The sequence below is a fragment of the Ixodes scapularis genome, unplaced genomic scaffold (genome assembly GCF_016920785.2).
Source record: "Ixodes scapularis isolate PalLabHiFi unplaced genomic scaffold, ASM1692078v2 PGA_scaffold2__306_contigs__length_199485367, whole genome shotgun sequence".
Lineage (NCBI taxonomy): Eukaryota > Metazoa > Arthropoda > Arachnida > Ixodida > Ixodidae > Ixodes > Ixodes scapularis.
In genome coordinates this window covers 170,260,459-170,321,185 of record NW_024609857.1, presented here as the reverse complement: position 1 = coordinate 170,321,185, position 60,727 = coordinate 170,260,459, and the positions used below count along the sequence as shown (strand labels likewise).

Genomic DNA, 60,727 nt, shown 5'->3' with positions numbered 1-60,727 from the left:
GTTGGCGTACCACACCCTCATTAGATTAATATTTCTTCGGGATTTCTCCATGGATCGGCTGGTTTTGTTTGTGGTTGCACTAAATAGTTTTAATATCTGGAATATGGTTAAACAACTATAAGTTTGCCTAGGTGTGTTACGTGCACTATTTGCAACCCCCACCACTAGCTCCTTTTCCTCGTTTCTGTTTCATGCTTTAGCCACCGGGTTGTGCCAGTTTTGGGTGTGCGTTCCTGTAAATGAAATTTTCCTGTTTCTGTTTTTCATGTGCATGCATTACTAGTTGCACCCATGCATCACTAGATGGTATCCCCTCATTTTAATTTTTATAACTTGCAAAGGCAAATTATTTTGGTGGGGCTGGGAACCGATTTTCGGATTTCTTCATTATCAGTGAGGTATGCTAACCACTGCACTAACCTATCCCTTCGATCAGTATAGTTTACTCATCTGCATATTTGCACTAATTCCTTTTTAGAGACCATGAAAAAAGGATGAAAATGACTCGCGATATATTCCACGTGACTCTTGACTCTTGCGAATGATGATTCAATGTTTCTGAAGCCCATAAATTAGAAAGCATGCGTGTGCACATGGTGGGACAGAGAATGAGAGGATTTCTGGAATACAAGGATCACATACCATGTGCCAGAAAGTAACGTACCACATTTCACATTGCGGAATGCGCTTTCCGAACACTCGAACAGTGTTGCAGAATGGGCACCCCCATTCCATTCCAGTTCCATTCTGGGGACATAGAGTTTCCCACAATTCCATTCCTTTAAACTCCTCAGAATGGGGAAAGTGGGCCAATCCTCACTCTTTAAATAGCTCCAACTCCCCATCCCTCTAACTTCTAAATGCGAAGGAATAGTCATTGACAGCCATATTGTGTTACTGGAGAAAAGCAGCATAAACCTGCTCACGTTATCAAATGCATAGACGACTGCAAGTGTACGCAAAAGCTCCTAAAAGCTCTCATTCTATTGAGCCAAAAGATGGTCGCACAAAGCTCTTCATGGCACTTGGTGTCAGTGTAGACATCAATTGTGCAATCATGCGTAAAAGGCTTGCGAGTTGCAACAGGCACCAAAAATTAAAACCACTAATTTTCTTTGCAAATGGACCTATACCCTCCACAGATACATGGTTAGCGTGTTGTTTGTTTCACAAGGCCTTAAATTGTCTACTTTGTGCATGGCACAAGAAGAAGCCATCTTGCTCTTCTTCAAATACTTGCACAACATCACCACTATACTTTGTTTCAGCTTCGGTCCGAGCGCGGCCGATGTTATGAGCCGAAGGGCCAATCAAACAGCGCAAAAAGCGCAGCGTCATGGCGTGCTCTCTGCGCTTGATAGGAGAAGCCGGCGGAGGAGCACACATAGAGAGACTGCGAATACCGGCTGGTCCTATCAACTGCTAAGAGCACGCCATGACGTTGGGCCTCTTTCGTTGTTTGATTGACCATTCGGCTCATAACATTGGGCGCGCTCGGACCGAAGCTGAAACAAAGTATAGTGCGCTGTTAGAAGTGACGCCCCGTATACAAGCCCCAAATCTCCATGCATTGTGGAAAGAACAGAAAACCGCTGACAAAACGCAATCGGTATACAACACCAGCACAAGGCACCATATTATGGAGCCTGCTTTAAAACGTAAACTTTTATGTTTACTATATGATTCTTGCGATTTCTTAACATATTCAATTCTTTATTTATGTTTCACGCAAACACTAGAAGATCGGCTGGTTAAAAGCAGGGAGTCGAACTGGTCTTTCTTCTGATTCGGGTTCGGGTTCAGTAGCTTTGCATTTTGTACCAGTTCGGTTCTGGTTTATATATGTTTTTAAAATAATGATTCGGTTACCGGTTTCAGCAAACAAGAGCCAGTTCAAACCGGTTCTTAAAAAAAAAAGTTCACAGCTTCCATTCGTTAAAAATAAAAGGTAGTTCAACACGGTAACATCTGCATTTAGAAAAATTAGGTCATCAGAAGCCGTGCTGCAAAACGAGGACAGCAAATCAAATATATCCTTAAAGTCGTTTTGTGATCTTGAATTTTAACGCATACACCGTTCTATCAAAAATATGTGGTATACAGGGGCTTGGAAACGGTACTAGGGTACAGCACTCGCATGTGAAGTCAATTAGCCAGCATGCACAGTGACATTGTGGCAGTAGCATGCACCATACTCGCAGACTACCCACAAATATCAAATTAGTTGTGAGTTGTTTAGACAACAGGAGTTTAGTCTGTCAGAGTATGGTTACATTGTTACCCACTGTAGATGAGAAATTTAGCCAGTGCGGTATGACTGCTAGCCTAGGGTCTTTTACAGGCATCACAGTACTGATACGCGACTGCATGCCGGTACGATGCTCATCCAGATCGAAGCGTCAAACTACCCCTACCGTATGCCCTAACGGCTTTCTTGAACAACTGAGTTGAGGAGAAAGACGGCAAAGGTTGGTCAAAAGATTATTAGAACAGAGAAGGACATAAAAAAGAATGGCCGACTTGCTGTTTCTAGAAAATGCACGCACAAAACTTGTTTCCTCAAGCCACGTCCAGGGCTCTGGGCGGCTGGCGACCGGCACCGCAGTGTCGCGGCTTCGCCTCTTGGTGCCTCCAGATTTCGCCACTGCGAAACAAATGCACCGACAGCCGTCAACTTTTTGTTTTTATTTTAATGTTTGTGTTTGCTTCACATAGACGTGAAATATACTTATTTGTTTCATTATTTTAAGCTGTCTTCATTTCGGCACAGCTGTTTGTGTAGTCGAAACTGAGGCGCCAATGCCATTGTCGCAAATATTTATTTACTTCGAGCCACCTGCTGGAAGGCACGGCTCACATTTTCTTATGCCAAACCATTTCCAATGAGATTATGGTTCCGTTCCGGTTCGGGTTTAATTTCAAATGTTTGATTTTGGTTAGTTTTGTTCTGGTTCAATTAAAATTAGCGATTTTGCTCCGGTTTTCTGTTCAGGTTTGGTACAACACCCTGGTTAAAAGCTACATGCTATTCGCATATAGTTACAACAGCCGCTTTTTCGCGTCTCGCGGCACCACGAACGACACGTTCTTCGTCTACAACTATTCAGTTTTGGTTGCTTCACTGAAGTCGCGCCATTTTCATCCTCGAAGGAGCATAAGCCAGTGAGACGAAGCTGGTGGTCACCTCCAGTGTGATGATGCTTTTTCAATAGCCACTTGCCACACTCTAGCGAATTGCGCCATCAGACTGTAGGCCATAGATGAAAATCGACACAGCTTGCAAAAGAACTGTGCATATTCTATTCCTACTTCATTCTGGACAAAAGGCATCTAATTCCATTCCCATTCTATTCCAGGGTCGCGAAAATGCAGAATGATTCCGGAATCATTCCAACTCCGGAGTGGCAACTCCGCAACACTGCACCCGACTGAATACATTCCATTTTGGTGTATTCGTAACACAGGAAACGCCGAATGACATGGCAGGGTAGTGTTGTGGTTAGCACACTTCACCATAATTGAGGGGGCCAGGCACAGAGCTGGACTTAATTGGAACATTTATCTCGTTCAATTACTATGGTTAACTTCTCTGCATATTTTGACTAGCACATATTTTGTGGAGACCACAAAGACAATGAGAATGGTCCACGATGGCTTATATTCGCTAACATTTACAGTGACCGTTTCGTTTCACTTTTATACAGCTCATGGAGGCGGTTCAGGGGCCTGCCATTTATATTGTATGTTTGCATAACACATGTTTTATGTGAAAGGATAGACTGACTCTCACTGCTATTTGAAAGCGAATGGCATTACATTACCAGAGCACAGAGAATATTGTTTTTTTGCGTCTCAGGGTCAGACATTTGCTCGTAATGGAATCGTTAATTTGGTGTATAAGGTATTTACGAGCACATAGAACCGTGTTTTTCTTGCCGTAGGAATTAATTACTCATCGCTTAATCTCCACCCAAACTTAGCGCTAACAGTTGGGACTGGCTGCTAAGGTTTCAGAGCTGGACATTATCTAATTAAAAAATTACAAGCAACCTTCTCAAATTTATAAGGAGAAAATAGGGCTCATTTGTTCTAAATTGACCTTTTCGTAAATACCAGTGCCACCAGTGAATGTTCTGGAATTATGACATTCATGGAAGTGCAGTAGAAGGTGTTTGAGCACTTTGACCACATTTTCTCTGTTCCACTTGCAGGCATAAATCTTCTAGGCATACCGAGAGACTTAATATTTGCAGCTTATGTGCCGAAATTGTTACGGTTACTATTAACTTCGATTAGCCGGTTACAATGAACCTGGATTTTGCATTTTCATGTTCCTTTACTATGAAAAATTGTAATCTGCAAAACTTGATAAATGTAAAAAAAAAAATATATATATATTTTTATTTGAAAAATTTATATTTTCTGATTATTTTTATTTTATGTTCATGTATAATGGAAATTTATATTTATTCATTTTTCCATTTATAAATGGAAATTTATAAATTTTTATTTATAATGGAATAATATATTATTTACTAATGAAAATTTATTTTCATAGTAACCGGCAACAGGTATTCCAGTATGCGTCCCACCAGAAAAATATGTGCTTATCAAGAGCGTTTCTCAACGATAGATTCATCGAGCAGATTCCATGCAAAGCTATGCTTTACTTCATTCTGGGGCTATTGTACCTTATAAAATTGGTTCGCAGGGCTGAACTTTGCATGCCCGCTTTCTATATGGCTACAAACAACACATGCGAATATCATGCCGATTGAGTGAGCGGTTCAAAAGTTAGCATTCCCAGGTAGTGTCCCCCCTTCGAAAGAAGTACAAATATGTATTTCACAGGGGATCTTGAATCAGGGCGCAGTCGAAGGCTCGGACAATCACGAGCACCCCTGCTACAGACGGAACATCTTGTCATTCGCTCGGTTGGGTTAGCCGATGAAAGAACACGACGAATGACACGATGTCGAGCTTTTCACGCTCGTTGGCTCTTCGCGTCGCCTGTGCTTTGAGCTAAGATGAAACCAAGTGTAGAGATTGCTCGTCAATCGCGCTGGCCCCGTCGTCACCTGAATTTTCAGACAGTGTTGGAGGTGTCGGGAGCTAAAAGTCGCGCGAAAAATTAGCAAAATAGGGGAATGGCAGCTGGTGTAATAGGAAAGACCGAGGACAGTTTACTCCCGATAATATATCTGCTGCTCGGCTCTCTGCCGCGGCTGGAGTGTACCGTGCTGGCGCAATGGCTGGCGCCGCTCCCGTGAACCTTGGCAGCTAGAGTTCCTGTATAGCTATTGGCAGCCTCACAGCAGCGCCGCGCATCGAGCTTCCCCGCTTTGCGCGGGAGTGCTAGGAGCAGCGGTTGACACGGGAGACGGGTTGCACGATTGGCTCGGAAATTTATGCTCGGCACTTGTACCGGTCAACCTTCTTTGGTCTGGACTGTAGGTTGACGTCTAATTAAGGAAATAAGAATAAAACGAGCTGTGCCAAGAAAGCTGAAAAAACGCGGGTCTATATTTGAATAAATCGCTAATCGGGGTAGCTCCGGTCCTGCAGTCAATCGGAAGGGCTGTGAACTTTAACTCGACTCCGCTTCGAACGCCGCGAAAACCTAGTGTCACCTTTAAAGCGCAAATGTACGAGTAATGTTTCCCATATTCGTGGGTGTTTCTTTTCGCAGTTTTTGGTATTAGAATCTTGAGTTTGGTGTATAAGACTCGGTGAGACGTATATTTATTTATATACTTTTTAGGGGATATGGTGATTGTTGCTGACATTAGATAAATTATATTTACGGGCTAAATCAACTATCGAGTGTAAAACGGGCCCGAGAGCGGCTTACTGAAGTGTTGCGCTATGCTTCATTTTTCGACCATGTTTAAATAAACAGTTTAAATGGAAGCTTCTCTGAGCCTATATCTAAAAGAAAAACTTTTGCGTCCCATTCATTATTGCTGCGAAATACTTCAATATCAAAGACGAACCGTCCGTCATTACCAAATACCAACTCCTTTAGCGATGCAATTAAATGTTCGACGCGCTATCAGTCGCGTCACCACCAACCCCTCTTTCGCCGCCTGTGCGAGTCTTGCCCCTGCCCAAGGAGGCTAACATTACGTGCAGGCATCCCCTCTTCCCGTGTGTAACAAGTAACCAACAACAGCATCCGCTCCCGTCAGTGGCTGCTCCGAGCTAATAGTTTGCCTGCTACAGAAGGTCAAATGCCGTTTCCATCACTGCTAGTGGTTATGCGGCGAATTTGTACTACCAATTTTATAGAGTACATGCCCTTCAGCCTAATTACTCGTCCGTAATGTTAGCCAAATAATTGATTGCAAGGTTTCCCCGCCCTGTTTTAGAGACACGGAATATAATATGATGCTTTATTCCCGGGTTACCCGCTACACACACGTACATACAAAAAAAAAAAAGGCGCAATAAATATCTCGACCCTGCCTCTTGCAAACGAGCCCTTTTGCGGGGTCTTGCGGGGCATATTTTCGGTGGTATTTCATCGATAAAAGGCGTCGCACGAATGTTTACCTCGCGCACGAACAGGCTCGATGTCCGGCCCTATGACGCCAGATTGCGCTGGTGATCGAGCGGCTCCTCCGAAACCGAAACTGGCGAAAGTAAACCGCGCTTTGACCCGGAAGTTTGGAAAGCAGCGCCCAGACGCCACTTCCGCCAGCAGGCGCCACCATAAACAACGTCGCGGGTGGCGAGGAGGGCCGAGGAGGAGGGGGGCGGGCGGCCGAGAACGTAAACATGGCGACAGAGCATACCGGAGGCCGGAGGTCTCCTCCCCCTCGACGGGCTTTCCTATGACGTCAGCGCTCAAGGTTGTTTGTAAATCCGAGGTATTTTTTCGCGACGAGGGTTACCCTGCCACCGTTGGCTGCGTCGCGCGGCCGTGTTATGGGTTTGCCCGCTGCCGTCCGTGTGGCCCGCCGTGAATCATCATGTGAAGTGGTCGCTGTCGGCCCCGCAGCGCACGGGCCCGCCGCCGATGCCACGTCGAGGAGGCCAGCCCAGCATTCGTCGTAGGCAAGTAGGCAGCCCAAGGTCCCTTCGGCGTGGCTGCGTGGCCGCGGCCCCTCGGGCCCCGCACAGCTGGCTCGGCCGGGGCCCGGACCCCCGCCTGATGGGGCCGTGCGGCCGCTCTCCGAACGCGGATCGGGCGCACCTCATGATCCCCGCAACAATCTGCCCGCGAGCCAGCCGCAATCGCCTCGCGATGGGGTTACATAAGGCCCCCTCCGCCTGGCACGCGGCGATTTTGCGGCCGATGGCCCAGAGGCGAGGAGGTGTGTGTGTGTGTGTGCCCAGAGGCAGGAAACCGCTGCCCGGTCCCGTGGTCTGGCCGTGCTCGCGAGTGTCCGAGTCGCCAACGGGGCCCCGATAGGGTTGTGGTGGGCGCCGGAATTCTGGTTGCCCGCTGTCCGCGCTCTCCCCCGCCTTCGAACGGGAGCAGGTGACCCAGCTGGCTCCGCACATGCTCGCGGGCCCTTTCCCCGCCAGCAGCACGCTACGTGCGCCTCGGAACCTGTGGCCAACCCACCAAATGAGAGTGGGAAATGTGCTCTCACGCTGCGCTGTCCGTGGTGCTGCTGGCCGTCTGGCGGTTTCCAGGAGCTTATGATCTCGCCCCCATTCCTCAGAAATAAGGCTGAACAATTATTTTTTTTTTTTTTTTTTACCACCTGATTACAAAATTGCTTTCAGCTGGGGCAGAAGCCTCCGGGAAGGTGCGCATACCACTCCTATGTAGTAGTGATCGTGATGTTTATTTTTCATTAGAAGAAGTGTTAAAGCTGCAGGAAAAAAAATAAAAGCTTCAGTACCAAACTTGACGAGCCTTAGCTGAGCCCCATCGGCAATGGCATTAAACATTATGTGCTGTTCGAGCAACATATATAATACAAAAAACAAAAAAAACATTACATTATTACACAAATAAAGATAACAACTTGACTTATTACAGAAAGATGTCTTTATTAGAAGTTGGCATCTCGATGCCAACTTCTAATAAAGAACGCTACATGTTGTTGAAAGTCGAAAGATGTCCGTCCTTGTCCGTCCTTTCTGTTTATTCTTTCTGTAATAAGTCATCAAAACCAACGCGCTCACGTTTAACTATAAAGATAACAACAATAATTAAATATGCAATCAATATCATATGTCAGGTATTCAAGAAGAGTGTAACTGTTTAATGGAATGCAAGTCAAGGTTTGCACCTCTGTCTCTTTTGAGGAACATTGAAATTGTACAGGTTGTCTCAGAAAAAACAATTTACAGTGTTTTTTTTTTTCCGCAGAAATAAACCATGCATGGCCGAATGCTCACTCTTTGCTGAAAGGTAGTGCTAGAGGTCCAAACCAGATCCCAAAGCTTCGGCACGTGCCAATATTTTCTCAAAAGTTTAAAGTTATTTTCTGAAAATTTTGAAGAGAAAGTGGGGCCAAATTTCTGCCCGTTTTCGGTTTCTTGCGCCATGGAGCACCATGTATTCGAGAGCTCCATGGGCCACCAATTTCCCATTCACAATTTCAGAAAATCATAACTTTTGAATAAGATATTGGTTCATGCTGAAACTTTGGCACGTGGTTCGGACCTCTACTGCTACCTTTGGGCGAAGTATGAGCATTCGGCGATGCATTGTTTATTTTTGGGGTGAAAAATACCCTGTAAATTTTTTTGCGGGGGACACCCTGTATATTTAACCGTTGGTTAATAATTTGATCGGCACTGAGGAACCTTCCAGTGATGGGTCAGGTACATATGGTATAATTTTGTTCCATGCAGTTCCGTTGAAATTGAAGTTGCATTTTTTATACCATACACCAATTAAACTTGGTTATGTCATGCCGCGGTGGTGGCAGAAGCTGCCATGCAGGCCAAACATTGCTGTGTTGTTTTGGAAGAAACCAGACTAACAACTGGAGCTGCACCAAAAGAGCCGGGAAATGTGTCGAGATAGCTTTGTCGTATTTTCTGTCTGACCGATTCGTCCGAGAATGTGGATAGGTGTCGTGAAAAGGCAAAGCCAGATGCCATCGGAGCACAATTGCTTATGCGGGAAGCACCGAGTTAAATTTGCAAAGATTTCCAATCATCAGATTTATTTGTTTTGTTCCAACGTGAACATGGGAAAACCGTCAAGTTGTCCAGGCCAGCCGCAGACCACGTTCAGTGTGTCTTTGCATTCAAAATGTCTGCTCATTCAATCGACAAATGCCCGTAGCCCACACATTGACGCAGTAACTGCAATAGAAGTAAGTGCGGGTCTCAAAAAAACACATACAGAAGGATGTTGATCATTTTTACCGGTGGCCTTTGCCGACTTGTTATGCCTGATTCACATGGTGTGATTCTGTTTGCGATTTTTAGTATCGACGTTGAGCATCGGTGCTACCTGTTACACTTCTTCTGTAGCCTGAGCGACATCGTGACTGAAAATAGTAAGCAGAATATCAACAAATGAATCAGGCATTAGTGTCTATTCTGCATTGTCCACACGGAATTACTCGCAGCATGTTGCACTATTCATGCGAAGTTTTGGGTTGTAACGACCCTCAACGATTTCCCTGAGGAAACTAAAGTAGTCGGGCATTGCTGGGAAAACATAGAATCAACATGCCCAGCGCGAGAAAGCACGGGGACCGACAACATCGCATTCCAATGATTTGTCGATGGAAGTCTGTGCGCTTACCCCTACCACTTCGCGGCACCAGTGGCGTCCACTAGGGGCATTGCGGTCAGTTTGTAAACGTGTTGGTGTATAGATGCTAAGTCTATTATTTGCAAATTATTGAACATTGTCTCGGTGTGAGAATTGTGAGGGGGCATTGTAGATAGCTAATACATTAGAAGTAAGTTAGTCCCAGTTGAATTTCTGATGTCAAGTGTCTGTGCAATATATCTTCTTTATTTTTATATTTTAATTTAAGAAACACTGCAGATGGTGTTTCTTTATCCAAGCTGGAGAGGATTACACAAAGTTTGAAACAGTTGATTTAAAACAGTAAATGCTCCGAACATGTGAGCAGTTGGAGGGCAGCAAATTTCATTCGTCGATCGTCCGCACAAAGAGTTATTATTTAAAGGACTTATTTATAGTCTAACATTTTCCGAGTGGTTCAGTCTTGCTCAGTGCTGGGGAGATAGTGAAACATACAGATCTTTGTCTAAGCCAAATTCAATATTGATGATTTTATAAAAAAAAATTTTATCTTGCAGCCTGAATCTACTTGAGGGCACATTTATGTATCATGTTGGATACCGAAGAGAGCCACCTAAAATCTTTAAAAAAATTATTTGTACACTTGGTCGCTAAATCCTCTCAACTTTTTCTATAACTGGCCGAATTCAATTTTTATTTGCTAAAAGTTTCACCGACCTGTCGCGAAGTCCCAATTTCCGTTTTAAAAGACGCAACTTTTTGTAAGCCTTAGAATTAAGTTATACTGTCTAAGTGAGAGTTCCAGGTCAACTTGGAATCACAGGCTTGAGTTGAGCTAGGTGGTGCATTATACTAGGATTGGGCCAGCTTCATGTTCAAGGAGCTGGCCCTATCCTAGCAACTTGGAATGTATGGTTAGGCCCGGATATTTTACCTTATTCACAAAGTGAATGAATTTGTCTCGTACATGACATGTAAACCTAAGGGGGTATTTCCTATGTGTTATCGTGAGGGCCGATGTTTTGGAGCAATGCAGAGCGCAAGTTCGTCCGCTTCTTTTGAAGGGTTGTGGTGACGTCGGAATGCCAATCTCTGATTTGCTCTCATTGAAGGATAGTGGGTAGACCTCAAAGCTAGTCTACCCGCAATCCTTTATTCAAAGACAATTGGAGCTCAACGTTCTGACATCACCACAACCCCTACAGAAGAAGAAACAAACTTGCGCTCCGTATTGATAACCATTTGCCACCTCTCGCACCATTCAACAACTTTACAAAAGTGTTCATTCAGCGGCACTTGGTCCATTGAGTTAGTAACAATTTCGGATATAGCACAATCATCAGCAAATATTTTCACAGTCACATTCAAATCAAGGTTCTCGGCAATATCATTAACATGCATCAAGGACAAAAGCGTTCCTTACACCAAACTCTGGGGCACTCCAGCCTACACATCAAGATTTGACGACTGTCAACCATTATTCCATATTGGAAGACAAAGAACAATGCTAACACACTGCAACTTGCTTAGTAGTAAATGATGTTGTACATACTCTATCAACAAGCTTTAGATAGATATAGAAATATTGCATCTGTGTATTTTCTCGTTAATCGCAAGGGCGAAGTCGTGCACGACTGAAAGTAGGTGAGTTGTTGTAGACAGTTCCTTTCTAAACCCAGGTTGCACCTGGCAGATATATTATGCGATTCCAAAAACAAAGTTTTGTGATTGGTGAAGAGATGTGCAATCGAGCATGGCACGTAAATTAATCCATACAATACCGCTCGAGTGTACAGTACAGGGCATATCTACAGAGTGTATGCACGACCTCTAGTCGGTCATAAAAAGGGCCGTATAAATACGAATGGAGCGTGAGGAACTTTTCATAAAGGTGCCTTTATCTGGTGCATTTACCAAACTCTACTTATGATCCGTGTAGATTTGAAGAACAGAGTTCAAGGAAGGAAGAATGTGTCCTTCATATACACAGGCAAATCAAGGCACCTGGTTAACGCTCTCACTCACGGGTGACACCACCAGGTATCCTCGTGACACTGCGTTGAGATATGGGAGACATTATTAAAGTGCTAGTGGAACAAAACCACACACTTCTTGGTCATGTTAAGATTGTGTCGCAGCGTTGACGTAAAAGAAAGTAATTGAAACATACCTGGCGTTGAGTGCAATGCACTTGTGCAGTCACTGTTAATCATTCTTGACCATCATGCATGTGGTCTGTACTAGAGGCAAAGGCTGCTCGGTGCACTTTTACATAACCCCAATCAGCAGTCACGCATTGAGGTGACTGAGACGCTTGTCTATCACCTTTCTCCTGTTTTCTTCTAATATATTTTCAAGTTTCCTTCCAGTCTTGGCATTTAAACATCATAATTAATGTGCACTAGCTTGCCTGCACAATTACCATTTTTTAAATCAATTTTATCTGTTTTGCTGGTTGTAAAACTTACTTTTGATGGTTTCTATCATTTTTACTGAATGAAAATGTTTCCTAGACTATTTATTGCTCCCCAAACATTGGGACTTCTGCGTCGTCGTCGGAATTCTTAGCAGTTCATGAATCTGGTCATCTGATGTCACAGAACTGGTAGTGGCACATGAGATCTAGCATGGCACGTTAGAGAACTGGTGGTGTTGCGTGAGAAGGAAGCGCAAGTCTGAGCGACGGCGTCCCCGCAGGGCTGGAGCTGAAGGGGCACCATGAGCAGCCCCGAGGGCCCGGTGGAGGGGCCCCCATGGCCCCGCAATCCGCTGGCCAAGCGCAAGATGTCGGTGGTGCACGGCCCCCTGGTACCCCGCCCCCCGCCCAGCCCGCCCCTGGGGAGTCCGCCCCCCTGCCCTGGGCAGCTGAGCATGCCCAGCACTGTCTACGGCAGTCCGGGCCGCAGGCTGGAGGATACCCTGGCCGGACTGCGGCTGGCCCCACCCAGGGAAACCGTCGTGGTCAGGGCCCCCAGGGCCACGCCCAAGCCCAAGGTGCCTCTCCTGCCGCCTCTTTGCGGTTCTGTGCGAGTTGGGTGCCAGTCAGCTGTGTCTTCGTCTTGGCACGGAAGGGTCCGGGGGTCCAACCTTGTCTGAGAGCGTTCTCGGCTGCTGATTGCACGTTGCGTAGTAGCTTCTAGCTGGATGTGCGTAATCAAATAATGAGAAAATTTTGAGCCATTTGCGAGTTCACGATTGGGCAATATCTCGATGAGCACGCCTCACTAATGCACAATTAGCGAGAGAGGACTACCTCCCTTCATCGGTCCGTGTCAGCTCGGACACAACAGCAGAACAACTTGAGATTCGCAAAAGAAGTGTGGTATGTTGATGGCTTCTGGCGTGAAGTAGCAGACAATCTCAATTTCGGCTCGCGTCCTATCTCGCTATGTCGCAGCGTTCAGTTCGTAGCCGACAAATTAACCTTTTTTTTTTCCGGTTTGTTAGCAGATGATGAACGGTGTTTCCTCATTTTATTTCCATCTGTGAATGATGGTTTGTACCAGATGAACTGCATTCTTCGCTCGCGTTAGCAGATGAGTCATCTACAAACGCTATCTTAGCCTGTGGCAGAAAAAATACATCTCGCTCTCTCATTGACCAAAATCAGAGCCCGGGGCCCTATGCTACACGGCAGGACTCAGCAGAACCGAAAGACAGAGACAACGTCGTCTGCTGCGATTGGTCACCGTTGCGTCGCTGGCCAGTCGCAGCAGACGGCGCTGTCCCGGTTCTGCTCGGTCCCATCGTGTAGCATAGGGCCCCAGAATTGCTTCTCAGCGGCCCGAGGCAGATTATGCCTAGGGCCGCTGAGGCAGCCACCCGTACACCTCCTAAAGGTAAAGCTGACGTATTCCTGGAATCGAGCCCTTATGTGAAGGGTGGGGACAGTCCTCTCACTTTTTAATATAAAATGGAGTGAACGGGTCTCATTAACCCTCCAAACAAAGATGCAGGGGGCAGATGTTTTTCTCATAAAAATAAAATATGTATTCTCATAACTTGATGGGAGTCGAAAAGCAGGCTTCTATCAAATTGTGACTAAGTATTTAATTTGTTACAATTGCGAGTTAGAAGATGTCGTCACCAGGCCGAGTGATTGCTTTAGAGTTGCCGTGAATGAAGCGAAGCTCTCGCAAAGACTGCCTTCCTTCTCGCTTTGCACAGTTATCAAGATTTTTTCATTCTTTTCCGAGCGGCGGTTGCTGAGGGAGAGTTGCGATCTGCCCCAGGTGACCAGCCCGCAGATCCTGGAGCAACACATCAGCAAGATCATCTCGGAGAACGCCGCCATCGTGGAGACACTGGACCCCCTGTGGACCAAGCGCTACATGCGCAGCACTGCGGGCGAGACCCCCAATGGGGGCCGCAAGTGGAGTCTGGACCCCGGCGGAACGCCCCGCAAGGGCGGACCCCGTAGGGTTTCGGAAGGCGCCGATCCGCGTGGCGGGAGCATCATCCGGGACCTCCTGCTCCGCGGCGAAGGAGGCGCCGCGACCGCTTCGGAGGGTGCCTGCCCCAAGTGCGGCATCTGGTTCCGCAGCGGCGCCACCCTCGAAGTCCACTTGGACCACTACTGCAAGGCGCCGAACCCGCCGCCCAAGAAGCGGAAGATCTCGGAGCCCCCGCTGAGCCGCGCCCCGCGGACGGAGGAGCCCCCGGCGGCAGCGCCCCGCCCCCAGCGGCCCACGTCCCTGGCCCTGGGCGCCTCCGCGCTGGTGGGCTCGACCCTGGTGAGCCCCGAGACGCCACGCCCCAAGAAGCACTGCCTGCAGCTGTATATCAACGGCCACGCCTACACCTACCTGGGGCTCAAGTGCTCGACGCGCTCGACATACTGCTGCATCTACCGGCCACAGCCCATGTACGTGGCACAGGAGGCCCACCCGGGGCTCTCCATGTACTCGGACTGGCGGCTGGTGCCCGCCGCGGCGCCCCTGCCCGGCGTGAGCCACCAGCAGCTGCTGTCCCACTACGACTCCCGCCAGTGGCTCCACGGGGGGCCCACGCTCAGCGCCTGCGGAGGCACCCCCCTCGTCACGCACTCGAGCTACTGGCTCTTCCGCAGCAGGGGCCCCCCCAAGGTGAGGCCCCCCCACGGAGTACCTTGGGTTGCTCTAGAACTGTAGTGGAAGGGACCGTGAAACCGGGTAGAAATTACCCTGGATTGTATATAAAGGTGAAACGAGGCACAAAATACTCGAGAAACGTAGTTGAAAGGTCAATGAAAGAAGGGACAATGTACTCTGAAACTGTAGGTGGAGGGGCCATGAAACTGGGCACATATTACTCCAGAAAGGTTTTTAAAGAGACCATGAATGTCTACCTGAAGTTGTTGTTGAAAGAACCACAAAACAGAGTATGAAGTACTCTGGAACTCAAGGAACAATGAAACAGGACGAGAAGCACTCTAGAAATGTTGTTAAGGGGATATTGAACAAGGCACAGAGTACTTCAGAAAAGTTGCTAAAGGGACCCTGAAATAGGCACAACATACTCCAGAAATCTGGTTCAAGGTACCATGAAACATGGCACGGACTACTTTTCAAATGTAATTGAAGGAATCGTGAGGCACAAACTACTCCGGCCTTAACCGCCCTGGACGAGCCTAACTCGTCATTGTGGAGCCGTCCCCAAACCGTTCAGGACAAGTATAGCTCGTCTGATTTTACCAGTTCACGCTCAACCGTCTTGGACGAACCAGGCTCGCACAGAGCTTAGTTTGTGGCTCTGCCGACAAATAGCAGCGCTGAATTTTTTTAAATTTATGACAAATTGCCAGGCAATTTTGTTGCATACGTGAAACGTTCTAGCATCACAAATATTTAGTGATACTTTCCAGACGCCAGATGCCTCCACTCACAACGCTCTTCATCAGATAGTTTAACGCATACCTTGCAAACACTTGATATTTGTTCCTAGAATGAAGCGACCTACCACTGACCGGGCTGTTAAACCTGGCGATCTTCCAGAGCCTTCCATACACTCAAGGTCCTCTCCCTCTGCACACAGCCGGTCGACCTCCTCTTCGCTCACCCCTTGGTCACATGACCAAGGGGTGTGAATGTTAGCGTCGAGCACCTCACTCCTTCTCTCCCACCCATCAACCAATCGGTGTCGAGCCTCGCGGCCACGTTTTTATCTGGGCTTCGGAAAGTGCTGAACACCTAGCCAAAGAATGTTTCACGTTACTTGCTCCTATTCCATTTGTGGCTAGAAGTATGATTTTGATGGCAACAAGTTTGATTTTGAAGAAAACAATTCATAAGCAGCTTAGGGTCAGAAATTTCCAAAAACTAAAAACGGTTAATGGGTGCCTCATGAAATGGGGCACAAAATACTCCAGAAGTATAGTTGAAGGAACCACTAACCAAATGCACAAGGTACTGTACTTCTAAAGGGCTCTTACGGGGCCACAAAATAAGTCGTAAGGTACTGAAATATAATTAAAGAAATCATGAAACTGGGCACTTTATACTTTATAAGTCTAGTCAAGGGGACCATGAAGGTAGACACAAAGTTCCTCAGAAATGTAGCTAAAACGACTATGAAGCAATTTACAAAGAGCTGCGGGGAAGTGGTTTGTAGACACGAAACAGTTAACAATGAAAACTGCCAACCCTTTCATGGTCTTTGTAACTTAGACAGAGAACTGGTTAAAAAACGAAGTCCACCACAAGCTTTGTGGATTGGAAAAGCCTTTCATTGTAGTGTCGTGAGGATGCAGGACTGGTGGATGACACCCAATTTCTGTTGAGGCACTCTCAGCAACCCTTAAATTAGCCGGTTGTCATGGGAACAGCCAGCTCAAACCATCAACACGGTGACGGACCGACCGATTGAGGCGAGAGGAGGCACACGAGGGAAAAGGCTGGCTTTAGTATCTGAAAGAGGCATTATGCGTTGACTCTAGGTAGCCCAACCAAACAGAGGGTCCATCAGGAAGCTGCGATCCCAGTTTTGTATGTTTCGGAAAGACGCCTGCGAGCACGTTGCCTAGTCTTGGAACTCGGGCAGCCTTGCCAGTTCCATCAGGTCATATCAGCTCTATGTAGGTATTGGGCAGGAGATCGAACTATAGGGGGCGCTCTGACCCGTTTGTTTTCCCTACGCTTGGTGTTTACTCATCACAAGGTCTGTGCACATGCAGACAGGCCTTATGGGAATGTTCATGTCATCTCCTACAATAGAGCGCGGGGCACAGTTTAATGTAAAAAATACTAACAATGGACGAAGCGACGTTAAGTGCCAAATCTATCCTCGGAGAATGCGAGCTTGACCCACTTTGGCTTTTGTGCTGAGCTGGGACCGTGCATGCTGCATTGTTCATGCAGGCCGTAGTGGAAACAAAAGAGCCCCTCCTCCCCCTCACCTGAGAACAGAAACTCCAGCCGAACGCTGACGCTGCGTTCGGTTATGTCGGCCGAGCGCTGAGTCATTGTATTTGTTGTCCCCATCCGTGTAGTTGTTAGGTTAACCGCTTGGGGCGTCACGGTCTGACCTCCTCCCCAATAGGGCATCTTGACAAACTGCCTTCTGGAAAGCCAGGTTGCTGGCATGCGCTCGCTATTTTCTCTAGTAGTTTGCAGGTGGAGTACCGCTTGTTCACGTGTTTCTAAGGGTCAGTAAGTCTCGGAAGCTGACAGACGACTTCGCTGGCTACCAGGCCAAATGCATTTAACTCAATATCCCGTCAGATGCCCCACCCCCGAAAGATAACCCGCCCCCTATTTTCAGCCTCATTTGCCGTTTTTCTTCAAAAACACCGAAAAAAAGCCCATTCGTAATAATCGCTGGGCCATCGATGACCTCGGCAGCCATGGCAGGAGATAAGCAAACACTGCTGACTGGGAAGGACAGTCGTCTTTGGTTCATCACCCCTCCCTGTGATTGCAAGTTTCGCACTGCAAAAAATCTCAAACGCATTTTTCTCAACTTTTTTGATTGCACACCGAAAGTTAGTCTAGTCTCTTTATTTTCACCCGATTGGCTTCCTATTTTAGGTGGACTATCTCGGGATATTACTGTAGGCCGCTTGCACCGCTGGTTTTTGTTTGTTCGGCCGACATAGGCAACTGCCGAAGCGTCGGCTCGTCTTATTATCGAGTGACGCACAGTACTCGCAATATGTGTATAGCAAATTGCTAGGCAATTGTGTTGCATATGTTATGTGAAGCGTTCTAGGCTCTAGCATCGCAGATGTTTACATCATTGTTTAGCTGCACGTCCAGCCTGTTCAGCCAGACGCCTATATTCACGGCGCTCTTCATCGGATAATTTAATGCGTGGCCCGTGTACATTTGAAATGATAAACCTGGTGATCTTCCAGAAGCTTCTAACCCAGGCCTCCTCTCCCTCCTCTTCTCGTTGCTCCAGGCCTGGTCACATGACCTCCCAGTCAACCAATCCGTTTCGAGCCTTGTGGCCACGCTTTTATCCAGGTTTTACTATTGGCTTCATGAAATGCCGAACACCTAGCCATAGAATGTTTCACATTAAAAAGGGAGATGCTTTTTGCACTGGTCAGTGACACCAGCTGGCACAGTCTGCTCGGGTGAGCTGGAATCTCTGCCTGCACAGAAAGAAAGACACGTAACTATCACTCGCATAGATGGATTCTTGTGGGAGCCGGAAGTACAAAGCAGCCCTAGACGTGCCCCACTGTTGTTATCTTTGAGGTGGGGCCAGAGGCTTCCTTGGAAATTCGCTCCTCTGTAGCGTTGCTGTTCCCCAATCCAAAGCTAACCTGAAAAGAAACATGGAACTCGCATAATGGGCCGCTTTTTGAAAAAAAGGGACTCCATTGGGAAAAAGTTGTATGCATGTTGCCATCAATGTTTTGTCAAAGACTAGCCCATGTACATAAACTGGTTCCTGCTACATGCATTTTGAATGCCAAGATTTTTTTTTCTTGCGTAGGCAAGGTTGTAAAATTGTTTTATGGTACCTAAAAGTGTCCAAGTACCAGGCTAACTAGAAACTCGTTAGGCTATCAGTTGCTCAGCTATGAAAAGTACAGGGGCAGAGCCCTTCTAGCAGATAACATAACATAGAATACTGCACATCCGCCTTGTCCACATTAAGTGCCCATTCCCAAATTTGGAAGATCTGAGGACATATGCCCAGCACATTTATACGTAAAATTGATCAGACAAGCGCCCATCCCCCATTCTCTCACGATTATTTCTAAATTTTGAGTGGGGGCTTGCCCGGTGTTTTATGGTATAATCAAACTAGTGTTGCTGCAAACATTTCTAACAGACTCAAAATGTTGAGTCAGGGTCACTGTGCAATATTGCAGGCTATTTAAAAAAATGCTACAGATACCACCAATTGATTTCGCACCACCGAGGTGTTCAGTATTGGTGGTTTCTTGCAAAAAGTAAATTTGGTGCTTCGAAGTTCCTCGATGTTTGGTCATACCAAACAACCAACACCTCAAATCAACAAAAGCTACAGCCACATTCGTCTTCAGTTTCACTGCAGCTCAAAGATGGTGTCACACGATGCACCTTTTTCCCGTGGAGGCATGCCTGTGAAAGTGGGTGTTTAGTGAGTGGTGTCGCCACGGACTTCGAGCCTTGCAGGTTCGCCCGCCCACACCTGGCTGTGTGTGTCTTTCCCGTATTTGGAGAAAAGGGAATCCTGGTGGTTTAGCCAAGCCTGTGGTAGGTTTAGACCCTTTGGGGATTCCCGGGTGAGGCAATACACCACTTTGGCCCCCCGCCTCTCGTAGACGGATGTCCTGGCTTGGTTCGACCGGGATGATTTAGTCAGTCACCTCTCTTCTCCTGTCCTACCTTTTCTCTCTTTCTGCCCTTTTTTCCTATTTCACCTTCTTAGGCGGCAAAGGCTAACCTCGGGTGGCGACAGAACTCTCTCTTAATCCACACTTGGTTATAGCATCCTGGTAGCACTGGTAGAGCAACATACTCCGTCAAGCCAGACCTGTTATGAGATGTTACCTATCCCCTTGTGGGACTCCATGGTGGGTGGTGTGCTACAGATGCCGAAGTGTCTGCCCTTCATATGGGTTCTAAACTAGAAACCTTTTCCGATCGAACTTTGAGAAGTGTTCGGTCCAGAGTAACCCGCAAAGACACAGCAGCTGCAGCCCAGAGAAGCTTCACCCGCTTTCTGGTGATGCATTCAGAGCAAAGTGGTAAACCACTAGCTAAGCTTTCTCTTACTCTAATTTAAAAAAAACTCTGGTAAACTTAATTGGTCATAACTTCGAGGCCAAGAAAATAGCATCTGGTGTCTTGTTCGTTGAGGTGGAAAATGGAGCGCTGAGTGTTGTTCTTTTTATATTTAAACAAGATCTCGGGCCACAAAGTATCTGTTACCTCACATCGCACCTTGAAAAGCTGTCAGGGCGTCATCTCAGAGGACGACCTGTTAGAGTCTAGCAGGGATGGGCAAAATACATGCAAATATGTATTGAAATACAAATACAAAATACTCCATCAAAAATGTATTTAATTACAAATCTAATTACATTTCCAAAAAAGCATTTAAGTACAAGATACAAATACAACCAAATGTATTTGGTCTCCTCCAAATACTTTTCCAAATACATTCCTCAAAATTTGTGTCAGCGACCTCAGGGCACCTGCAACGGGTGTCTGGGTATCTCATTTCAATTTTGCATTGCACACTCGGGAGTTAGTGTGGGAGGCTCTAGTAACGTAATAGAAATATAATAAAAAAAAAAAAAAGTAATCAGCTTGGACGTAATAGGCAAAAAAAGTACAGAGCTTCAAGCAGCTTTTTTTGTCGATTACATTTTGGTATAGACCAACAAAGAACCGAGACGACCAAGACGCGTAGCACTAGCTAGAGAATTTTTTATTGTTGCAACTCGCACCAGTTACGAAAATCTGGACGACCCGTGCATTTAGAATGTTCCAGGCAAAAATATGGATGGAAATCAGGCTGGAAAGCATCACAAGTTGTCACAGGTACTTATTTAGCCAGTCTGCCTGTGAACGTCGATTTCGTCACTATTCTTGCCTTGGACTACAACCGTAATCACAAAGTCACTAAACGATTGTGCTTGATTGAGAGACACTGCATTGGGTGCAGAACGTAGTTTTCTTCCGGCTCTGGACAGTGACAATAAATTTGAGGGATGTATTTTCGCCCACAAAATTGTATTTAATTACAATTGTATTTGAAATACCTACATTTTAGTATTTGAATACACACCTCAAATACATTACCCAATTTGTAATTAAATACAAGTGCAAAATACACAAAGTATTTGAAATATATATTTCAGATACTTGTAATTTGAAATACTGCCCATCCCTGGAGTGTAGTGAAGAGGAGATCTTGGGAGAGCCTTTCCGGGCAAGGGGTGGGTGGTCGGTGCAACGAATCTCCATATGCAGAGACGGACTGGAGAAACCATCGAAGCACCTAGTCCTCACTTTTGCTTCCACCGTGCTGCCCGAGAGCATCAGGGCATACTAAACACATAATTAAAACAGCGCAAAAAACACAAAGACAAAGTAGAAGAAGGAACACAGACACAGTGCTGACTCTCTACTTACTCTCTTTTTTGCCTTCTTAAAATACATCAATACAAGAAGACAAAGAAAGAAAAAAAGATGAATCCCACATGTAGGACATCTTCATTGTCATGTGCCATTTGAAAATTTTCTAATAGAAAGTACCATTAAAAAAACAAATAACAAAGGAAATTAAGAAGTAGAAAAATATATAACTCTACACCGCCTCACCTCAGATCTGAACGGAGCCAAAACTACAGCGTGAGCCCCAATGCTTCCCTGACTCGCACGCGGCCTCATGGAGTGTGGACACCGTTGCAGGCTGCATGTACATGAGGTGAAACGATGTAGAGTTATATATTTTTCTACTTTTTAATTTCCTTTGTTATTTGTTTTTTAATGGTACTTTCTGTTAGAAATGTTTCGGATGGCATATGTTTACTTTCGGATGGCATATGTTACTCAACAGATAATCAGTGCTGCTGAGCACTCTATCCCACATGCCTCTGGTGATTTACCAAAGAAGTGCAAGCCATGGTGGAACAAAGATTGTTCAACCACCCCTATAAGACAAAATAGAGCCTGGGATGTTTTCCCTAAGTACCTCATTGTGGAGAACAGGATTGAATTTAAGAGACTAAGTCATCTTGGATAAAATATTTCCTGTATAAGTAGTTTTGTAGTTTGGTTACGTCTAAAGAGGATTGAGATTGTGTAGGCAAAATCAAAAGTGTCTACCGGGTTTTTACAATCCCCGTTTTTAATCTGCCTCTGGGGTCTGTCAAAGATGTTGCTAATGTTCTTGCTCAGCATTTTTGATAATGTATCTAGCTCTGATAATTATAGTGCTGAAGTTAAACAGTTTAAATGTCATGCAGAGAGTTGCTCTCTTTCTATCGGGGGGTCCAACTCGGAGCCATATGGTGGGCCCAATGTGCGAGCTGGAACAAGCTCTCGGTATAAAGATGATATCTGCACCGGGGCCAGACACACTGCACTATACTATGCTTCGAAAGTTGTCATTTAACTCGCTCAGAACCCTCCACCTTTTTTTCTCAACTCTGTTGAAGAAGGCATGCTTCCCTCAGGCATGGGAGCGAGCTCACATTATACCGCTTCTGAAAAGTGGCAAAGATGCTATGCTCCCTTCCAATTACCAACTTATTGCACTCGCTACAGCCGAGCCCGGTTATATCACACTCGGGTATTTTGGATTATTGTTTATATCAAACTGTCCAAACATCCCCCTGAAAATCACGTGTAGTAGTATAAAAGCGTTGTATTTTTGTATCCAACTTCCATTACGGGGATGCTCAAGCATGGCCGCCCGTTGCTTTGTCTGCAATCCGATCCGACGATTCGATTGGCCGGTGGCGAGCACATCGCTTGCATTGCGTGGCTGGTAGACCGCCAAGCCAGCATACACATGAAAAGATATGCAGATGCAGCGAAAAAGCAGTTGTAAGAAAAGAACAGTGAACCCCCCCCAAAAAAAATGGAGGACGGCAAAAGCAAGGGGAAGGGCAGGCATGTGCGTAGGGTGAGCAGGGAGCGCTCGCTGTTGGAATGGATGCCTTTGCCCTTTCCCAGAACATTGCCTGATGCTGCGTGACTCCCTAGCCCCAAAATAAAATAAGCAAAAAAAAGTCTTCGGCAAGTCTCAGTGTGTTGACAACAATGGTTGTGTAATCGCACTTTGACCGCCTTATCCTTATCTTTGTTTACGTTTTCCCTTAGTAGTTATTTCTTTGCCCGTTTTTATTTTTTCGCCTTTCTTTTTTTGCTGCCTGAATTTAGTAAGCTTTCTTTTTTGTAGCTTGCTTAACTTTTTTCTGCTGATCAAAAGATTTTTTTAATGTCTCGCTTTTTCGTTTTTCTTTCATTTTTTTTTTTTTTATTTTCGCATTTGGTTGTTTATGCTGTCTTGTCTTTGCCAACTACGCTCTACTGTATTTTGCGGCTTTTGAATGCTCTATTTGGTAAGGTCCGGTTTGTCTCGACCTTCAGTATTAGCAGAGAAACACACCAGGAAATTTCAACTCAAGCTTAATTTAGCATAATTTTGTATATCAAATTATTGATATATCGAACTATATTATGATCCCCTTTGAATTCAATATATCCGGGTTCGACTATAGCTGCCTGGGGAGAACATATGAGAAACTGACTAACAGACAGGTAATGTACCTTTTAGAAAAAGAGAATCTCTTTGCAAATAACCAGTGTGGCTTTTGTTGCGGACGAGCTGCAGTGGATCATTTGGTTCGCCTGGAAACAATCATTCGCGAAACATTCACGCATAAAAAGCACTGCATCTCTATTCTTTCTGACTTGGAAAAGGCATATGGCACCAGATGGAGGTTTGGAATACTTAAAGACCTTTACAGCTATGGTATTTGGGGCCGAATGCTGAAGTGTATAGGAGACTTTTTGATGGACAGGGCATTCCAGGTTCCACTGGGCTCTACATTGTCAGATTCATTTGTTCAAGAAAACGGAGTTCCTCAGGGGGGCATCCTAAGCGTCGCCTTGTTTGCGGTCAAGATAAATTTCGTTGCCAGAATCCTCCCGTCTTCCATCTCATACTGACTTTATGTAGAAGATCTTCAGATCTACTGTTCCTTTTGTACTAGTTTCACCTGTGATTAACAGATTCAATTAGCTCTAAGCAAACTTGATAGTTGGTGGTTTTAGGTTTCCTCTAGAAAAAACGGTTTAGGTGCCGCTTTCCTTGTGCTGTGGGCTGCCTTTGAATTCAGACCTTGAACTAAAAGCCACGCCGTTGCCTGTTAAAAGCGAGCACAGATTTCTGGGTGTGATCTTTGACAGGAAGCTTACTTTTATTTCTGGGAAAATGCTTTAAAAGTATGGACCTCTTAAAAGTTTTGGCACACAAGACTTGGGGATCAGATAGAAGATGTCTGCTGCACCTATACTCAAACTCGGCTCTGTTACGTCACGGTGCGGTGGTGGCGCGTCGGGTGCACTTCCGATCTGGGGCTGTGGACGGAATTCACCTTATAAGGTGTGCATTCCTGCATTGTTTTTGAAGAAACCAGACAAAAACCTGCCTTTTCGTCAAAACACCGCAACCAGGACTGTGCCGAAAGAATCGGGAAAGGTTTGAAGGTCAGTTTTTATCTGTTTTCTGCCAGAATCCTCCCGTCTTCCATCTCATACTGACTTTATGTAGAAGATCTTCAGATCTACTGTTCCTTTTGTACTAGTTTCACCTGTGATTAACAGATTCAATTAGCTCTAAGCAAACTTGATAGTTGGTGGTTTTAGGTTTCCTCTAGAAAAAACGGTTTAGGTGCCGCTTTCCTTGTGCTGTGGGCTGCCTTTGAATTCAGACCTTGAACTAAAAGCCACGCCGTTGCCTGTTAAAAGCGAGCACAGATTTCTGGGTGTGATCTTTGACAGGAAGCTTACTTTTATTTCTGGGAAAATGCTTTAAAAGTATGGACCTCTTAAAAGTTTTGGCACACAAGACTTGGGGATCAGATAGAAGATGTCTGCTGCACCTATACTCAAACTCGGCTCTGTTACGTCACGGTGCGGTGGTGGCGCGTCGGGTGCACTTCCGATCTGGGGCTGTGGACGGAATTCACCTTATAAGGTGTGCATTCCTGCATTGTTTTTGAAGAAACCAGACAAAAACCTGCCTTTTCGTCAAAACACCGCAACCAGGACTGTGCCGAAAGAATCGGGAAAGGTTTGAAGGTCAGTTTTTATCTGTTTTCTGCGTGCTCGGTTCGTCCGAGAACGTGGATAGGGCCATGAAAAAGGAAAGCCAGACGCCGTCAGACCACGATTGCTTGTGCGGGAAGCACTTTGGGTTAAAATCACGGATACTTGTGGTCGTCAGATTTATTTGTTTTATTCCAACATGAACGCGGGAAAACCGCAATGTTGTACGGAAGAGCGCGGGAACTCACACCGACGCCGATAACATTGCATTCCAATGGTTTGTTTATGGGCGACGCCAAGGTTTTGGCCCACACTTTATCGCGCATGCGTGGCGCTGGTGGCGTCCACTAGGGGCGCTCCGGTTTGTTTGTAAACATGAGTTGGTCTAAACAATTCCCTCGGGGGATCCCGTCTTGACTATGGTGCTATAGTGTATGGATCTACATGATAATCGGTTTTTGAAAATGTTAGGTTCAGTTCACCATCTTGGTTTACATCTCGCCACGGGCGCCTTCCGTACATTCCCCATACTGAGTTTATATGCCGAGCCCAACGAGTTGTCGTTGGATAAAAGACGGCAATATCTAAGTATGACATATGCCTACAAAACCTTAGCTAACCCTCGCCATCCAAGATAGGATTTCATTAAACGTTTCTCTCGCCTTTTCGAAAACAAGCCCAGCATCATGCAGCCGTTAAGCCTCCGCCTTGCAGACTATCATACGTCCCTTCAGATTTCTCCTAATGGAAGGCCCCTATTTTCACCAGTTGACTGTATTGCTCCCCGGAAAAGAATGCGGGTTTGTTGCGATTGGTCGCTTACAAAATATACTAAGCACTGCCTTACTTCGGTGGTTATGCTGCAAGGTTTTCTAGAGTTGCAGACAAGGTATGCTGATTATTGTCAGTTTTATACATACTGACGGTGCTAAGGCTCAGTCCTTCACTGGATGTGCCGTGCATTCTGAGAACTTTTCTAAAACTAAGCGCCTTAATTTGATCACCAGTATCTTTACAGCAGAACTGTATAGTGTTGTTAGCAGTTCACCATATTAGACTGAAGAGAACAGTAAGGTCAATTATATTTGTGGACTCGCAAAGTGTGATCACTGCAATTAGTTCCCTCAAAGACAGCAAAAATATGCTTCTACAGCTTGTGCATGCCAAAATGAATCGTGCATTGCAGCAGAATGGACATCATATTATACTTTGCTGAACTCCAAGTCATGTAGGTATATTGGGTAATGAGAAAGCTGATAGGTTTGCTTCTTCCTCCAGGAACCTTCTGCGGTTCGAAGCCTCCTTACCTTACCGGGATATCAAACCGGTCATGAAGGCATCAATGTTCCAGAGATGGCGAACAGAATGCGACGATGAATCTGATAATAAGCTTCACTTCACCAAGCCCATTCTTAAATTGTGGGAGAGTTCTTCTTTAAAGAACCAATTACACGAGGTCTTATTATGTCGCCTTCGCATGGGCCATTTCCACATAACCCACAAATATCTCCTCTGTGAAGAAGATCCTCCACGATGTATACACCACGGGGATATTGTTTCCATTCTACACATACTGTGGATTGGTTCCCGTCTTGATCAAAAAACGGCGGCATCATTTTTCTAAATTGTTTAGATATCATATACTTTTTCACCCTGTTCTTTTACTAGGAAATCACCCTGTTATCCCATTTGAATGTGTCCTCAATTTTATTTCTGGCAGTGACATTTTACGCCAGCTTTCATACCCATGATAATGACGAGCGACATCTTTTTCTAACCAGAATGTGAATGAACAACCCAGTTTGGCGCACTTTGGCCTAAGTAGCATTTTGCGCCATAAAGCCTCCGATCATCATCATGACGCGCCTTTTCTCACGTTTTGTCAAAATATTTGTGCACTGCGGGGAATTCGATTTTGTGTAGTCCCTGCCGGCTCCGGCACTAGAGTCCCGACAATGTCGTGCACAGCTCGTCTCGCCGACTCTGTACCCCTCGTTAAAGGGATGCTGAACCGAAATCTGGATTCTACAAAACACGTTGCAAAAGCGTGCAACGGGATGCTACAAATACCAAAACATCACTTATACAGCGATATCTCGAACGGATGACTGTATTTTTCAAGAAAAGGAGGCGCATTTGACAGAAATGTTCACGTCATGCTTCTCCGAAAAGGAGAGGGAATGGCCTCGCGTCTTCTCCGCCTCACCGCCTTGAGGGAGCAAAGCGAAGAGAGGAGGAAACGAGATATCTTGGACGTCACGTGCCTCATCGGTCTGGTTCAATCTCGACCTCTTTTTCCCAAAATACGGCCGTCCATTCGAGATATCGCCTTACGAGTAGTGTTGTAGGGATTGTAGCATCCCGCCTACATCTCCTGCATTGTTTTTTCTGAAATCCAAATTTCAGTTCACCATCCCTTTAAGAACTGCACGCACCTGCTGGCCCTCAGGGTCACAGTGGTAGTGGGATCCTCCGAAGTTCGCCGACACGGTCACGCAATTAGTTTTCCCGCGATCATCTCGGACACGAGCGTCGCCAGGAAGGAGCCTCCAGAAGTCCGCCGACACTGTCACGCTCGCTGTTACCACATGGACAAATGCGTAAGGAAATTGGAAGGCAAAAGGCACCGTGTTTCATCTTAGGCGGAGACTGGTTGGCAAGGTGTGTGGCAAAAAGGTTTGAGGTGCCGAGGAAGGAGGGGTTCCACGAGTCATTATCACCGCTTGTCATCTTGGCCCTCTGTTCTCGAGGCCAGAATAAGCTGTCGGCAGACTTTTGGCTCCTCTTTCCCGCAGACCATGATCGTACCCCCACCATTATGGGCTCCCTACATGTGGAGGAATGGGTCACGAGTCATATTCCCAGACTGGACACAGCATGGAATTCCCAAGACGATGATAACACGACAAATGACAGGGACAAAACAGTCTTGCGACTTGAACTGCATTGATTTCTGTCCAAGTGCAGTCACCGTCTATTGGGAACATGTAGGAGGTTACAGTCTAACCTCGTTATAACAGACCTTGGTTTTGACCAAAGTTTTGGTCTGTTGTAAAAGGAGTATGTTGTATGCAGATACGAAGTTGAGTCAATGGTATGTAGAGGAAAACAAACCGCACTTCACAAATCGGTACGTTGTATCCAAATGTCTGTTAAAACCTGGTCTGTTGTAATGAGCTTAGACTGTAGTAGGAAAGAGGGCGAGAGAAAGGCGAAGATTTGCGATTGTGCTTCCTCCACGTCGTGTGTGCCCGGCAGAGTGTGCAGCGAGTGGAACTTGCCTTTTGTTTGCGTTTTGAGACTGGATCCAAGATCAGATAAAATTCTGCATACTTACAATAGCAAATGGCACACATCCTAACTCTGGATAACGGCAATGCAGGAAGATATTCACCTAGCCAATGGTAAGGTGTGCCAAAAGTGTTTTTCATTTCTTAAGGGGCTAGCGGTGCCCGATGCCAATTTTTCAGAATGTACAGCTGCAGGAGTACAACGTTGGAAGCGAAAAACGGAGTTATAATGCGAGAGTATTTTGTCCGACAGCATAAACAGAGTGAGTGCCGGCCCGTTGCTCGGCCGGCCCGTTGCTCGCTCGCCGGCTAGGGGTGCCGACGAAAATCTTGATTCGGTGCACGCAAGGTGGCAGACATCCCACAAGCGTGCGCGTAGCACGTCGTCGTCTAGAATCAGAGTTCTGTAGTCGGCGCGGACGAGCCGGAATGTGTGGCATCTCTTTGAGACCATCTGTCTGTGGCAGGATGCGGCCAGCACGGAGGAGACCCCGGAGCCGGCCGGCACCACGGAGCCAGCGGCCAGTCACGCCACGCCGTGGGTGAGTCGGCCCAGCCCAGGGCCATTCCAAAGTGAACCATCTGGCTGAATGTAGCGAAGCACAAATAGGCCAGTTTGCATGTGTGATGCATGCGCTGGCGGCAGGTGCCACCAGGGTGCCACGGACGATACCAAGAAGGTGACTGGACTAGAAGCGCTCGTCCTGTCCGTTTTGACTGCAATTTGTGCTTCGCTAAGGCTGCTCGGTTCGCCGACGCTGCTTTGGAAAGTGAGGCAGACGTTAAGGTACTCGGTGTCGTGGCGGCGATGCCACCCTCGCATCCACGGTGTCGTTGCGTCCGGTCGTTCGACTTGAAGCGGTGCTATGTGGTGGCTTAAATGAGACGTGTCCCAGTCATCGGTGATACCGAATGTGCACATATCCATTCTAGCCGGGGTTTGTATTTTACTTAGCAAGGAAAAAAGAAAAGTTATTACCATTGTCTTAGAAGTGTGGCACAGCTCATACATTGGTGGGGCGGGGCTCAGGCGGGCATCGACACCACTCTGGATATAGGTGTGTGCCCTTTGGTGAAAAATTAAGGTATATGACTAGGAATGGGAAATAATCTAAACTGTGAGCTGCACACAGACAGCTTCAAAACAGACAGCAGACAGTTCGAGAAGAGAATTGGACTGCGTGGATTTACAAGAATATGCGTGCTTTTCGCTGTCAAGCTTGTTTTTAATATGAGATGAGCACATACCGTGGGTTTCGTTTTGTTGTTTAAAACAATTGGATATCCACGAGAACATGTTCTTTTCCAGTATCACTACATTGGAGCATACTCTGATAGCCACATAAAGGTTATTGTGCGTTAAACAAAAATAAATGAAGAATTGTAATCTGCAATTCTTTAGTTAGCGCAGGAGAGCCATGGCACCACAGAAAGGCTAATGGACCTTTTACGAGTAACGAACACCATCTGGGGGGAGTAGTCTGCTCTGTGCAAGTGAAGGGCAACCAAACATGCCTTTGCCTGTCGGAACACGTTGGCATTGCGTTATTGTATGTCGGTTTTCATTACCTTTTATGCCCCATACTAGAGACACTCAAAAAAAGAAATTAAAAACAGTGTGAAAAGACAAGGACCAGACGAAGAAGTAACACGGACGCAGCGCTGGATCCGTGTTACTTCTTCGTCTGGTCCTTGTCTTTTTGCACTGTTTTTAATTTCAAAGTATGTACCAATTCGCCCAAGCCTCCACTCAAAAAAGAATTGTCAGACCAAATATGTGCAAAGATTGATGCTGACGGTGTTTGTCGTGCGGGAGTGTGCCCTTTGAAAATGGCAACAGAGTAGGGTGACCCCTCAGAGTAGAAAACGAGACATTGAGGGAAAGCGGAGGAAAGGGAGAGGGTGAAGCGGGCAGAAAGATAAAGCTCTACCACTAGTATTTAGTTCACCGGGAAAATGCTTTTTTCTGGGGTTTTCGTTGAGTAGTTGAGTATGCACGCTCCTTTCTTACACATTGTTCAAAACCTAAGCATGCCAAACTTCATGATATAGAAAAATGCCTCACGCACACCTGTTTGTGAGCAAAACATATCGGCAAGTGGATCCACAGAAAAAGCAGAAAAGTTTACTCTGCCTGAGATAACATTTTTCTACTACCGTAAAATACCAAGCAAGTACCCACTCAAAATTTAGAGATAATCGTGAAAAGATGGGGGATGGGCACTTGTCTGGTCATCAATTTTACATATCAATGTACAGTGTAGATCGCATATAACGTATGTCGCGGGAGTCGCGAAAATCCGCACCATAAGCGGTACCGCGCTACAACCAAAACATCATTTTTTCAGGCCAAAATACATGCCATCAGACAACTTACCTTCGTAAAAGAAGTTATTTTATGTTAGATGAAAAATAAAGCTTAGTTTGAGGAAAGTCTTTATTTCACCAGGCTAGTACACTTCTCTCTCAAGTGTGTCACACATTTTGAAAGAAATGAGTGACTTTTGCCTGGCGCAGCCTTTTAACGGCGTCGCGGGTTGCGGACGGACATTGTGAGCGTTCAGGATGGCTAATCCTAATCACTTTTCTCCGGCGATGAAAACGCGTGAAAATTTGCATCCTTTATACGGTATGCGCCAGTAATACCTTCAACTTGAGCACAGGCATGAAATGCTCCAAATAAGAAATCCGGGCGATGTTCGAAAACACAAATGCTTAGAAAACACCACTGTAGTCGAATTAAACAAACACGACGACACGGGCGTTTTTGCCGTCTGAGAGTGCCGCCACAACATCGCCGCACGAGTAGGTGGATCTTCCCTTCTATTACGTGCTGGGTTATCATAGCGACACGCAACGAAAATTCACAGTCAAGGATAGCGCTTTTACGCGGAACGATGAGCTCCCACCACGCCGTCTAAGTCGACGATCACAACCGACGCCATGTTCGCGAATAGAAGCAGCCGGCCCGCGACCGGCATGCGACACACGCGAACACTTTCCCTTGACCTGCGATTGGTCTGTCGTTGCGGTTGTTTGTTTCCAACGCAGTGGAGGGACGCACGCACGTGAACGACGCGTGCGTGCTTCTCTCCGTCGTTATCTCAACTGAAGCCTCTCTCTTGGCTTCTCCCCGCTTCTTCGAGCAACCTCCTGGCCCTGCGAGTGCCGCTTGCGGCTCGTGCCATTATCTAGTGTCGCACAGGAAAGCGTGCTCGCTGCGCGTCGGCGCGGTCGGCGGGCTGTTCCAAAAACCGCACTATAACCGGTATTTCCCTTCGCGCGCCTGCATTTTAAGCGGTATGTAAATACATAGAGTTCTATGGGAGGCGAACCGGTGGTTTAAAAAAGCTGCGTTATACTTGGTTCTGCACTATAAGCGGTTACGTTGTAAGTGGTCTATACTGTACTGTGTATATTTTCTCAGCTCTTACAAATTTGGGAATGGGCACTTAGTGTGAATGGGCGGATGCATGGTATTCTACGGTATGTTTATTCTAATCCACTGTCACGAGTATGCATTTTTTGTTTTTTTCCACTCGCATGGTTTCACAAGTTCCCATGAAAACGGGACATTTGGCTTTATTCAGATAAAATAAGGGGAGGAACGGTATGAACCTCTAATATGGGACTGTCTCAGCAGGCCTACAACGGCGGGAAGGAAGTATAGGGGAAGGGTGCATGCGTGCGCGCAAGTTTACTGAAAAAAGTTCCATAGCATTCCTGCCTTGATTTCTTTAAACTAATGACTATAGTAGAGTGTCTGAATAGTAATGTATACTTCCGCATTGCTTGTAACGCAATTCTTTATAAAATGGCACCACTGCAACTGCTGCACATGCCAAGTTGTGTATGTGTGGCAGATGGCACGCACACAAGCGGAAGACATGAAACAAAGAAAACCATTCGTGCGAGCATGTAGGTCATTAACAAGCGGGCAAATCCCACCAAATTGAGGTGCGTAATGTCGAGGTGTTTATGGGTTTCTCTTTTTCGAAAGAGAATCAAAGGTTGAATATGAGTGAGTGTAAAAAATAGCATCAAAGACAAACAACTTGATCTACCTTCAGCATTTTGAAAACCCAAGACTGGGCAACAAAGGGTTGGAACGAAGCGAACGAGGATGCCGTGCACAGTGCTTTACACTGAGGATGCTGTTCATAGTGGGCTGCTCTCAGATTGATTTCCGGTGCAGGCGCCGGAGGTTCCGCAGTGGTCCGTCCAGGACACAAGTTCTCAAGGGGGGGACCAAGCCGGGATTCTGGCTGGCGCCGAAGGTGGGACTCGGGAGCGGAGGAGCCAAGATATGATCGTAGACATCCAAGAGAGGATCCAAGAGACCTCCCAAGAGCCGATTCATGAGCCGATTCAGGAGCCAAACCGGGAGGCGATGCCGGAGCCTTACCAGGAACCGATGCAGGAGGTGGTCCAGGACAGCTTCCAGGAGAGGCCTCCGGAGGTAGAGGCGTCCCAGGACAACCCCAAGGAGGCGGTTCCCCCGGGGATTCCCCATGGGACGTCCCCCAAGCGGGTGCGGATCTTCGAAGGGGGCTTCAAGTCCAACGAGGCATACACGTACGTGCGGGGCCGTGGCCGGGGCAAGTACGTGTGTGAGGAGTGTGGCATCCGCTGCAAGAAGCCCAGCATGCTGAAGAAGCACATCCGGACTCACACGGACCTGCGTCCCTTCTCGTGCCACCACTGCTGCTTCGCCTTCAAGACCAAGGGCAACCTGACCAAGCACATGAAGTCCAAGGCCCACCACAAGAAGTGCACGGAGCTGGGCATCCTGCCTGTGCCCACCACGGTGGACGACTCCACCCAGGTGGATGCAGACACCCTGGCGCGGCAGGAGCAGCAGCAGCGGGAGATCTCGGAGGAGGACGACGAGGACGATGATGAGGACGAGGACGACGAGGACGAGGACGATGAGGAGGATGACGAGGACGACGAGGACGAGGAGGACGATGAGGAAGAGGAGGAGGAGGAGGAGGACGACGAGGGTCGCCCCATGCTGCTGGGCCCCGTGCACGGGTGAGCCCCTGGGGATCACAATAGGCGGGTCCTTAGGGAACAAATTTTTTGACTATGGACAGGAACACGGTATATGCCGTGCAACCATGTGCTATCCAAGGCAAAAGGCTTGCATTTGAGGCGTCTACTGGGTTCTCAGCCTGTCACCAACTACAGAAAGGAGCGTGGGGACAGAAAGGAGAAGCAAAGTTTTTAAGATACCCTGGGCAAGCTAGTTTTTGCACAAACTTAAACGAAAAAAGTCGTCCCTTTTTTGTTCGAATCTGGTTTTAAATATGCGAGGCAAAGTTGGTCCTGTTACGTGATATGCAGACTTTCTTACGCAAAGAACAAAGCACCACAGTGTGGCTGCTGGCAGAGATGACGACGTTGGTTTCAGAGCCTACCGTTAGGTTTCCATTTTGGGTTCTTTCGGCTAAAAAAGAGTTTTTCTTATTAACAGGCCAAAGTTATCTCTGCCTTCGGGCGTTTGGTAGGCCATTTCCGAGGGTAAAATTAAGTGTCCTTGTCTCTCTTCGACGGAGCAAATGGCCTGATAGTTAACTGGTTTCCTGGATCACATCCACCAAGTTCGAAAGTAACTAAAGGTGGCCAGCATAGACTTATTGCAGTCGGCCTCCGGAAAGGGTTTGGCAGCAATGGCCCATTTGCCAAGCGAGTCGAAGGGGCCGCGTTCCAAATGTAATAGATCGGAATCATTCGCATGGGACATACCACACGATAACGCAGAGGAAACGACGCCGGACGCGAGTCGTATGCCTTGGAATGCCAAGGTACGAAACCTTTACCCCGGAGCGACGTGAAGCCGATTTAGGAAGGCGGCGGATGTGCGTCCCACGCAGGAGCGGCGCGGAGGCGGCGGAAGAGCAGGAGGCAGCGCACAGCCTGCTGCACCTGTCTGCGGCCCCGGAGCACGCCTGGCCCCTGCCCCGGCCTCCGTGCGAGCCCCACCGGCCCCGGTCGCTCTCGATGGACCTGCACGAGCGGGGGCCCCCCGAGGAGCCCGCCCGGCGCTATTCCATGTCCTCCCTGGGCCGGGACGAGGGCCCCATGGACCTGAGCACGGCCCGACAGCGCCGCCTGGAGATCCTGCCGGGTGGCATCGTGTCGGGGCAGAATGTGCGCTCCTTCTCGCGCCTGGCCCTGGAGGGCGAGCCCGCCTCCGAGGAGGGCCGCTGCTCCATCTGCCACAAAAGCTTCGCCCGCGCCAGCCAGCTGCGCATGCACGTCAACATCCACTACTTCGAGCGGCCCTTCCGGTGCGAGGCTTGCGCGGTGTCCTTCCGCACCCGGGGCCACCTGCAGAAGCACCGGCGCTCGGTGAGCCACTACAACCGTCTCAACATGAACCTGACGTTCGGCACGCCCACGGCGGAGAACCCCCGGCCCTTCAAGTGCGAGGACTGCAAGATCGCCTTCCGCATCCACGGCCACCTGGCCAAGCACCTGCGCTCCAAGATGCACATCCTCAAGCTGGAGTGCCTGGGCAAGCTGCCCTTCGGCACCTACGCCGAGATGGAGCGATCGGGGATCAACCTCAACGAGATCGACACCTCCGACTGCGACCACTCCCTCGAGAGCCTGCAGGTGAGTGACTCCCCCTTGGCGCTTCTTTCTCCATGGCAAAGTATAGGCCATTGCTCTACCCTCAAGGTGCTATTCTTCTAGGGTAGTGGTAAAAATCTTTCTTGACCCCTTTCAGTGTCTCCATTGTCAAGTACCTAGTGCAGTGGTTCTCAACCATTGATGTTTCGCGGACCATTTGTGGATTGGCAGAGATGATAAAGGACCCCGTTTGTGTTGCGGGAGAAGTATAGGTTAAATATGATAATGATTTAATAAATGGATATAGCTAAGGGCTAGTGTGAGGTAGACTTCTCTCATTGACATTCACACGAAAAAACTCGCCCGAAAATTGGAATGTTTGTCTTGATCTGAAAAAAGCCAATTTTTATTGTCAGGCTTAACTGATGAGGCAGGGCTTCGCGGACCCCCATTTGAGAAGCACTGACCTACCGTAAAATACCGTGCGTCCGCCCATTCCACATTAAGCGCCCATATCCAAATTTCTAAGATCTGAGAAAATATGCACAGTACATTTATATGTAAAATTGATGACCAGACAAGTGCCCATTCCCTATTTTTTCGCGATTATCTCTAAATTTTAAGTGGGCGCTTGCCCGATATTTTACGGTAGGCTGTGTTCCAAATCTTGCTCAAATGGATCCGAGTTACTCCCGCGGATCATCTCACGTGGCACGACAGATAGAGAAATGGTAGACGCGGGTAGGTTTTCGAATGCCGAGGTACCAAACCTTTACCCTAGAGTGAGATTGAGTCAATTTTTTGGAACACAGCCCTAATGCATTGCCTTGAATCAACGACAATAGACATAAGAATGCTGGGAAATCAACGTGGAGTCAGAACCTCCGTGCAAAACTTTGGTTACGCTATGTACATGGCTTTTTCTTTCAGTTGGGAATGTTTCTGCTTTGATGTCAGCTTTTCAACTTAAAGAATAAAAGTATGCAAACACTTTTTCTCTGAAGTGGAGAAGAAAATGTGTGTCGCAGTTGCTGCAAGAAAGTTTCTAGAACGGGGGTTTAGGGGGCAATGCGAGGGATTGGATCACGGAAAATGTAGCTTTCTTTTCGAATGTGTCTGCTGCGCTCATAGAGGTAGAGCTGCGAGTGACGCCAATAGCCTTGGTTTCACTCAGACTCACACTTCAGGCACTCCTGCTTTTGGCAGTCCTACTCGGGGCACTCTAGCCACGGCCACCTTAGGCACTGTGCAGGGTGGTGAGCCCGGCCACTCCCCCGCAGGTGCTCGCCCAAAAGATGAGCGGGGTGTCCTCCCCGGAGGAGCCCGCCCCTCCCCACGAGGAGCGCTGGGAGGGTGGGGCCCTGCGGCCATGCCCGCTTTGCGGCCGCCTGCTCAAGAGCGCCAAGTCGCTCCAGGTGCACCTGCACTGCGACCACCAGGAGGCCGAGCCCTGCTGCTCCATCTGCCAGCGGCACTTCCCCTCACAGGCACAGCTGCAACAGGTGGGCCGCTGGGGCGCCGCTGGTCACACCCTTTGCGTCGGGCTTGCACCAGCCGGGCTCACATTTTGCTCGGAGCAAGAGCTGATTTTCGGGATGCGAGATATTGTTTGCAGACGGTTTGTCCATTAACGCGAGCGAGGGAACCGGGTTCTTTTGCTAAGGAGAGTCATTCGCAGACTGAGATAGATCAAGAAAGTATGTCGCTTGCTAATAAACTAAAAAAAAAAAGTAGATTGTCCGCTAAATACCGAGTGCCGCGATGAAGTGAGATCAGACTCGGGCTGAAATTGGTATTGTCTGCTATTTCACGTTGGAAGCAGTTGACAATGTGCGCTTCCCTCGCAAATATCAAGTTGTTCCGCTGTCGTACTCAAGCAGACGTCGACCAGTGCACGAATTACCACTTGGGACAAGTACATCAAAAACATCTCGCCATCGCCGCATCGGCAAGAGGTTCTCACCAAAATACTGCCCAATGGTGGACTTTGAAACAAGTAAAAAATTTCTCATTTGTCAGTTACGCGCACCCAGCAGCAAGCTGCGATGCCACCTTCAATGAGTAGCCAAAAATGCTCTCGCTCGCACCTTCGCCAAAATCAGACCCCCGGTCCCAATACGACGATGTCGGGGCCAGGTTGCCTAGTGACCCTAGATGGCTGCATTCCGCCGCAAACTGTATAGAGCGCAAGTTTGTCTGCTTCTTGCACAAATGTTGCGATGATGTCAGAACGCCGAGCTCTTATTGGCTAATTGAACAAAATAGTGGGGAGACCTCGAGGCATCTAGCATTAAATTAAGGTCTATCCACTATCCTGTCGATCAAAGCCAGTCAGAGTTTGGCGTTGTTCTGACGTCACCACAACATCTGAAGCAGAAGCAGACTGCTTTCTCCCCGCATAGTCTGTTGAGGTTTCACTCAGACAAGGAAAGCAGCACAAGCTCCTCCCACAAGGACATCATATTAGCAGAGCGAATGCTGAGGAGGAAATTACCAATCGTGGCAAGCAGAGAGGTGCTTTTCCTGGTTTTCTTCACCTGCAACTGACTATAGTCGAGTTGCTTTAGGTTTCACAGGCGTATCGACTCCAAACTGGGCAGACTCTCGCCTGTACGGTCCCTCATTCTGCGCATTGTGCGTCGATACCGCCCCCTGCAATAAGGCTAGCCAAGTCACCAACGAGTCTTACCGTGTACTTTGCTCCCGTAGTTTCTTAACCTTCGCCGTAGGAAAACTGTTTACTGCGAGGATTTCCGAGAGTAGAAGGATACTGTCGGTGAATTTGCTTAAAGTGCAGCTTCATCAGCACAGCGAACCGTACATAGTAGTTTCATTGTTGACCGAATATTCTTAAGTGTGAAACGAGGAGACCGTTAAATTGTTGGGTTTTGACGGCCATAGTTACTGCTTTTGCTGCGTCGTTAAAGGAAGTGGGGACGAAGGAGATAGTAATCGCTTGCCGGATCATGCAGCCATAGCCCTCCTGAATCCGTGCAGGTCTCAACCTTCTCCCTTGCTTTAGCTTATCTCTGGAGCTACAGTGGACTCCTGTTTCTCTGAGCGTCCTCTCCCGATGTGAATCAGTAAATGAGATGGCTGCAATCATTAAGAAATTGCTTATGGAGAACTAAACAGGGCCAACACACTTTGTAGGAAAGGTTGTGACCCTCACATTCACTACATTGTGGCAAGCAAGCGGAAAACATAATATGTACAGCCCCATACAGTCATGCAGGTTAATGAGTTCCGCATGACTATGCATCCATTCCTGGAGTTACTTATTAACGTGTTGTGGCAGTAAGACAGCAACAAAATCTGCAATCCATGTCTGTGATAAGAGATGGCTGCGGTTGTTTTAAACGTAAAAACAACCCAAAATCACATTCTGACCGCGGTGTTCATTAGGCGCGTAAAGTGAACGAGCTCCAGACTCCAGACACCTGTGCTTGAGTGCGTGGGTGTGGAGCCTAGTTTAACAGCCGCACCGAGGCCCTTACGATTTTTTTTTTTTTTTGTATGTGGGGATATTCCAAAATTGATTATACAAGCAAGCCTCGTTCAGACAGTTGCATTTTTTGCGTTCAGAATTACCAAAACGACACCAGCGACATAACCACGGGAAAACCGTTTGGCGCACATGATGTGACAATACGCAACTGTTGCAAGACAATCTCAGGCTGCAAATGTTCCAGCGTCTGTCCTTTCAGTTGTTTGGGGCGCAACCGACACAAATTTGTGAACCAACCCTCAACATTGTAATGGAGGGTGCCATAAATCGAGAAAATTTTACAGCACCCGTTATAGAAGCAGGTGGTGCAGGTTGTGTCATTTTATACTGCTCAGATAGTCCCAGTAAAATGCTGCAATTATTCCAAGATTTGCCGTAAGCACTCAAGATTAAAACGAAAGCAACGCAGTCCATGCGTTTCCTTTGGTTGGTCTTCCTCTTGATCGCACAGCAAGACTTGGCAGTAGTGCGGCATCACTTTCAGCCCATTGCAGCACTCTGCCCTTAGCTTCAAGCATGAGCTGCCACGTTTGAGGCTACAGGAGGAGGTTGGCACAATGCCCGACAGATGGCGCGCAAATTTAAATAAGGTCAGGGCCGTATATTGGGGAGAGTCTGGCCACTAGGCATGGCTACGAAGATGCTGGAGAGGAGGAAAGTGAAGGAAAGGGGGAGAGCGCCGAAGGAGGGAGTAAAGAGGAAACGACCACCATTTTGATGCAACACACTTTCGGCACTGGGCACCATTGAGGCTATGCGTCATCTGCTACGGGTAGAATTCTTTTTCACCCAAATAAACGTTTGCGGTCAAACGTCGAGAAAACTTCATTCGTTAGCTTTTTAACCCAGTGAGGAATAACACTATATATCATTTCCTCACAAGAGCCAGCAAAATCGACGGAAAGAAGCAAAATTTTCATGTTGATCCCTAGCATTCCACCGGGTGAATGAATGAAAATGGCGGCCCTCCCCGCGCAGCTGAAAGCAGCCGGGAGTTCACGCGCATGCACTCGCACCTTGCACTCTGCGCCGCGGGCTGATTGGCTCACTCGGGAGGGGGGGGTGTTACGGCTGCGAGATCAAAAACTGGCCAAACTCTCCCAATATACGGCTCCGAATAAGTAAGAAAAGCCAGCAAAAGTGTGCCTCAAGAAAAAAAAAGTGTGGCTGCACTGGGTTGTTTACACATTCCGCGACATTAGCTTCGGGGGTATCGGCTGTTAAGATATCAAATCACAATTTAAGTTATTGTAAGTGTTACTTCGTTTTGGAAATATTTTTCATCACTAATGTGGGTGGCACTTTGTAATCTTAGTATGCTGTTATTGGCCTTAACTTTAGGGTGCAATAACCGAAGTATTCCTCACTCTTTTGATCAGCCAGAAACAAGGACTTAGTTTAAAAAGACATTGAGCCCATTTCTTGTTATTAAAACCAGAAACTACACAAGTTCCCCATCATTGTAAGTTGGACCCGTGGACAGTGGTTGGCTCTGCTTCAGTCCGGTCACTGCAGACGGTGAAAGCAGTGATCAGGAAGCTATAAAGAAAGAGTCTCGTGAGCTTCCCAAAAAACACCCCAAATATATAGAGTTATTTTAAAAAGGTCTGCATTCCAGATGTTTTTCTTCATACATTGGCCTGTCCTGCTCACCCAGTCTGTTGATAGCAGGGGAAGACAAGAACGCCGTCGTCAGTTTGGCGCTCATGTTACCACAAACTACATTGCCATAATTTTGATAGTCCTAAAAATGATTGCCACTCCTTTTCACTGGAAATCTATGGTCTCCGAGACTCCCATTCTGGTTATACAAGTTATTCCTGGAGATTGCAACTCTGCAGGCATGCATTGCATGTTGACAGTTCATCAAAATGCCTCGCTCAAGCAAAGATGCCTCGCTCGCCAAAGCACTGGTCATCCCTGTTCATACTTATAGGAGAGAGGCTAAGTATATCTAAGGGCAAATTGACATAATTATATTGGTAATAATTATAATCTGAAAGCTGGCAGAGATTGTCTCACTGGTGTCTCCTAATTAGTGAGCCAAGGCATTCAGTGAGGACGCTGAGCAACTGGGAGGGAAGAGCGGTCCCTTAATCGAGTTCCCCTTTAAATAATCCGCAAGACGAGAGACCAAAAAGGTCACCAGACACTGTTGGGTGCACCAGTGTTCCGACGACAATCTGACGTTCAGTTGGGTGGCATTTAGATGAATATGCATAAGAATGTCAGTCGTTTCTGAAGATTCCAGAGGGCCATGTGTCTTGGATAACTCCCTGTGAATAGCACAGAGTTTACAAGAATTCAGCCAGTTCCTTGTCCGCAGTTTTCCACCTGGTGCAGCTTTGATCTCGGAGGAATAAATGTCGACACAACTCATTTCTGGATCTGTGTCGGCATTGGCCCCACCGTCTCCGTGCTGAAGATTTTACAATTTCCTTTGTACTCCTCTTCCAACAAGTATACAAGTCACACTCAACGCTTACACCTACATGTGGTCACTCCACAGTTAAAGGGGTTGCCATAATGCTTCAGCTACTGCCCATATGCAAATCGCCGGTCAAAGCCATATTGACAAAAGATGTCATTGCAAACACACACACATGGTCATTAGGGGTGCAGGAGCCATGTTGACTGTCAAAATCTGCTTTATTGCATGGACTACATCAGAAATACAATGTAGTAGAACCTAAACCCCTCAAACAATGAAGGGGCTCATTCTACATACACACTAGTTACAACAAGTGCCCACCAGTCGGCAATGAAAAAAGCACAGGAGTCCCGTGTATGCGTCGACATTTGCAGCCAATATATCACTGAACCTTAAGTTCTTGTGCTAGGGGTGCGGGAAAAAAAAAACAGTATGCACAAAATGAGAACTGCAAAGTGTGGTACCAAAGCCGCCTGTATACTCTGTGCCTGGCAGACGGAGGGGAGAACAATAGCGGGCGCCGTCGAAAAAGTCGCGCGCCACCGCCGCCCCCGATCGTGGGGGCGCCACCAACGTTGCCGCCGTAGCAGACGACGCGAAAGGCGCAACGCGTTTAGAAGCACTGGCAAGCCATGCCAAAATGTTTAAAACACGAGTTTTAGCTCCCTCGGGCGTACGGCGAGTGTAGCTACACGATCTGCATGCGCTCGCTTTGCGTGTAAGAAAGATTCGAAGTAAATTAAAAAAAAAAAAGGTACCAACGAACGCGCGTGCAACATTCTATTTCATCTAGAACTTTTTTTTTTTTAAATTACTGGTGCTGACGCCAGCACGTGCTGCGCGCGTACTTACAGTCCCCGCATGCACCTATACTTCGTTTCACCTTATGTGCGAGCGAAGGCAAAGCTGGAAGCGCGAACACGGAAGGTCCGTGCGTTCAGGCTTTGCTCGAGCGCGCAAGCTTGAGAGAAACACACAAACGCGCTGGTCTCACGCTTCTAGCTTTGGCTTCGCTCGCAGCTAAATTGAAACGAAGTGTAGAAGCTTGGGTAATTTAGCACAGCATCCTTTTGAGCCGGGTTCTTTCCGTTTAGTTCTGAGCAAGGCTCTTGTGTAAGCTCTGCGTTTTTACAACCGCAAAAATATGCCAGAACGAAACGAAGTCGAAGCGTGCCGCTATCTTCGGGTGCCGTCAAGTAATCAAATTTGAAGTTAAAAAGTGAAAGCATGCAACCCTTGCGATAGTTAATACTTGTTGAGAGAAACTACATGACAGGTCATTTTCGGAATTTTCGCGCACCAATATCACGAAGTTTAAGCAGTGCGCATGACGCAATGGTTCTTTGAACTACGCGCACATGCGTCTATAAGTGAATTTATTCATTTATTTATTTATTTAAAATACCCTCAAGGTAATAATACATTGAAGAGGGGAGTGGACATCAAAATAATAATTACAATGTGCACGTGTTAGTAAGAACTCTCTTAAACAGAACAATATCAGTAATATTAGGTATGGAGACGGGAAGGTGGTTTCAATCTAATGATGTTTGGGGAATAGAAGAATGTTGAAACAACGGAGTTTTCAAATTTGGCATACCGACTTTATGACTATGATCAATGCGAGCAGAGATATAGAATGGTGTGATAATTAGTTTACGACGAAGGTCAGCATTTTGATGAAATATTTTATGGAAAAGACACAAGCGAAAGATTTTACGGCGATGGGTTAGTAATGGCAGACCTAAATAGGTTTTTATGCTTAAAGTAAGTATAAAACAAATGTAGTTCTGAATTCCTCTAGCATTCCCTTTTTTGTTTTCTTTGAACACTTGTTACAGAAAACAGAAGTGTATGAATCGGCAGTTGGAATATTTTAAATTGCTCTATTTATCCCTCAATTATGCATGGGTTTGAATTCAATAGTTCATAATTCAAAAGGCAATGTTTTATTTATTGGCTCGAGCAGTATGTTTTCAATGGACGTAGAAAAGCAGAACGGGCATCAGATTCTAACTCTTGGCCAACAAGAAAAGCAGCAGAGCGGAGAACGATCGGGAGGAGAAAACAACACGCTTTTCTAGGCGTGAACGCAAGGCTTTCCGACGGGAAGAACCCGACGCAACACGCAGCTCCACTCACGCCGCTGCCGAACGACGCCGATCCCCAACGTGCGTGACGCCGTCTCGCGGCTGACACGGGCGATAGGAGAGGAGGGGGTGAGTGAGGGAAAGGAGGAAACACGACGGCCTCGAGGCGCGCTTCTGACAGGCACAGAGTATACAGGCGGCTTTGGTGGTACCCAACGTTGGTTTTCTCCAAAGACTATAGTACTCTCGGCGTCCTCTCCCACCCTGTCAGGGTAGTGTAGAAGGGAAGGCTTTATGCACTCGAGCAGAAGTAAAAAAAGTACATTTGCTTTTACCCTAGTGTGGGCGAAACACCCTCAAGGGTGCTTGGCCCACGCCCCATGGAGCTAGCACGGGGCGGACTTCCAACAACTCTCCCCCCTGTGCAGCACCTGGTGACACACACCCAACCCCGGCCGTACGTCTGCGACCGGTGCGACGCAGGCTTCACCTCGGCGCCCCTGCTGGCCAATCACAGACGCTGTTCCCACCCGGAGGCGGTCCTCTGAAGGAAGAAAAACAATGGGGGACCCCCCCCCATCACCCGGTGCTGTCCATACATGTACATAGGGCCCCACGCCCCCACCCTTCGCCACCCCCGGCTTGTACATACGTTGGTTTGTTAGTTTGTTAGAGACTGCTTGGTTGACCAATAAAGACGCCCTCTTGCGACTGCTGGCTCATCTCCCGCTTGGCCTCCGAGAGCAGCACGTTCACCAGCGAGTGGCGGTTGGACGGCGTGCGCCCGGGGATTGGGGGGTACGGGTGGCCTGGTAAGAAAGGGCGGGCTGCGGTCAGTGGTCTGCCCGAGGCTCTCGACTTTGCATTCCGACATGCAGACATGTCAATGGCTCTGCTCCAAATTACTCCCGCAAGTTGTGTCGCGCGATAACAAAGATGGAGCACGGCTGGACACGTGTAGGTTTTCTTTTACTCGGGAGGGAGATCGAGTTAATTTTGGAATGCGGCCACTGGCCACATTTTGCAATCACTTAGGGCACCACCATGGCAAAATGTGCCGTCTGTGCCAAAGAGTTGTTCCGTCGTGTTCTTGCTTTAAAAAGCGACCGAACATGCATGGCTGGCCCTTTTGTTATTTCTATTACACATGACAGCTGAACCTTTACGTCATTCCAAGTCTGTTTTAAGTTTGAGCTATCGCATCCGCATTTGCTATCTCGACCCTTCCACGAGCTGTATGTGTCCTCTGTTTCTTTTGCCTCATTGCCCGACCTATTTGCGATGAACTTCTCCAATGAAGCTCTCTGCTTTAATGCAAAAGGACAGAAGTGCACGTTGCATGCTATTTGATGATTTCAAAGGAAAAAAAAGAAGGTTTACTTAAATCTTTTTAACAGAAAAAGAAATTAATAATAATCACCATGATCTAATGTGTGAAGTGCGAGTTGTGCAGCATGCAGACTTTAAAGGGTTATAGTGTGACACATCATGTTTTTCCACTAAATTTAGCTCACAGCAGTCGCATGCCACCGACCCTGCACTCATGTCGCAACCAGACGTCGGTGTCACTGCGACATTAAGTTACCGTGTCACTCGACACTGGCGAAGTACCTGGAGTGCGACACTTGACGTCAAACTATGTGGTCACATGACACTACGATGTCAAGTCAAGTTGGTAAGTGTTGAACATGATGAAAAATCGTGCACAAAGCGACAAGGACAAAAGAGGAAGGAACACAGACAGGCACGTAGTGACAACTCTGATAGAAAAGGTGAAGCAAGATGAAGGTGAAAAACGAAAAAAGGATGATGATGCAAGACTCGCGTCATGAGTCTCGCTTCATCCTTTTCTTCATCTATTATACCAGAGCTGTGAGTATGCACCTGTCTGTGTTTTCTGTTCCTTTCTCTTTTGCCCTTATCTCTTTGTGCGTGATTTTTCATCATGTTCTTCGCTGCTCTCTATTACTTGAAAATCGGCCCATAACGGCACTTTGTTTTAAAAGTTTCTTTTAAATGCCACTTCTTTCCAAGTCGTCACAATGCCTCCCGGGAGAAAGGAGCTGACCAAAGAGGACATTGCCAAACAGAGGCGGCACCCCACCAGGGCTCGGCATGTTCGTCGTGCCAATAGGAGAACTGCGAGGGAACGATTGCATTGGATGAATTTAGCCCTCTTGTGAAGAACGTCAAAATGGCATTGCATTTCGACATAGTCTGCAGCACAGCACAGCAGAAACGCAGCCCCGTCGTTTTCTTTTGAAAAATTCATATTTGCATACTCTCGGTTTGCAAATATGACCTATGGGCAGCTGGCATAATGCGACATGTTAAGAAACCCTTGGAAGGGTCCAGCACGTCCCGTCGGGTGCACGCCGCACAGTTTCTGGCACGAGCATGCTCGGAAGGCATCAAAAGCATGCGGAGGACGTCTCCCAGACCTGCGAGCTCGAGGGCCACCCAGTTGTGGCGGTAGTGGGGGAAGGAGCCCATCTGGTTGTAGCGCTCGTTGAACGGCGTGGGCAGCACGTGCAGCGCCGTGTAGGGGCCTTCCCACGACTCCAGCCGTGGCGCCAGCACCTTGAACAGCTTGTGCACCAGCTGCTTCTCCTACAACCCGGTTGTGCAACCTTTCACTATCAACCAGTCCAACGAGAAGCCCCGCATTTGTACACTTAACCCTTTCAAACGCTATGTACACAAGTGTGTGCATCTAAAACGCTCTCTCTTTTTTTTTCTTTTTTTTTCGGGACTATATTACATAGTGAGTCGTTTCAACAATATTAGCGGAATTCTATACACCATGTCTGACAACCAGTTTGTAAAAATAAATTTGCGAAAATATTTTTTGCAAAGAAAGATTGTGAAGAAAATTTCTTCAAATAAATGGGGAGCGGCGTTTGAAAGGGTTAAGACCCGCGCTTATAGGAAAAAGAATGCATATCGGTCGCACCATTGTATAGAGTGCGCCGACAGAAATTTACGAAAAAAAACAGCGACTTATACGCCAGAAAATGCGGTGTCTGATCTCTGAAACCATAATGTTGGAAATCTGTAGCAAACCAGAACCAAGTGTTCAGTCAGCACCATTACAGAGGGGTCACATTGCAGCCCTCCTTGGCTGCTGTTGCTTCAAACATCTCCAAGTCCTTGGAGTTGCTCACCCATTCAGAGTCGCACTCAACCCTGGCGATTCGTGCTGCTCGCCGGCAACCCCAATATTTCCGGAAAAATTGCACCGTCTTAAGTCGGCCTGAGAGTTGTGCACGAGGGTGTAATTATCCGAGCTAGCACCGTACGGGTTGCAACCTGTCGGCGAGGGGTCAACAGAGAGTCTGAAAGGCCAAGAGGATGGCATCAGTGTTGAGACAAGCTCAGCAAAGCAACAACAACGGGGAAACTTTGTTTCGGGTATCTAACATGAGGAAATGCTCTTCTGGGGTGAACCTGCCGCCTGCTACAGGATGGTTACTGTTTTTGTTAGTGTGCTTGCGTTGTTCCTTGATCCCACTATCTAGAATGCCGTTCAATTTTCTGGCAAAACGATGCCATGCCACGATTGTGGCGTTCCCAAATCTGCCTGTGTCTGTCAAATTTCTTTGTAACATTGCTGCTGTGCACGTTGGGCACATCCTAAAGCTTGCCGAATGAACTTGGATTGGCTAGGCAGAAAGACTCGGTCCAAAGCAAAGACCCTTTTTTTCTTTTACTCAACCTTCTTGCTAAGCTTGAGCGTGAAAAAAAGAACATTATTGTCGAAGCTCGATGACGGTGTGCAATGAGCTCAGAGTTCCCTCATTTCATCATAGTGCGACCACTCAAAGTTTCCGCTCGGTAAGGAGCACCAAAAGGAAGTGAAAGTCCATTTTCGAAAATCTTGGGTTGAAGTGGAGAACACAAAGGATCGATCTATAGTGTCACGAATGATGACAATTGATGAGGCGATAAATGACTGCGGAAACTAAACGTTTAATGGGGGCGAGCTTGTGCCCAAAACTAAATAGAAATAAGGCTAGCGTCGCAGGCGTCGATGGCGGCGTAACAGCATGATCAAGCGCTGGGGCAAGACTGACTGGGGCTCGCCACGCGGAGCTCCTTTTGTGCACGTACGGACTTCTGAAACAATCGACGTAGAAGGTTCCGTGCATAGAACATTCGGACCGCAAATAAACAACAATGTCCTCGAATTCACCAGAATGCGACATCTACAAAATGGGGTGTCATTTTTTAATTAGGGTGTCATTTTCCCAGGACCATTAATCCTGCGCTGCCCAAATTGTTAAAAATAAAAACTTTTTTTCATTATTTGGGGGAGGAGGGGGGGGGGGGGGGGGGGCTTCGGAATTCCGAATTCCGAATTGACAGAAATTTTACCGGCGGGTGTTTTTCTGAGTTTTTTTGGATTTATCGGAAAACACAGAGCCCTTAATATAAGTAATACAGAAAGTGTCCAGAGAAAGGCAATCAGATTTGTTTACCACAAATACAGTCGTTTCGATTCCCCAACAGAACTACTAAAGAAAGCTGGTTTATTGACTATTGGTGATTGTGTAAGACTTAGTCGACTAAAATTTATGTTGCTCCTTTTAAACGATGCATTGAAAATAGATAAAAACAAGTATGTTAAGCTATCGGAAGCGAAAGCCACTAGACATAAACATAGCGACACACTCGTTGAGTATTTCTTCCAATAATAACAGTTTCAAACACTGATTTTTTTCTTCAGCCATAAGAGACTGGAATAGTTTAGGTAGGCACTTTTTTAGCTGTACAAGTGTTGTGTTGTTTAGTGATGCAATTGAAAAACAACTACTTTGTCAATTTATGTATTGACACAGCAAAGCGGAGAAAATATCTGCCCCGTCACGTGATATTGGTCACTACGTCACCTGGATGGATGGATGAATACGGCTGAGCCCTTTGGATCGGGCGGTAGCTTACGCCACCTAGCCATCGAGCGATGGCAGCGCTCCAATCGGTCGGGGCTAATGCGAAGCGCAAGTTCGTCTGACTCGTTTGCAAGGTTGTGGTGACTTCAGAACGCCGAGCTCTGATTGAAGGATAGTGGGTAGAACTCAAGGCGGCTTGCTTTGAGGTCTACCTATTCTTCAATCAGAGCTCGGCGCCTCTCTGACGTCACCACAACCCCGGCAAAAGTAGCAGACGATACTTGCGCTCCGCATAGCACCACTCAAGGACGAAGAGAGTAGCCTGACAGGCTACTCCTTCGAGAGTGCAAATAGGCAAAACAGAGAGAGGGTTGGTGTTTCTAAACGCAGCATATCCGGCGGTTCTCCCTCAAAAGGCTAGAACAAACAAAGCAGAGAAGCAGCGGTTCGTTTTCAAACAGGACAGAGACCGAAGACCGAAGTTTCGATCAGCACGACACGCTTACGTGTATCCAAAAGTCGGCCAGTTCCATGGTCCGTCGATGCTGGTCTCCGTAGCGAATGGCGTCCGCGATCAGCTGGAACGGAGCACGCCGTGAACACCGGGAAGACGTTTTTCGAGCTCCGGCGCCTTTCCATCTCCCTTACCCTTTCGGCGTAGCCCCGTGCCTCGCCCGCTCGCACATGGTTTAGCTCGATCCTCTCGTGCTTCAGTAGAGCGGTGACCGTCTTCCGAATCTTGTCGATGCGGCCCAGCGGACCTTTCGGGTTCGAAAGGTTCCTATGCCGATGTGTAATATTAATTCGCAATTTTGGGATTAGACGCGAAATATCAGCCATGCTGAATACTGGTGCCGTGGTGCTTTGGATTGCATTGGATAGTTTTGGAGTCACTGGAGCCACTACCCCACTGCTTCGCACCAAATAAATAATTATTTGAAATTAATTTTAAAATACATGTAATTGAAAATAATAAAACATTATTTTTACGCTTATACATATTTTTCAATAGCTTTACTTTCGTTACAAGGTTCACGAGCTTCGAACCCGCCGTTAGTGCGGTCCTTTCCTTCTTTTATTCCGGCAAGAAGTCGCCAGCATGGGTAAGCGCTCTCATTGTCTCGAGAAATTTACACAAAACAGGCATTACGGCAGCTCTGAATTTAGTAGAAGAGTCAGATTTAAGGGTATCCTGTTCTTATATCCATGGAGAGGTCTCAGACGACTGAGAAATGTTCATCGGTACACAGCAGTAGAGTTGAGCCGACTGTTTGACCAAGATGGCGACTAGCCTCCACGTGCCAAGACGTGTCTGACGAACCAGGGCGTCTTGGTTGCAGGCAAGCCTCGCGGATTGCGCACGGCCAGGAAGCACCGCAGCCACCGCCGCGAGCAGCGGTGGCACGACAAGGACTACAAGAAGGCCCACCTGGGCACCCGGTGGAAGGCCAACCCTTTCGGAGGCGCCTCGCACGCCAAGGGCATCGTGCTCGAGAAAGTGTGAGTACTCCCTCTACTTTGCTCCGTAAATGAAGATTCCCCGATCGCGAGTGCTGCTTGCGTCGGCCGTCCTGCGAACGAGGTTGCCGGCCCGTCCAAGGCGCTTTCAGCGATCTGCAGAATGTCCCTTGCATACGGTCTTTCATCGCCACCCTCAACTCGGACAGCCTTTGCTGGTGGCTATGTTCAGCAGTCTTTTTAGCCGTAAAAACAATTTTCGGTGCTCTCGCTCACTGTTGTTGAAAGAGCTGACGCTGAATAGGGATACAGGAATAAGCTATTCGCCCCGGCATCATGCTGGCCGCCACACGCGAAACTGTTGGCCCCGCCGGTTCCAACAGCACCGCGTCCCTGGCAAATCAAGCTGGTCCTGCTTGTTCGAATCGCCGAGGAGCGGTTTCTGGGCTGCTATGCAGCTTGCCAGCCTTTCCTCGGCGAATCTGAGGCGCACTGTTTGGCCTCGGGGAACCTAGAAATGGTTTGCAGCTACAGCTCCAACGAGCTGGTGATCCTGTTCGACCATTGTTGCTCCAGGGTGCCTGTTGTGTGGCGCGTCCTCAAGGAGTCTTATTCTTGTATTTCTGAATTACCTCATTTACTGTTGCTAATGGCCACCCTGTCATACCTGCTATAGCCCCCTCCAAATAAGCATCCTCCCGGGCGCAGATCAACTATGCGTTGCCATTCCTTCATCGGCACTCTCGACATTTTGATGTGTCACCCGAATACTGAAAGACAGGTGCGTTGGAGCTGTTAAGTGGGCGATAGGTTTTCACGAGAAAATAGCTCGAAGCCAAGTTGAGCTCTGCTTGAAAGTTTGCGATTGATTTATGTTGCTTGGCATTTACCATAGAGTTGTTATAATGTACACTAGAGGTTCAACTGGCGCTAGTGGCTACACGACTTCTGGGTGCAAGTTGAAGCAGACAGCAACCAGTCTATTCTGTGTGCTCCTGTGTATTCCTATGGGAAAACGTGCGTGCATTTTCTCTCTTCGCCATGAAAATAACACAAGTAACTTGTTATTTGGGCCATACCGAATAATGTGCGTCTTTATTAACATTGTAAGGCATAATTTCTTTAGTTACATCATTTTTCTTTACCAGTGAATAAGGTTAAACTTGGCTATATTTCGGACCCAAACCTCTGTTCCATAGCAGGTATGTAAAAGCGAGCAACGATTCTAAGCAAAGTAACAATCAAAAGAAATGTAGAGTGTTTTCAAGGTTTGCCAGCATTCCGGTGGTGCTTACGTATTGCTAATGTGCAAGTCCTGTCACTAATGAAATTTACCTAGTCGGGCATCTTTACGAGTGGTTAAAAACGTTCGAAAGGTGTCTGTATTATTTGCTATGCCGGGCAGCTTTTATCTGTCACCTGTTCTCTGGCTTCTCTCCATTTTCAAAGATTTCGAGTGTGCAGGTGATGTTTTGAATGCAAATCGAGCATCTTCGCACATATTCAGTAGCAGAAAGAAAAATAAAGCAAGACTTATTTATTGCAAATCGGACTACATTACATGGCCTTCGATTTGTTTTGATTGTCTGCATGCACAAGGAGTTACGTAACCAGTGTTACTGCATAGTTCTTGCCGTCTCCCTTGCTTTTCCACGTGTCCATCATTCATTTGACATGTATATTCCCCGTGCTGGAAAGCGTCTATGCCCTGTTTGCACTTACGGTATCAGACAGTGCACATAAATACATGTACAAAGTTGTTTTAGCACCGTTTTTAATGCCGTGAATTTTATATAATTGCCGTAACTGCACCAAATTTTTCGTCTGCGTGACAGAAATGTTTCAGTCTACGTAGTATATAAGGATTATTCGTGATATTTGCTCTTATAATTCTGTGCAGGGAGAATATGCGCTCGCTTTTTCCCATGGATATACTGGCTGTTTCAAGGAGCGGCCAGGCTCTTTAAATCGACCGCAAAATTCGGTTTCTCAACCTATTGCATTCCGACTTTGTACAGCGTTGCCCACAGATTGTGCATTCTTTTTTGTAAAATTTGCAAAGAGCGAACTTACCCGAGGAACAAGTGAAGAAAGGAAAAGGCTTAGCTCCTATGGAAACGCAGTGAAGCCACCGGTCTTCAAACAGTAGGGCGCCGTTTCGCACGGGAGGCAGGAGATGGCGCAAGCGGTCACAACGCCAACGAACGGGCATACGGCGCCGGGAGCCGGCGTCTTTAGCAGACGAGGAACAGCAGCTCCCTTTTGTTAACGCACCTGTTTTGCTGCGACTGTCGCTGCCTGCGGGACGCGTGCCACTTTTTAATCGAACAAATTGTCTGCTAAAGACGCCGGCTTTTGGCGCTGTATGCTCGTTCGTAGGCGGCAGTTGGCGTCGCGACCGCTTGTGCCATCTCTTGTCTCCCGTGCGAAACGCCGCCGTATGGGTTGAAGACCGGCGGCTTCGCTGCGTTTCCATAGGAGCTAAGCCTTTTTCTCTCTTTACTTTTTCCTCAGGTAAGTTCGTTCTTTGCAAATATTACAACAAAAAAAAAATGCACCATCTGTGGGCAGAAGCTGCATAAATTCGTAGCGCGATAGGTCAAGAAACTGAATTCTGCGGTCGATTTAAAGAGCCTGGCCGCTCCTTGAAACGCCCAGTACATTACTGGAAGTCAATTTCCGACTGGTTGCTTCAATTTGCAACAGCACACTTGCGCCAATTGAACCTCTAGCGGACATTATAATAACTATGGGTTTTATGGTTCCAGGGAGATTGCCTATGCTTGTGCTAACTTCTTGCATCTGTTGATTTGCGGCCCTTTGCTCTGGTGGCAAGACTCTCGCAAAGTAAATAATATGCACTTCTAGACTATTATTCTGATACCTCCGGTAACAATATGATGCATGTGCAATGTCGATAAATCAACAGGGGGCACTGATAGTACTGCGGGTCACTTCATGCTCATTGATTGTGATAGTACTTTATGGAGCTTCTTCATCGGGTGGTAAGCTCTCATCCTGTTCATTCAACCTGGAGAAGTGTTAAAAGCCTGAATCGGAAAAACCAGTGCTCTAATGGCCACTACTGGCAGAGCAGCCGACATGCGAAGCGACCATCCTGCGCGTATCGCGGGCGCAGAGTTTCCGATTTCAAAACTTTAAATAAAGTTTGTCAAGAACCTGTCAAACAGCAAACGTGCGTTTAGGCGCGCGGAGCAAGCATTTGCTCAAATGTCTAATCACCGCTGTACATGTACAGCGACGACCGTCAAAAGGTTCGGTGCTAAACAGATCAACTGGGCGAAGGTGTTGCCTGAGGCAGTGTGACAAAGCGTCGACAAAGGAATTGGAGGTAGACTGTTACGTGTGATTGTGTGCTGTTGAAATGGGGCCGAGGTTGACGGGACTCCACTGTATCCTCAGAGGCGTGGAAGCCAAGCAGCCCAACTCGGCCATCCGCAAGTGCGTCCGAGTCCAGCTCATCAAGAACGGCAAGAAGATCACAGCCTTCGTGCCCCGCGACGGCTGTCTCAACTACATTGAGGCAAGTATGCCCTAATCTAGACACTTGACTTGGCAAAAGAAGTTGACGAGAAATCTGGCAGCTGTGATTAGCTAAGGCCACACTTGGCCTTGGTGTTGGCCAATCATAGCTGCTGAGGTTTTCGCCAAGGGTCCAAATTAGGGCCCCTGTTGTCAAATCTCCTTGCACTATTGGGGAGGAGGACAGACCGTGACGCCCCAAGCGGTTAACTTTACAACTACACGGATGGGGACGACGAATACAATGACTCAGCGCTCTGCCGACATAACCGAACGCGGCGTCAGCGTTCGGCTGGAGTTCGTGTTCTCCGGTGAGGGGGAGGAGGGGCTCTTTTGTTTCCACTACGGCCTGCATGAACAATGCAGCATGCCCGGTCCCAGCTCAGCACAAAAGCCGAAGTGGGTCAAGCTTGCATTTTCTGAGAATAGATCCGGCACTTAACGTCGCTTCGTCGATTGTTAGTATTTTTTACATTAAACTGTGCCCCGCGCTGTATTGTAGAAGATGACATGCACATGCCCATAAGGCCTGTCGGCATGTGCACAGGCCTTGTGTTGAGTAAACACCGAGCATGGGGAAAACAAACGGGTCAGAGCGCCCCCTATAGTTCGATCTCCTGCCCAATCGGTGACTGAGAAACATATAAGGCGACAGTTTGAGGTGCATCCTTACGGCAAAACAGGGCTCATTTTGTGTGAGCGCCTTTTTGTCAAGCATGACACGCAGTCTTTACTGTTCAGCAACTATGTCACTCACCAAACGTGGCTTTTTTTTTTTTTTTTTTTTATATTATTAGTGCGGTAAGGGGAAGGGCATAAAATGACAAAGAGTGGAGCACAAGAATAAATTGTCACTTGCATTCGCCACGAACTACGCCCTCCCCACGTAGTTCCGTTTGGGAACAAATGTATTTTAATAAGTATCTGTATTTCAAAATACTTTTCCTTTTTTTTTTTTTTTTTTAAGTATCTTGAGAATGTCTTGTATAAAAGACAAATGTATCTTAGTGTCTGTATTTTGTGCCTTAAAATACATGTGTCAGTATTTGTATTCCCGAATACTTTTTGAAGTATGTGTCCATCCCTGGCGGTTGGATACTATAGCTACTGAGCTACTAGCGCAGCTGGTCTGGAAGTGTAATTGATTTTATTTGAAAGCTAGCCTTCTGGCAAGAGCTTTTGCGTGAGTGCTAAATAAATAAAATCAATAAATGACGAAATATATCGTAAAAGATTATCTAGCCTAAACACCACGGAGCATGGTTTGTGCAGTACACATTTTGTGCTCCCTTTTCTTTGTCAGCGTGCGGTGAGCCTTCATAATTTTTTAACTTGCTTTCACCGTAGCCAAACCACCGTAGAGGGTGGTTTGGCTTGCATGAAAAACGGGTGCTGTGTCACCATTTGGTGACGACTCTTATCGCTTCGTGCCCAAGGAATGGTGCATCAATGTTGCTCGAGTAGCTTTTGAAGGGGGTCTATTGAAGTTATCTCAATAGCTCTTTTGAATTTAGACGTAATAAATAGCATCCCAGAAAGAGTACAGCCAAGGTATTTCAAATATATTTCTCTAGACCACCCAAAGGGTCTTGACCCTGGTACACCGCACAATGCGTTTGTGTGAATGGGACGCTAAGGCCGCATTAAAGTTTTAGTCCTATAATCAAGTACCAAATTTTGGAGGCTCGGGAGGAGCTCTGGTTGAGGAGATGCCGTCACACTACGGTCGTCACGTCGAGATCAATGTGAGCTTTACGCATTACTCGCGCTCAAAGTGGTTCTCGCAAGATTTGCTTGTTGGAGGAAGAAATGATGGCAACGATGTCTTGGCAAGCTAAAACAAGGCTAGTCTAAGATGCAGCAACATATATCTTAATGCGGCGCACAAAGGGGACTAACAGTGTGCTAGGAGCCCAACTTGCTACAGTTCTCGAGGTGAACGTAATAGTTGCGATTACAGTTTTCAACTGCAAGATAAAAACCGGCGGTTGATTGGTCAGCCTTGGCATCGTGTTGTGCAGGGCACTGAGAGACTGGTATGTGTGTTTCAGGAGAATGACGAGGTGCTGGTGGCAGGATTCGGCCGTAAGGGCCACGCCGTAGGAGACATTCCCGGCGTGCGCTTCAAGGTGGTCAAAGTGGCCAACGTCTCCCTGCTGGCCCTCTACAAGGAGAAGAAGGAGCGCCCTCGCTCATAGGCCCCAATAAACATCCCCTCTCATCCGAGCCTCTTCTACTCTCATCTCAGGGTCAAAAGTGTTTGCACCTGGCTCGAGTTGCAAATTGTGTATCACTTTGCGTCTTACTTGTGTGTGGGACGCTCAGTTGCGGGATGTATGAATGAAATAAGGGTTGTACTGAGCTAGTTGGTTCATGGTATTGGTGGTATTAAAAGGCGAAAAAAAAAGGGGACGAAGAAGATGCAAACGGAACAAGCAAGTGCTAACTTTTTAGCACTAATTCTTTGTATATTTTTTTTTTTCTTTTTCATACTTCTTAATATTTTTGAAGAAATGATGAATCAAATGTTCCCCGGGACCCCTGGCGAAAGGTCAGTTCCGGTACTGTTTTATGAGGCACATAAACAAGGTAAGTACTGTTCATGTGCAAGTTCCATGAGGGTATTCGCTTACGACTCGGGCATGTGCAATTGTGTTTTATTGTCGGTCACCATTAATGAGACCGAATGTTTGTGCTATGAACGGAAGTGATTGCTGCACCACAGTGCTTACCCTGCTACATTTCACCAAAATGGGAGCAGTTTGTCCCAAAAGTTCATTTCACTTCAATACGAAGACTAATATTTCAGATGTCGCTACTCTGTTGGATTTTTATGCTAAGCCTTTAAAAACTTTTGCTTTTCACTCGAAAGGATGTGCAACTCAGTTTTTTCTTTTTATTGAACATGACTCATCTGATGCGCTGCAGCACAGCTGCTGTAGACCCTTTTCGAAATTCTGTTTGGCCACTTCGATGACATGCTAGTGGCAGCCTTTTGATGGCTGGTAGAGGAATTTGTAGGCAGGCGCCTGATGGTTCCAAATTTCAGTTAGCTGTATTGTTTGATGTCGCCGAGACTAAAGTTGCTGGATCCTGGGAAAGTAGTGCCATTGCCTTACCTGCCTGCTAGCCGGACACAAACGAGTACCAACATACGGACGACCAAACCTCACAGGGTGATTGGCTGATTTCGGTTGCCATGGCAATTGCCATTTCGGTTCATTCAAATTAGAGATTCCGTAACCTTTTTTAAAACCTAAGGTTCGAAGTTCAAACCAGGGGGTTTGAAAGGTCAGAAGTTTCGCTCTGTCGAACTTAGCATTTATAAACTATAATTTCGAACTTCCAAGCTTATTGTAGACCGACACGTGGACTTGATGTTGGAATGGCGCTGCAGTCACGCTGGAGCCGGGTGGTGTAGGCAGAAGGGTGTGCATTTTCCACGGGCGTTGTGCATTCCAGCATGCGACAAAGCTGTTAATGCACCGAAAGGTTTAGCAAAAGTAGTGGAGCGAGTTTCCACAAGTTCCTGGTTGACCCTGAAAGGCGCAGAGGTGGATAAGATCCGTGAATCAAAAAGAATGGTTGCCTCGCGCGGACGACCATTTGTGCAGCATGGTCGTCCGCGCGAGGGCAGGGCGGGTGGGTTAACACCCCCCCTGCCCCCCCTAGTGATGAACGCGCCGTCCAAAAAGGGTGACCCAAATGGTGCGAGCTCTCCGTGTCGTGCGTACAGCCATTTCCAATCGAGGTGCATGACGTGTCAAAAACTAAATGAATGACGACGTGAGCTAACAACGTCTGTAGCAGCATCATCAGGTCGGAACTCCAGCAGCCCTTGTTTACGGTGCACGGATCGCCTCAGGCCATCCATGCACAGTTTGTCTCGACGCCGCTCGGGCTCGGGTAGCGAGCTCAAATAGTCTGGCATAACATACGACATACGTTGACAGGAAATATGATGCACAAATAAAACTATAGTCCGTTGCAACCTAAGAACGAAGGGCGAGGGTAAGGGGCCGGGGAGGAGGAAGCAGACGGAACGCTAAAGAGAGGAGGAGGTTTCTCCCTCTCTTCTCCAGCGTTCCGTCTGCTTCCTCCTTCCCGGCCCGTCTTGCCCTAGTCCTTCGTTCCTAGGTTGCAACGGACTATAGAAGCATCTCTACGTCAACAGTGGGTGCACGCCACACAACGCAATGGTGAGAACACGGAGAGTGTGGCCGCTTCTACCCACATAGCTTCTGCGCATGCGCGGCCTTCAGGCCGTGTTGGTATACGCTGGGCAACGTTACTAAAACACTCAGTTGGGAAACTCCCATAGAGACAGCTTTGAAAAAACGGCCCCAATCTGTCTCCGAGCACCGAGCTAATGACGAACACAACGCCACCATTTCTCCCGCAGCGGCCACTCGAAGAGCTGCACGTGACTTGTATTTTGGCTTTTAGAACAAATACAGCGGTAAAGGTTACCGGCGCGGCGCGTCCCCGTCTCCCCGGCGGACGCGCCGCGTTCAACTGCCGAAGTTAAAGGGGCGGTGCAACAATTTGCGGACTTTGGCTAATTAATTGCGGGAATTGATCCCGGCTACATATAAAACGAAGGACCGAAAACTATTCTTTCCTGCTTGCCCTAGTTTTCATTAAAAAAAATAAAAGAAATTGGTATCTCCGGCACCCCTCAACTCAACATTGAAGCGGCACCAGCTTCGCCTGTGACGTCATTCGGAGTGGCGTTGGTTTCCGGTTGGGTTGTTCTGGCTTCCGTTTACCCAGCGCTCGCCGGCTCGCCAGGCTCGCCGCTCTCCCGCCGATTCCCGACCAACATGGCGGCGTGGGCGGACGGCCTGAGTGGCCTGAGCGACGTCGAGCGCAAGATGCTTGCGACGCGGCGGGCAGTCAAAGTCGAAGTCCAGGTCGAGACACCAGGAACAATAACGATACCACGATACTGCGGACCACGAGCAACGCACTCCGTCGAGCGAGGGAAAGACAAAACGTCCGGGTTGCTCGTGTAGGCGCCACGGGCGGCGACGGATGACGGCGACGGCAGGTTTTGTTGACTTGCGGTAGATGGCGCCACAAATAATTCATACCCTTTTAGCGGCAATATTAGGCTTTTGAAGCGTTTCTGCATGCCTAAACAACAAGATTTTTTAAACTTAACGTTAAATCAAGCTTAGAAGTGCCTAACACTATCACTTACAAAAACCACTCCGAATGACGTCACACCACAGGTTCCATTTGCGGCCACCATGTGGCCGCAGGTTGGGAAAAAAATCGTTTTTTATTTTGCGATTACGCAGCGAAATAGAGGTATTTCGGGGTATGGTGGCACTTTTTCTCTTACTTATGCCGAAGTAAACAATATAAAAAATAGAAGCTGCACATTCGTTCAGTGTTAAAATCATTGCACCTCCCCTTTAAAATGCACCTAGGGCGGGACACGCTACCTGAAAGGCCCGCTGAGGCATGGTTGTATGAAAACAATGCTAATTGTTCCGCAAAACCCTGCGAACTAAAGATGATAAAAACATCACGCGCCCATCATTTGGTACTAAACTCCAATAAATTTCATACAAAAAGAGTCTTTTCCTTTTGTTTTTACGCAAAAACAGGATTTCAAAAAGCTCGAGGTGACCATAGTACAGACAAACGAAAAAGAGTGGCGCTGTTGTCGCATTTAGCTCGGTCTCGGGTCTCGGTGGCATAGAGATCATACATACTCGGTGGACGCCAGCGGCCCAGGTTTCGACGGCGAGTTTCCCAACTGAGTGTTTTAGTAACGTTGAACTTGACACTGGGTAAACAGAGCCGCTCAGTGGAGCCACTCCGCACGTTCGATTTACCTCCACCTGTGCACATAAGTCTAGAGCAGTATACTTCCGGGGTGTGCATTGAGATACAACCGAAAGTACACTGCCCTACACTTCTCTGCACCGGTGCAGGTATATTGAACGCAGCTATTACCGGCCCCAGATCATGTGGCCCTTTCTTATGGCAGCCAGTTGTGGATGTGACTGCTGCTCGTTTGCCTCTATTTCTTTCTGCAACAGCAAATTCTGAGGAGACAAAAATTAGTCTTTTCCGTGGGTTATCAACTAAAAGAAATAATTCTCGTTTTACAGCCCCTTTAAATTTGTCCCGATTATACTGATAAGCTCAGACAGGCACAGGATGTGTTTTGAATAAGCTAGGCGGGTCCATATCACATGACCAAATGACGCGTTAGCGAGCAGCGACATTTGAGCGAATCGCCTTTTAGCGAATAACGGGGGCGCGCGTTAACCCACCCGCCGCGCTGCGCTTACGCCGCGAAGCGAAGCATTTTTTTGCAATGAGCCGCGAAGCATTTTTGCAAGGAGTCGCCGCTTCGCGGCGACAGTCTGCGGCGGCTCATTCCAAAATGTGAACCCATTTGGCCCACCCGAAAACGCCGCTTCGCGGCGTCCGACTATTCGCTAAAGTGTCATTCGGTGAAACGTGGGCGTTTGCTAGAACGTCATTCGATCAAGTGAGTGCCTCCCGTCTGCTTATAACACCGGCTGTCGGCGCCGTGTGCTTGGTTGTTGGCGGCATTTGGCAGTTGGCATCGCAACCGCTTGCGCCATCTTTTGTCTCCCGTGCCAAACGGCGCTCCCATATGAGTTAAGCCTTTTTCCTTTTTTTTTTTTTACTTTTTCCTCATGTATGTTCGCTCTTTGCAAATTGTATAGAAAGAATGCACCACCTGTGGGCAACGCTGCACGAAAGCGTAGCGCGATAGGTTAAGAAACCGATTTTCGCGGTCGATTTTAAAGGGATACTACAACGAAATTCCGGCGCTCATTTTTTGGTGTATATGTGTTCAAAGGAGCAGCATCACATCGAACATACCAATATCTTGCTAAAAAAGTCACGAAAAGGAATTTTAAAACGAATTAAACGATTAGCAAAGAGCACCTGGTGGATGTCGCTAACGCCTCGTTTGTAATGCCCGTCTAGGAACCTTGACAGCTAGTGACGGAGGTTGTCTCGCCTCCGGCCACGACGAGAGAAGAGGGGAACGAGGAACTCCCCTCTTCCCGAGAATGCCTTTTGTGTGTCGCAGAAGTCGCTATTGTCCCCCTACAAGATTACGGAAGATTAACCCGTCACTCAAAATTCGTACAAAAGCAGCCGCTTCGGTGGCTGGAACGACTAGGCCACCCTCTCAACGTCAGCCTTGCCGTAGCTTTGCTCGTCTTGAGACGACCTACGTCACGATTGCATTGGATGTCACGTGGTCTCCGCCGGGCCTTCTCCGAGCGCTTGCCAGAGTGGGCCGTTTATAACGAAAAATACAGCCACCAGGCTCAAAATACAAACGTGCGATTGTCATTTACGGATATTGTGGATCATATTCAACCTATTTTTGAACACGACGGGAATATTTCAAATTTCGTTGAAGTATCCCTTTAAAGGGATACTACAACGAAATTTCGGCGCTCATTTTTTGGTCTATATGTGTTCAAAAGAGCAGTATCACATGGAACATACCAATATCTTGTTAAAAAAGTCTCGAAAAGAAATTTTAAAACAAATTAAACGATTAGCAAAGAGCACCTGGTGGATGTCGCTAACGCCTCGTTTGTAATGCTCGTCTAGGAACCTTGACAGCTAGTGACCGAGGTTGTCTCGTCTCCGGCCACGACGAGAGAAGGGGGGAAGGAGGAACTCCCCTCTTCCCGAGAATCCCTTTTGTGTGTCGCAGAAGTCGCTATTGTCCCCCTAGAAGATTAACCCGTCACTCAAAATTCGTACAAAAGCAGCCGCTTCGGTGGCTGGAACTACTAGGCCATCCTCTCGACGTCAGCCTCGCCGTAGCTTTGCTCGTCTTGAGACGACCTACGTCACGATTGCGTTGGATGTCACGTGCTCTAAGCTGGGCCTTCTCCGAGCGCTTGCCAGAGTGGGCCGTTTATAACGAAAAATACAGCCACCAGGATCAAAATACAAACGTGCGATTGTCATTTACGGATATTGTGGATAATATTCCACCTATTTTTGAACACGACGGGAATATTTCA

The 60,727-nt window shown here is 47.3% G+C and overlaps 3 protein-coding genes across 4 annotated transcripts; 2 read left to right on the top strand and 1 right to left on the bottom strand.

Moving 5' to 3' along the window:
- The first annotated feature begins 6,747 nt into the window (after positions 1-6,747).
- Positions 6,748-43,503, top strand: LOC8038698 (transcription factor sma-9). 2 transcript variants are annotated; one of them, XM_042292114.1, is made up of 8 exons: positions 6,748-7,056; positions 12,389-12,685; positions 13,924-14,775; positions 28,652-28,726; positions 32,380-33,218; positions 34,061-34,805; positions 36,044-36,265; positions 43,221-43,503. In XM_042292114.1, exons 2-8 carry the CDS (start codon positions 12,410-12,412, stop codon positions 43,338-43,340), a joined length of 3,129 nt encoding a protein of 1,042 aa, XP_042148048.1. In that variant the 5' UTR covers positions 6,748-7,056; positions 12,389-12,409; the 3' UTR covers positions 43,341-43,503. The 2 variants fall into 2 exon arrangements, with proteins under 2 accessions (XP_042148048.1, XP_042148047.1); XM_042292113.1 differs by having other exon boundaries at positions 6,796-7,060.
- On the bottom strand, positions 43,462-48,586 carry LOC8038695 (39S ribosomal protein L17, mitochondrial). Its single transcript, XM_040502192.2, has 4 exons — positions 48,330-48,586; positions 48,188-48,259; positions 45,234-45,402; positions 43,462-43,601 (listed from the first exon to the last, which is right to left on the bottom strand). Exons 1-4 carry the CDS (start codon positions 48,519-48,521, stop codon positions 43,462-43,464), a joined length of 573 nt encoding a protein of 190 aa, XP_040358126.1. The 5' UTR covers positions 48,522-48,586.
- Positions 48,587-48,716: 130 nt separating this feature from the next.
- Positions 48,717-54,908, top strand: LOC8038696 (40S ribosomal protein S23). The gene is made up of 4 exons (XM_029994970.2): positions 48,717-48,784; positions 49,022-49,181; positions 52,563-52,683; positions 54,734-54,908. Exons 1-4 carry the CDS (start codon positions 48,781-48,783, stop codon positions 54,878-54,880), a joined length of 432 nt encoding a protein of 143 aa, XP_029850830.1. The 5' UTR covers positions 48,717-48,780; the 3' UTR covers positions 54,881-54,908.
- The last annotated feature ends 5,819 nt before the right edge of the window (positions 54,909-60,727 follow it).

Excerpts from the sequence above, each read along its gene's own strand:
- LOC8038698 (XM_042292114.1), top strand. The coding sequence starts at position 12,410 with ATGAGCAGCCCCGAGGGCCCGGTGGAGGGGCCCCCATGGCCCCGCAAT. Across the intron at positions 14,776-28,651 it reads GCAGCAGGGGCCCCCCCAAG|GATGCGGCCAGCACGGAGGA; the intron begins GTGAGGCCCCCC and ends TGTCTGTGGCAG. Across the intron at positions 28,727-32,379 it reads CCAGTCACGCCACGCCGTGG|GCGCCGGAGGTTCCGCAGTG; the intron begins GTGAGTCGGCCC and ends TTTCCGGTGCAG.
- LOC8038695 (XM_040502192.2), bottom strand. The coding sequence starts at position 48,521 with ATGGCTGATATTTCGCGTCTAATCCCAAAATTGCGAATTAATATTACA. Across the intron at positions 48,260-48,329 it reads CACGGGGCTACGCCGAAAGG|CTGATCGCGGACGCCATTCG; the intron begins GTAAGGGAGATG and ends GCTCCGTTCCAG. Across the intron at positions 45,403-48,187 it reads TGGCCGACTTTTGGATACAC|GAGAAGCAGCTGGTGCACAA; the intron begins GTAAGCGTGTCG and ends ACCGGGTTGTAG.
- LOC8038696 (XM_029994970.2), top strand. Across the intron at positions 49,182-52,562 it reads GGCATCGTGCTCGAGAAAGT|AGGCGTGGAAGCCAAGCAGC; the intron begins GTGAGTACTCCC and ends CTGTATCCTCAG. Across the intron at positions 52,684-54,733 it reads GCTGTCTCAACTACATTGAG|GAGAATGACGAGGTGCTGGT; the intron begins GCAAGTATGCCC and ends TGTGTGTTTCAG.